Source organism: Pogoniulus pusillus, chromosome 22, assembly GCF_015220805.1.
Source record: "Pogoniulus pusillus isolate bPogPus1 chromosome 22, bPogPus1.pri, whole genome shotgun sequence".
NCBI classification, from domain to species: domain Eukaryota; kingdom Metazoa; phylum Chordata; class Aves; order Piciformes; family Lybiidae; genus Pogoniulus; species Pogoniulus pusillus.
Genome location: NC_087285.1, coordinates 16,477,639 through 16,536,236, shown reverse-complemented (window position 1 = coordinate 16,536,236; position 58,598 = coordinate 16,477,639). Strand labels below are relative to the sequence as shown.

The 58,598-nt window shown below is 39.7% G+C and overlaps 1 protein-coding gene across 1 annotated transcript; it reads right to left on the bottom strand.

Annotated features, from left to right (window-relative positions):
- Window positions 1-9,259: 9,259 nt before the first annotated feature.
- CLINT1 (clathrin interactor 1) lies at window positions 9,260-57,139 on the bottom strand. Its single transcript, XM_064161960.1, has 12 exons — window positions 56,838-57,139; window positions 32,712-32,816; window positions 31,966-32,062; window positions 30,355-30,463; window positions 29,325-29,489; window positions 25,348-25,522; window positions 21,199-21,442; window positions 20,730-20,811; window positions 16,427-16,504; window positions 12,284-12,579; window positions 11,519-11,723; window positions 9,260-11,041 (listed from the first exon to the last, which is right to left on the bottom strand). Exons 1-12 carry the CDS (start codon window positions 56,876-56,878, stop codon window positions 10,680-10,682), a joined length of 1,959 nt encoding a protein of 652 aa, XP_064018030.1. The 5' UTR covers window positions 56,879-57,139; the 3' UTR covers window positions 9,260-10,679.
- Window positions 57,140-58,598: the final 1,459 nt, after the last annotated feature.

The window sequence follows — 58,598 nt, the reverse complement described above, 5'->3', positions numbered from 1 at the left end:
GGTCCGCCTGGTGGGCACGGTAAAAGCTAGACCGGAACGCAGGAAGTTATTCATCCTCTCCGATGGCAGGAGGGGCTTTTTGCTGGTTCTTTTGAGGCAAAGCAAGCAAATGATCAGAAACATCTCAAAGATACCAAAATGGTGGAAGGAGACAACTGGAGGAAGATTTATTTTAGTTGCTTGGAAGGTCTGAAATGGGAGTAGTGGGAAGCTGAAAAAGAAAAAAAAAAGAGGGGCAGGCTCTTGGCAGGACTTCCTTGCATCCAGAGCTTTGCTGGGAGGCATTTCCAAACTCAGGGATTAACAGGTTCAAAACAACACTCAGGGGAATACTTTTATGCCTCTCCTGCCACCTCCTCTAACACCTTGTGAGTGTGGCTAGGAGCAGGACCGTGCCTGTCCTAGTGTTTTATGGAAGTTAAGGTGCAGATGCTGTACCAGGTCATGCGATGGGAAGATACTCCAACAGCAGCTCCCTCAGCATTGTTTGCAGTTCCCATTGGGGTGAATCAGTATTTTGACGGGCTTGAAAAGTTGTTTGTGTGTGAGATAACAGTGCTTACAGTTAGTTGGTCAGGAGGTTGAGCTTCGTGGCTGAAAAATGCCAACCAAGTTTGCTCAGGCACATCTGAAAGCCAGACGGGCAATGCTTGCAGCCCAGCTGCTCTCAAAGGTTTTTTGGCCATGTGGGCTGTTCCTGCAGCCCAGCCACGAGCTGCAGAAGTAGGTTATGTGAGCCAAGTGCTCAGCTTGCCCTCTTGCAACCTCTGTAAAAACGGGAGCATTTAAACCTGAGAGCAGTGAGTCCTTTGGAGGACTCTTTCACAGGGAAGAGGTCCCTTATGGAATGGGTTTTTCACAGCAAGCTTAAGGTTGCATGTGTTGTATGAGACCATTGCCCACCGTGGGTCAGGAGAGGGTTTCCTGGTGAGAAGCACCAGCTCTGCATCTCAAATGACAAGTGTTTGCTGCAAACCAGATGCTTTGAACTTAGCTGTCTGTAACTGTGCAGAATGCACTGCTCTGAAGGTTCACCTGCCTGGGGCTCTGGGCTCCCCTCTCATGTTGACATGAACTTTGGTGGGTGATGTTGCAGTGCTGAGATGAAACTGAACGGCAAAGTGGGTTGGAACAGGTGGTGGATGTTGTAACTTCTGTTTTGGGTGTGGATCGATGTCAAGTCCAGCCTCCTCCAGCTGGCCTGTGGCACTTGGTGCGCTGCTTGTGCTGCAGTGATGCTTGCATGCAGGCAGCCCAGTTTGCAAAGCTGCTTTGCATCTGGGTTTGCCTGCCCTCCTCAGGTGCTGACAGCTCTGTACAGGCATGAATTAATTTATTTTAAAAGCAGCCATGTGCTTGTCATTCCTTGTTGGGTCAAAACACTCTGAAGTCACCCATTCCTCAGCTTGCTCTTTTAATTAAAAACACAGACCCCGAGAAGAGGTTTGCACTGTCTCCAACTCTTCAAGACAGGGCAAGCGGTAGTGCAGCAGAGTGTGAATCGCTCGCCGAGAGCCATCCTCCACCCTGGCCTCACATCTATTACCCAGTGTAAACTAATGAACAAAGAGCTGGCGTTTGTCACAATATCCAGTGTAAGGGCTTTCAAGAAGTGCTGCAGGCTGACATGGAAAGATTGCAAAAGGCTGCAGCCCTTGACCTCAATAAAGGCTTCAAAGGAAGATCCTGAAAAGTTTTTTTTGCAGCACAAAAAAAGAAATTCTCCTGGTAATGGAGCAGCCAGCAGACTTTCATCGCTAAAGCTACATCAAGGCTTCTGCTGACTGGGTGAAACGATGTCTTTGTTTTGTGCATGTAAATGCTTTTTTGCTCCACTTAAAAAAAAAAAAAAGAGAGAAGAACCTGAGTCTTACAAAGAGAGAGGTCTCAGCCCCTGCAAGCAGCCCACCTGCTGCGACTGAGCCTGGGAGTGTGAGTGGGAAGGAGGAGCTGGGAAAGAAGAGCCACACAGGTGCCAGTCTCTGTGACAGGCTGGCATGCTGCAGTCCCACTCCTAGAGAGAAAAGACCTTGCTCCTCTCAGGAAAAGGTGGGAATAGCAGCAATTGCACAGGCACCCTGCTTAGCTGTGAGCCTCTCTCTCTGTTCCTGGAGCGGCACGAATGTGGGGGCCAGCAGGGGCTGTGCAGGCAGCACTGCGACACCTGGGGCAGCTTTGAGGGGAAGAGCCTGCTGAGCGCACACGGTGCCGGTGCTGCCCCTTGGTCACGGCCGTGGCTTTGGCCAGTTTCCCTGCCATCAGCTTCTGGCCAGAAGAAGACACCGGGGCAGCTCGTCTGGTCAGAGCAATTTGTCTCCAATTAAGTTGAAAACTGTCATCCTGTCTCGCCTCCTGCCTGAAGCCAGCTCAAGGCCTGGAATGCAGGCTGTGGGCAGCTGCCCCTCCCTGCTGCAGCTGCCCCGGCAAACAGGCTGTACCCGGTGGTGCAGGCAGAGCAGGGAGCTCCCATCAGTGACAGTTTTCCAAACCTCTGCTTAAGGTTTCCTATGAGCTGCAAGCTCCAGTGTAGGGAGTGGAAGGTTGCTGAGCACATGGTTTGTCCCTTCCCTATAGCACATAGGTAATGTCCACGGCACAAAGGTCTTCAAGTATGACCGGCTACTGTCAGTGGCTGGCTGCTTGCTCAGTTCTCCCTGTGCTGCTGGGGACCTGGAATCTAGGTGAAGAAAAGTGGCCCCATAACAACTGTAGCTATAAGGCAAAACCGGAGAGTGTCCCAGCACCAGGTAAGGAGATTCTATGGGCATGAAACTGTGCTAGAAAACCACGTGGAGGCCAGGTTAGGAAGATCAAGGTAGAGGCAGATGCTTTGTCTTCTACTTTTTATCTCTGGGACCTGAGAGGATGTGATCTGCTGGCCAGGAGGGCGAGGGCCAAGGGGCAAACAGAGACATGGAAAGAACTGGATCTCCTGGGTTATAGGGATTTAACCCTTAGTGTTCTTTCACTCTGGATTTTGTTTTCAAGTCAAAATCGGGGAAGAATTTTGGTAGCCTCATAGTATCACCACCAGTTTGTTAAAAGACTAATTGCCAAGTAGCTTATGCATGTGGGACCATTAGTAATTCTGTAGCTATGCAAATTAAAACAGTGATGTATGATTTATAGCTTTAATAATGTTCTGAAGGCTCTTAAATTTTAATCACTTGCAACATCCTTTTTAATATTCAATTACTTTATTAACTAATTAGGTCACTTGCTGAAAAAGCACATAAGGCTGGTGCTATTTTAATATCAGCTGAACATCACAAAATACCTTTGAAATGGTGTAAATGGTTTATTTATTTTAAATAGATCATTAAGATGCTATAATTAATAAATCAATTACAGAAAAAAAAAACCCAGACAAGAAATTGATAGATGCCAAACCGCAGCAGCAGTGGTTTCTCTGCTTGCTTTAGAAATCTTCACAGGGATGCTGAACTCTGAACATGGCCACTGAAGCACCTTCCTGGATAATTCGTATTCAGCTGCAGGGATAAGACTCAAGATATGCTCAGTTCATTAGAGGTGCTTTTTAGATGAATTTAGCTTCCTGATTGATAAAAGCTCCACAAATGACCTTGAAGAGTTAAAAGTATTTCAAAAGACAGCCCTCCTTCACAGCTGCTGCTTTTGTCTGTCTCAAGCTAAACCTATAACATCTTAGTCCTGCTGCTGCTGGGATGAAAGGCAGAGCTCCTGGCAAGGGAAGGTGTGCTGCCCAGCAGTGACCTACCTGCTCTACTCCACACGGCCCAGCATTGCTCCTGCCCAGACACACAGGAGCCGTGGCAGTGCAGCAGCACTCGCACCTGAAGCAAGAAAAGAAAACTGTACTTCTGCAAAACCACAGAGGTGGTGCTCTGGAGTGCAGAGGTTTACACCTCCAGTTCACACCCACCCTCCATGTAAAACCTGAATTGTGAGAAGTTAAATTTGTCACCGGTGTGGCTGCAACTCGGAAACAGAACTCTGAAGTGATCTTCTGTTTTAAAACTTAGTAATTTAAGAGTAAGGCAAATACTCACCTAGGAACTAAGTCAATCTTTTTGGCAGTTTCTGGTGATACAAAGTGCAATTGTTAGAAAAGATCTGCAGTAATTACAGAACAGTCATCTTCCCATTTTAACTTCTCTTGCTTCCATTCTCTCATAACTAAAACCTGTAAATCAGGGAGCACAAAGCTTTATGCTTACAGCGATCTTTCTGCTAAACTCAAGTCTGCCCTTTACAACTGAGTGGCAAAAGAAATCCCATGCCCCAGAGTTTCCTGTGTGGGCTAAGTCAGGCTCTAAAGCAGAGTCCAGGTGAGGCACAAGACGGTTAGTCTCAGTTTCCCAGAACTAAAAGCTCTGTCCCAGTGCAGCCTGCAGGCCAGCTATTCAACACTTGGCAAAACTTGTACCATTGCTGTGGCTCTAGGTAAGATCAGAGTTTTTAATCTCAGGATAATTCCACCCAGTTAGCATTTCTCAACAAAATGATTATGATTGCTTCATGAGGCTCCTGCTAAGTGTGTCTATCCATTGAAAGGAAGAACACACCAGACTAACCTGGGCTAGATCAGACAGCTGCAAAGAAAGGATAAGGATCCCAATATAATGCTGAACCCACTTCACATCTTATGGGAGCTGCCACAGGAAATAAAGGTGCAAAACAACACAAAGATACCAAACGTTGTGACATGTTGGGACAACATAGGATGTTCCACACCTTGGAACAAGCACAGCTACGGCTCTTAAGGGGTCAGTTATACAGTCAAATGAGGTCATCCTGTTGTAAACACAGCTCAGGGGCAGTTCCCAGCCTCCTTACAAAGCCCCAGGTCTCAGTCAAATAGGTGCACTTTTATCAGGTTCCTGTAACTTCTCCCCAGTCACTTATTCACATCATCGATTCCCACGTTGCTCAGGTCATTCGTGTAGGAAACCTCACGTCCTCCTCTGTCAAACCAACAAAATTCAGTCTAGCTGCAGTTGCAAATAAAAGGTCACCAGTGCCTCAAATACAATCAGTACCAAGAGAAATGAGGAGTTAAAACGCAGCAGAAAGCACCAAGGCTTTGTGACTCCAGCCCTCTCCCTCCACCCTTTGCCATGAGGCTGCAGCCACCACAGAGCCACTAGTACCGAGGAGCGACTGTTAACCTCCCCAGCTCGATTCAATGTGACAGTGACACTTCACAGCACATTGCACCCAATCTCATTTGAAGCTGACAAAGATTGTTTCTGTTTTATATCTATTGGTTTATTAATGGCCTACAGCCTCTTAAGCAGATGCATATTCATTAGATAGCCAGCTGTTAGGAGGTTCCCAGATGTCGAAAGTAACTCTGTCTTGGAATGCATTCTCTTTTTCCCTTATCATGAAACAAAGTAATTGCAGCTCCATTAAAGAACCAGTTAATTACTGAACCAGTACCTTATGGCATGATTAAAAAAAAAAAATCTGCAAATTTGTGAGGAGTAAAGGCATTTTTGAAAGCAGAGGAGCTGAGCCTTTGCTGTGATCTGCACACATACAGCATACACAGAGACCTGGACTACTCCATGTAAAGAACCCTCAGCTGCAGCCATCCAGCGACACACTAAGCTCTGCCAGGGCACTTTCTTTTGTCTTCTGCATTCTACAGAGTGTTTCTCTTACCTCTTTTCCTTCCTTCTCTGCACAGTGGATGCAGAAGCACCTGAGAGACATATCTCAATTTTCAAAGGTCATTTCAGATAAAGGAGCAAACTTCCAGCTAGATAAAACTGTAACCAGATCATTGAACAAGCTGTACAGATTGACTTAACCAATTCCACAGGCCATGCTTTTCAGTCTCACAACATTAACCAGGCTCACCTACTTGTCTTTGCAACTTAGTACTTATCTTCCTGCTTGCTTTCTTTCCTCACATCACTAAAAGAATCTCCTGAAAGCAGGTCTTAGCAGCCACAGCTAGAGCAATCACCACCCTCCTGCCACCACCTCCTGGAAGCCCTTCTCCCACTGAAGGGTTTACAGTGTTAAAGCCAGCTCCAAAATGGAGTGGTTTGGGCAGAAAGGTTCCTGCTGATCTTGTGTTTCTGACTGATGGGAACAACCTGTGCAGCTATTTGGTCCATCTAATCACACAGCAGAAGCCTCAAGAAGCAGGCAGCCTGGTGCTGTTTTCTCCTCAGGCTCGCTGCTGAAGGAGGTGGGTGCCCTGGTGACACTGAGGAAAAAAAGAAGGCAGAGCTACTGAATGCTTTCTTTGTCTCTATCTATACTGCTAGAGACTGTCCTCAGAAGCCCCAGAGCAAGTCAGGATAAATGAGGAGTTCGCCTTAGTTGATGAGGACTGGGTTAGGGATCAGTTAAGCAGTCTGGATATCCATAAGTCCATGGGTCCTGATGGGATGCACCCAGAGGTGCTGAGGGTGACAGAACATTGGAAGAGGCTGCCTGTAGAGGTTGTGGAGTCTCCTTCTCTGGAGACATTCAAAGCTCACCTGGATACATTCTTGTGTGACCTACTCTAGGTGATCCCGCTCTGGTAGGGGGTTTGTGCAAGATGATCTTTCAAGGTCTCCTCCAACCCCTAATTCTGTGATTCTGTGAAGAAGCAGCCATGATAGTCACCAGAGGAAGAAAAGTGCAGCTGCTGTTCTGGTGCTGCAGGCAGAGCTCCTGGGGGGGAGTAATGGGAAGTGTACAGGTATTTGGTATTTAGTCTCCAGTTCTCTCATTCATACTTCTAGCTTTGGCCACTTGAATCTGTCAGCAGATACGTGGAGCAGTACAGTGATTTCTCACTGTGCTGACAGTTCCCAGTATTAGCAACAACCACAAAAACTTTCCAAGTGAAACACTTGACTGCAGAGTTTCAATGCTTGTGCAAAGCCACTGGGTTTCCCTGATCTGGGTTTTAGTCAGTGATGGCTTGGGATAAAACCTCAGAGGGAAGGAAGGTTAAAAAAAAAATTACCCTCCCCCCCATCTCCATGAAAAGCTTTAATCAGAAGCAAGCCATGGCACTATAAAATGTCATATGCTATAAAAGTGTTTACAGTCATGCACACAGGAACGTGGAGGCAATTTTGTAGAGCGACTGCTGGAGCAAAGGCCTCTGAGAATAAAAGTGTCTTTAGATATTTGTTATCCTGTTATAGCTGGTATCACCTTGAGTATACAATGCCTGCCTGCATTATGTAAACACTTCATTGATAAATCCCTCCCCCACCTCCCTGAAGCTGTGTCAGACTCTTCTTAGCTGACAAACACAGCTGAAACAGATGCTGCTATAAATACCCTTGTTTAGCTGCTTTGAAGAGAATTCCTTTTGTAGAACATGGTGGATGCTCTACTTACCGCTGAACTTGCACCTGTCCTGCAATTTATTACTCCTCTGTGCACATCCAGATGCATTTTTGGAATCATTCTGTAAGACACACACCTTGTTGGATTGTGATGCCTCTTTCTCAATTAGAGACATCCTTCAGAAAGGATCTCACCTATTTTAACACAAAAAAGTTTAGAAATTGCAGAATCCAGAGGTAGCCAAAGTTTGCCTCTCATGATCAAAGAGTTAATTTTTTCTCTATATAATGATATGCATTTCTTCCCTCTCTATATACACACTAGATCTATTCCCTCCCTCTACATATACTCCTTGTAGGCTCCCAACTCCCATGACAGTTGCTGCAAAAAGACCAGGCAGCTACACTGGCTCACAGTTTGGGTTTTTGAACACTACCATAAGAACAGAAATGCTTTTAAAAAATGATTTTAAAACATGCAGAGCACAACTTGTGAATAGTCTGGGGAAAGACCAAGGCAGGCAGATTTAGGCCATGGGGCAGCAGTGGAAAGCCAGAGTATGAGAGCACACCATGCATCAAATGCTATGTCGTACACAGCCAAACACAGGCTTCTGGGCAGTTGGCAGTTACAGCTGCACCTGCCATTAAAAAAAACGAAGACAGGAGCTGTACTAACACAGCAGCATGTCTGAGGTTCTACCCAAGTTAGATCAGGCAGCAGCAAACCCAACCCATTTTATATTCTGTCAAACACTGCTAACAGTGACCCACATCTTTTAACTGGGAGAAAGAATGGGATAAAGCTTCCATGCAACAGGCTTGCTCATGGCAGGCTGAAGATACACGGGAAGTTCTGAAGGAACCTTGCTGGTTCTGATGTTGATTTTGGTTCAGAGTTAGCTCTGATCTACCTGCTGACAGCCCAGCTTGCTGAAACACTCCTTTTCACACTCCATACAACCATCTTCATAATTAAGATATTGATCCAAAGGATGAACAATGTATGGTAGGAGCAGTGACTCAGTTCAGCAGAGCTTCTCCATATGCCTATAGACCCTTGATTAAGGTACAAAGGACACAACCAGTGAGGTCCAGTATAACCTGACCAAATCCACTGGAGTTATTCTCACTCCTGACAGATATGCCTCACTATAATTAATCTCTTAAACCGAAGCTTCCTGTGAAGCAATGTGAGCAACCCAAACAAGGCCACTATCAAGTCAAACCGACTGAACCAGCTAAACCTCCCTTAAAAGGAAGCCTTATGAATAGGTGGTTTCCTGAGCAGGGTGAGTCTAAAAGCCTGTCGAGAAGTGCTGCACCCCCCTTCAGCACAACTCAAGGCAGCACCACTGCCTGCAGCTTCAGTTTGCCTTGCCACCCATCTACCACCCCAGGAACAAGCTTTCTTCTTACCACAGTTTTGCTTACATCGAACCAGTTGGAGTCTTCCCATCTGTTAGAAGCAGAGGTTTTGAAGATGATTATTCCAAATAAGTTTAAAGGCTTTCAGAAGAGGAAGCAGAGCGATCTCTCCTAGTCAGCCGTTAGAGCCTGCCTTGATTACTTTGATGTAACAACACTTGAAAGCTCCTATTCTTTGAAACTAATTTAAACACATTGAATTGTTGAAAGATTAAAAACCGCAGTCAGCTAATTACACTCACTCTCATCTCTTATTCAGCAAATGAATCACTTTTCATTACCACTTAGCTGAAGTACATGAATTTCTGCCTAATTAGAAATGTTGTAGATGGAGCATTAGCAAGGCTGGAGCGGGTCAGGATATCTTGCCTGCTTCATTTTTAATTCCTAACAGTAGAGCCAGATAGGAAAGGCTTCAGATAAGAAGTCATTAAACAATTTTAAATTATTTATAAAAATTACTTTGCCCAAATTATAATTATTTTTTTTCCCCCCAAATGCTCTCATAAATGTCAAATGGAATGAAAGGAAAAAGCAGCCCAACATTGATTTTAATGAACATTTTAATGTTATGTATAACAGAACATTATGAATACAATGGAAACAAAGTTTTATCAATTTAATAATAATAAAAAAAGAAATCCAACATAAGAAAAAAAAGGGAGGCAATAAATTTCATACCTATAGTATAGTGCTTATTCCTAACAATAATCCCAGCTTGTGAATATAAGGTCTTTGTATTCCAGATCCTAGAATCATGATTCATGTGAACTTAAATGTAGAATTACAGAAGAAAAAACAAACATCCCCTCCCCAAGCCCCCCAATTCATTCTTGTTTTCAGTAAATCATTAAAATCTTTGACTGCTACAGGCTTCCTTTATTAATATATAGATTTTTTTTAAGTCCTCTATTGGATTCCACAGCTGCTAATGCCATATTTACACAAAAGAGTCATCAAATGTTGTATAAAAGCTAAGACCCAATGCTGCTGGATTAGGCAGGGTTATAGAGTTACATAACTGAAGTGTAATTCCTCGTGTTGTCATTGGTAGTTTTTGTAATGCTGCAAACCTATTTTTGCTTTTTGACTTCTGCTGATGGCCTGAACCAGTGGCTCCATAGGGATACTGGTGGTACAAAGGATGCCAAGTGCCACTGTAAAAAGAACTGCAAGAAAGTGCATACTCTGGGGTTTTCTGAAAGGAAACCTTCCAGCGGTCTTGGACAAAGCATCTCCCAGACCTGCACTGGATTGAAGCATTTTAAGACCCCAAAAAATCTGTTAACACCAAATTGCTGAGAGAGGATTTTCACAATAAAAATTTGGGTAATATAGCAGTGTGGCTGGAACATTAGCAAAAGTATATATATACATTCCAGGTCCCTTTGAATTAGCCATAATCACATATGTAAGCCATTTTTGGACAAAAATATATATTCTTATAAAAAACTGATCATAGTACTTGAGTGACTTCAATTGTGGACTCAGTGGTAGTAAAAGGAATGATCCAATTATGACAAAGCGATCAAGGGAGAGGGGGAAAAGAAAGTCAAGCTCTTCAAGAAGAAAAAAGTAAAGTATAAAATTAGATTCAAACATTTTTACCCAACCCCCAATTCCAGTCGTCTGTCAAGTCTCAAAGTTAAAATTGGTTCTTCTATAATAGGAAAGGTTTTTGGTTTTTTTTTTCTGATGGTCTCAATACAAATTGTTTTGCAAAATCATCTAACACGTTCCTTAGAAGAACCTTTCACCTCTCCAGAATCTGAACACTAGTTATTTCAACACTTAGAAAATAGCTTTTGGTTCTTTATGTAGACACTTTAACTGATAAAGGAAAAAAAAAAAAGAAAGTATTGATCAGTGTTTTCCATCCTTTCCCCAGCGATATTTGTGCAGCTAAAAATCCTTCATTCAGTCTGCCCATTTGTTTTCTTTTCATTTAATTTTAGTTTACAATCTTTATTTGCTAAAATTGGCAAAACTTGCAAAGGCATCTTGCTTGGGTTGTACAGTCCCAGGAGTCAGAGAGGTCATAGCGATATTTGGTACCCCCATTCCTATTGTGCCCGTTAAACCCATTCCTGTAGCTGGCATTCCCATGTTCATGTTCATTCCCATCATTCCTTGGTTCATCATAGGTGTAGGTCCCATGGAGGTCATTCCCATCGTACCTGACATCACAGTGGGCATTCCCATCCCCACAGGCATGGGTCCTCCCATCAATGGGCTTGTCTGGGGTCGAACAGGCATCATATTAGGCTGAGGACTGAGGTTTACGGCTGCAAAGTTTTGAGTCATGACATTCATAGGTTGTTGCATATCTGCCAAAAGAACAGGACACAAAAATCAGTAATCAGAAGCTGATGCTGAAGGTGCTCAAGTATTTTAAGAATCTCATGTGGCAGCTGCTGTGAACAAAGGCATGATGGCCAAAGCTGTAGCACTTTTGGTCTTTTCCCTGTTTCTGTGTGAAGACACAGAAAACTTTTGTAGAAAATTTGGACAGCATTTTGTAACAGTAGATGCTGCTATGCACCTTCTGGACATCAGGAAGCCTGAAATCAAGAAAAAGCAGTGGTGCAAGCCCCACAGTATAAAGCACGCACTGATGCAACCTCCTAGCATGTCAGGCTCCATTTAGAGACTGAGAGTTGTGTCAGAACCATCGCAGCAGTTTAAGAACCAATTATGACTAAAGGTAGGAAAACATCGTCTGACAGAATACTCCATCTCCAGGACAAGCTGCTGAACACATGCAGGGCTCAGCATGCATGCAAAACAGGGCAATAATAACTCACTTTGTTGCTGCATCATGGTATTAAGCGTTGGTTGCTGGGGTTTGGAAGGTTGCATCCCAGGTACTAAATTGTCCAAACTGATATTTACACTGGGATCTGACCAAGTTGAGGGTAGAGTCTTGCTTGCATTCTTCTGGACCATCTCTGTGCTTGCATTGTAAAGAGAGTTAGGCTTCGGCATCATGGTGTTCACACTTTGCAGAGGCTAAAAAAAGAGAAGCTTTGTTGGGATCCACTTGAAACAATTCACTAAGAGTAGTCAGAATTAAAAGTGTTAAGGCCAATGAGATTTTTAGCCCCGAACTTCAGCTCTTCCACAGCAGTGATGCTGCCACATGCTGTTAGACCACTAGAATGGCTTAAAAGTGTGCTCTGTAAGTGAGCATCAGGCTCCCAGATCAGCATGTGGAATGACAGTGATCATCTGCAGTCAAGTTTTGACTGTACATTCTATGGAGGAAGGCTTTAACACATTACCAGCATCTTCCCCCAACAAAGCAGCAACCTTTCACAGAACAATGATGACCATCTCAAGACTAGCTTATAAAAAGGAGGCTTGTCAAGAGCATTTGACACATTCTATTTTTAGGAGGCTACTCAAACATGTCTAGACAAAATTTTCTTATAATACATTGATCACAACATCTGAATTATCAAGACTGGATTGTAGGACTGGAACAGATTACTTTTCAGTGTTGTAATTAAGGAGAAAGCAAAAGATTAACTGGGAAGGGTCATTAGCACATGGTACAAATAGAAGCATACCTGTGACCTTGACATGGGTAAACTGACGCCCATAGCATTGGAGTTCATCATAGAGAAATTCATACTTAGTGAGGAGGTCATGGTTGTCTGAGAGGGGCCCATCAAATCAAAAAGATCAGTAGAATTTGAAGCAGCAGAAGGCTGGCTGGAAGCTGGCTGTGAGCTACTGAAGAGTTCTAGAGTTTGTTGCTGTGTTGTGCCGCTGAAGAGCTCTCCAGATGAAGCACTGGGACAAGGAGAAGCTTGGTTGAAGGCACTCCAGTCACCAAAGTCTCCATTTCCACTTGTTGCTGTACCTGAAAGACAACAGTGTGGGCAGAAGGAAGACAGAGAGAAGAAAGGCAGAAGGTTTAGAGAAACTCACTGAGCAAATGCCATATTCCATGAACTGAAACAAATGAGAGCTGATCTGTGTCCGTCCGGATTAACATCTGCAGGTAGAACCTCCATCTGGACATCATTCTCTCTCATGAATATTCCAACAATTTTAACAAGGTAGCAAAGGAAATATGAAACACCCATGCACAGAAAGTAAAGTGTTCACTAGCATGTCACCTGTGGAGGCAAGACAAGTAGGGACAGGTTTTCTTTAGCTGAAATACAACAGGAAGGTAACAGACACAGATTGGAGGCTGTAGTCAAAACACCACCTAGAACTTTGATAACATTTAACAGCTTTTTATCTCAGCACTCTAGCATTTGCAGAGAGAACAGTTCCCCTCTTGATAAAACAAATTCCATCACAATATATCAAAGATGATTACTTCAATATTTGGTTATATACAATTAGTAGCTCTTTGTATGAAACAATGCTGAGAGAAATAAAACCCCAGAACTTTGACAGCAGGTTGCAGAGAATTTGAGGTGGAGGAGTAATTTTTTCCCATCCCATGAAGTGCTCATGTAAAACATTAAGTTTTCTAAATTTGATTCTTGAACTAAATGCCTTGGCTTGAAGCAGAAATTGTCTTGGATCTAGCAATTCTCAGCAGAAGCTTTGCTGAACTGAACCCTTAGTTTATCACTCAAAAGTTGTTTCACTTCACTACACCAGAGTTTTTGCAGACAAGCATTTAAATCAAAACAGCAACTTAGAGCCCTCCCTGCATCTTACTGTGAGGAGTCTAATAGGAGAAACTGACTGTGGACAATTGCAAGAGAGCCTATTTCAGGATCCCAGATGTCCAGAGACATAAACCAGTGAACAGAAACTGTGTCATAACCTTTGAGTCAAATAGGAGATGTTATCTCCCTTAAAAGCACATTTTTCTATTAATGAGCAAAGGGTTATTGCACAAGAGTGATTACTAAAGCAGCTACAGGAGACACTAAAAATAAAGCAACACCATTTAAACAGCTCTCGTTGCTATGGAGTCAATCTTGTTCCAAGATTGGCCCACTGTACAGGTCAGCTTTGATTACAGCACTGACAGACTTTTGGTATCTCAGCTAAGTTTCAAGCAATGCCACTGCCATATGAAATGAACTCTGAGTTCTAATGAACAGTTCAGTCAAGCCTTGAATTTCTTTTGATGAGTGAATGTAGACTCAGGTAAAATCTTAGGTAGATGAATCCAGTGCCAGTTTCCACTTCCTAACCTACACAATGGCTAGTTCTGTACTGGCCAACCACAGCAACCACTCTACTCTCTCAAAAGGCAGTTGTAGTTTTTTACACTCCATGTAAGTAATTATCAAAATACACTTTCAACCTTTAGTCATCTTTACCTATACATTAGAATTTCAAGAATAGGAGAGTAAATCTGCTCATAAAATCCAAGTTATGCCAACAACTTTAGTGCATGAAGCAGACCAATATTCATTAGCTCTGGGCCTTACTAGAACATTTGCTTTGATCTCCCTCACAAAGAGGGGCTATATTAGAATGTTTCAATTAGTATTACATATTAAAAATTAAAACCTACTTTAAATATTCCTGATAGATAAGTAAATGCTGAGTGTGCTGCTCCTATGCTCAGACCTGTGCACTGAGTACCAATAATGGAAGTGGGGGTAAAAAGGGATAAGGTTTTGCCCCTTCAGTGGAACTTCAAAGATGATTAATCAAGAAGGAAAAGATTCCTAGAGGGGCTTATGCTGTTCAGGAATGATTAATCATTTCACAGGACTCCTTGTCCCTTGCATAATGGTGATTTGAACAGATTAATCATGTTAATGCAGATAAAGGATTGTATCAGTTTAGACTATATTAACACACAAATTATTTGCATAGTAGGCAGCTTTGTGTTTGCAAAACAACTTCATTTTGACTAAGAAAGTCTGCATAAAAACTAGAGTTGCTCTTTCCTAGCAAGCACATTAAAAGTGATTTAACTAATCCATGTGTAGTACAACACAGCAAAATAAAGGCAGAGATATAACCACACTGACTAAAAGCTGGCTCGCAGGTGGGTTTACTGTTCAACCTCTTCTCTGTTGTGTTCTTAATCCTGTAGCCCTGCTGAGAGCCCCCAGTCAAACACTGCTGCTGCTGCCCAAATTCACTTCAGAAAAGATAGCCAGCTCGCTCCACTCCGTGCTTAGTTGAAGCAATGTCCTGTCTGAGTGGCACCACAGGGTCCTAAAAACACTCCACCAGAAGGAAGCTGATTGCTTTAAGTAGCTTCCCAGTATGTTTTCTTTTTCAGCTCAGTTTTAAGGGAAAATGTTTTCCAGACTGTGGCCATGGCTACGTAACAGCTTGTATGCTGGCATGCAAAGTGACTGCACATGCACTCAGCCAGCTGTATGGATACATGACAGCTCTAAACTGCATGCCATGCAACCAGGACACAACTGAATGCTGGGCCAACAAGCATTACTGAAATTTTGCTCTCGTGATTAGCAGGCACTTGTTCATGCCTGACTTCAGTGAGATCTGGAGATCTTTTATTTAACAGGCTTCTCTAAAAGGAAAGGAGACTGTAACAAACTTACCTAAGCCAAGCTAAAATGAAGTGTTGGTCAGCCCCATCTCACAAATAAACATAAACACCTACAAAAGCCATTGACAAGGTGCATGGAGCACGTAACTTGACTAAATTCCCCTCCAATACAGAAGGCCTTCCAATAGTAACCCAGGCATTTTTGGAAGCTTCTGGAACAGCCTATCTCAGACTCCACTCATTATGCCACCTGACAAAGCCAATATAATGATGTTTAAGTAATTACAGACTTTTGGGTTTTGGTAAGTCTTAGGAGATGGGTGGAAGCCCAGATCAGCTTCAGGTACTCTTATTCTCTTATCTCAGGTAGGCTGCTGTTTTTCATTGAACGTGATGTCATCTTTCAAACTGTTCAACTTACCCATTTAATTTACTGTGCTGCCCACATCATTAAACTCCTAAAACCAATCTGAATCCTCTGCACATATCTGGAAACCATAAAGAGCAGCATAAACCCCTTCCAGCAAATTTGCACTTCAGAGCAATATCACAAGCAAGAAAACCAAACTATCAAGCCCTTCATACAAGTCTGTTTATCTTACCAGAGCAGCTAACTGTATCTGCAAAGCTTGCAAACTGTTACTTGTAGCATCAGAAAACTGACTTTATTGCAAATAAAATAGTTGAATAACCTTACATAAAACATAGAATCAAAGATGAGGAAGAGACTGTGATGGTTAATCATCTGAGTTGTCCTACCTCTACAGCCAATTATCCAATCATTTTGGGAACACAAATACTGTCACCTGGCAGTGCTCCTTGCTGTAGAGCTCTAATTAAAATAGCACCTTACCCAGAACTACAAAGTTGGAATGTGATGGGTTCTTTTTCCAATTGACCAGCCAGCACTTAGACCCATGTGTTTATTTCAGGTTGAACTCTTCCACTCTAGGAGTCGCACCTTACCTCGGTGCATTTCAAATTAGACTTGGAGCTACGATTTAACTCTTATGATATGCTTATAGCATTAGATGAAGAGGGATATCTGCAACCCCTAACATTTGTCTGAAATAAAATTCATTAAAAGTTTAAGGTCCAATAAGCCATGTGCTGTGCCAGACAGCAATTAACTTCCTTACTATAGCACTTGTTAGAGTAGTTTGCCCTGGAAAGGGAAGTGACTTTCAGTAATGCCTTGTCGCATCACTTCCCCAATCTGTGCCCATATACAGCATTTCAATCTGTAAATTGATCCTACCTTGTGATGCTGGGAAGCTTGCTGAAGCAGCAGCTGAACTGAAATCAGCAAATCCTCCAAATGGGTCAGCTGATCCACCTAGAAACAGAAGGAAGACAAATGTTGTTGCAGGACTGTGCAAAGATCCAGTGCAACCACTGCATGTGGGATTTATGAAGAGAAGATCCTGTATTATTGATTATCTTGCAGTTATTGATTCTGCCAATTTGGCTTTTCCTGTTCATTGCCATACCACATTTTTACAAGCCTGAGCATCAATAACCTGAATTACTTCCAGCTGTTTGCAGAGTGTCCAAAGAAGGGCCATAAAGATGATCGGAGGGCTGGAGCACCCCTCCCATGGAGACAGACTGAGACAGCTGGAGCTGTTCAGTCTGGAGAAGAGAAGACACCGAGGAGACCTTATTGTGGCCTTCCAATATCTTAAGGGAGCCCACAAGGAAGCTGATGTGGGACGTTATAGGATGTCGAGGAGGACAGGACTAGGGGCAATGGAGCAAAACTAGAAGTGAGTAGATTCAAATTGGATGTTAGGAGGAAGTTCTTCACCTTGATGGTAAGGAGACCCTGGAACAGGTTGCCCAGGGAGCTGGCTGAAGCCCCATCCATGGATTCACCAGGTTGAATGGGGCTTTGAACAACCCGATCTAGTGTGAGGTGCCCCTGCCCATGGCAGGGGGGTTGGAGCTAGATGATCCCTGAGGTCCTTTTCAGCCCTGATCATTTGATGATTCCCTTTTGCCATTTTCTATTTCTAGAGAGAAGACAAGATTTTCTATCTCTAAAAATAAATTTAGAAAGATTTAAAAGGTTAACAATTTTTTTTCCTACCAAGGGATGCTGCTAGTTTGGCAGTTTGTAGAGTGAAAACTTTGGAACTGTAATATATAAGCACCAAACATTCTTACTGTATAAAAGTTAATTTATTATGCTTACTATGAAAAATTACATGTCGCCTTATATTTAGTTTCTGTGTTACTTAAAGCATGAATGATTCTGCAACAATCTTGAATTGGGATTTCAAGGACAGAGCTTGCATTTGTGTTCATTTTTTTATAAGTCTGCTTCCTTTCTACAGCAGGAACATTAAGTTTTCCAGCCAAACATTTGTATACAGCATATGAATTATTAACTTCTGAATACAGCAGAGTGACAATTTTCCACTGAAAAATAGAGCCAAGGTATAAAAACAGAAGAAAGATTTAAGAATCAGACTGGAAAGCCTTTTTTCAAAATAAAATTAACAGTTTACAACAAAGAAAGATATAAAGCATCCTGTTGTCATTGGTACTGACTTCAAGCAGGATTTCCACTGACCTAAGAAAGCCAAGAAGCTGACCTTATTTGTTTGTCCTCAGGAATTTCACCTCCAAGCAGCCCCACCCTTAGAAGAAGCTGCAGCAGTTCAATTATTTTGCTTTTAGTGTTATGCGTACATTATATAGGTTACATCACAGCTGCTTAGCCTGCAGTGCTTAGAAACTAGCCAGGTGGGACTGGAACATCTGTGCTGCACTCAAACACCACCAGGGACAGCTTCCAACATCTGGTGCCATTTCTGAATTGTCTTATCGCTGCAAGACATTCTGCCCCATCTGCTACTCTCAACTGGGTTAATTAAACTAGAACCATCTCCTTTTTAATAAATGGCTAGCAGTAATAAAAGGAACCATTCACTCTCTAATACATGTGTACTTGTATTTCTTTTTAATGTTACTTTACTGTAGACACTGCCAGGAAGGCAACTGCTCTTCCAAGGGGAAAATGTCTTCTCTTGCCGAGAATGCAGCACAGGATATAAAACACGAGGAGGGAACACAAAGATGGTTGCTGATTTTACAGAAATACAGCACTGCTGAAATCCTTTTAGCACCTCTGTAAGAGGGGGTGGGGGGAAGAGATTTCACACAAAGATCAATTTCTTCAGTTCAGCTTCTGAAGCGATCAAATAAGCAATGTATACACATTTGTGTACAAGTTTCAGACTGCCTGCAAGTTGAAAAAGGCAGTGAAATACCGAGCTGAAACAACTGTTCTGATCATGTTTACTCTGCCTGCTGCAATGGACTTTTTCAAAACATTTTGGTTATCATGTGTCCTTACAGAGTTCAGACCAGGTTAATGGTTTCAGGTTTTGTATCAGAATGAGCAGCAGAGATGACACTCTAGACTACATTCTAAAAGAAATTATATAAATCAGTGCTCTCATGCTACACCTCTGAGCCCTGGGCTGCTGGAGAAAGTACCTGAGGATTCATTTAACTTAAAAAAAACCCAGTTCAAACTCAATAAGCCCTTAACTTTTCAGTCAAGTCAACTTTTCCTCCACCTCTATTGCCTGTTTTTAAATGAAACTGAGCTCCAGAGAGAGGTGGCAGAGCTTAAGCTGAATGCAGTGGCTCCCTCAAGAAAGGTATCACAGCTAAGATTAAAGAATCTCAAGTACAGATTCTACATCTCAGCTTGCTCCTTTATGGCAACCAACTGCCCCCCTCACATATGAATTGTGTTGCTTTAGTAATGTCTAACCCCTCAAGCCCCACCAACCTTCTTCCACATCTTTGCACCTGAAAACACATAGATAAGCAAATCTGGAGTTCCCTGAATTCACATGACTTCCCTGCCAGTTCCTTCACAGGATAGATCAAAGACTGCATTTGACCCTTTCCCTGTGTCTTGCCTGACACTGGGAATGTTCCCACACCCTGTGCTGCAAGGAACAGTGGTCATAACAAGTGACCTGCACGTGAAGGACAGTGCTAATCTTCTCAACATGAGCTATCCTCAAAGATTCCCATGTGAGATCTGTAACTACAAATGAACCCTTTCCATCTGCCTTCCCAGGTCAGCAAAGAGGTTATTTAGCAGGACCAGCTGCTAATAAGCCTCTTCTCAATACCGTTTCTAAATGGTGCTTTGGAAAAAGAAAAAAAGGCAAAAAGAAGGAAAAAAAATGCAAAACAGAAAAAGGGTTTGCTACAGCAAAGCACCAAACTAATCAAAGACTCAAATGCACTATAATGTGGAAGCTGCCATAGTTCTGCTTGAAATACAGGAAGACTCAATTTGAAGTGAAAACAACTATTCTCAGTGTGATTTTACTTTTATACATAACAATAAAAACATATATATAATTAAGCCCAAAAAAGGCTCTAATCTCTTTTCCCCTAAGAACCAGATAGAAGTGATATTGACTTGGGGTAGTGATGTTGATTCAGGATTTTACAGTTCCAGAGACGTGGTAATTCCAGTGTATAATGAACACCTTTGTGTATGAACTTAGGAAAACTGAAAATAAATATGGGGGCATTTGTACATAAAAGAACAGATGTATGAAATAAAATTCATTTCTTAACCACTGAGACTTAACACATGGATCAGAAGAGACATAGAAACTGTGTCTACTTCCCCTAAAATGACAGAGCACAAAGTTTTAAAGATAAGTCAGAAATAAAGACTGAGGTAGATCTCTCATACGAAGTTACCATGACAATTTCCCTCCCGTCCAACAGAGTTTTGATGGCTTTTAAATCTATTAAATACTCACAAAAGTATAATTTTGGTAACCTAGTGATGAAAGGAATTGTGTCATACAGAGTTCATAATACTGGCTTTACTAATAAAATACCTAGTGTGATGTATTACAGGGGTTGGCTTACTTCAGAGGGGAGCGAGTGCAGCCTTTAGACGTGCATGAATGCAGCCACCTTAGAACATGAGTGGGTCCTCAGCCACTGGACTGCCAGTTTTGGTATGGTCTCTGTGGTTTTGCATTGTCTTTACAACAAGAACTTGGAGCAGAGTACCTGTTCCCATAACACATTTCTACAAGTAAGGTGACTACGATCACACATAGCACAGAAGTTGCCCATTTATAATGAAGAGAAGTTACATGGAAGGATTCTATCTATGAGAACACACACACTTGTGTTTTATTTACTGCTCAAAGTGATCTTTAAACAAAAATTCAGACCACTCCCAACTGTGCCACTATACCACAAGTGCACAGAACTCTTTTCTTCTATTCCATGCCAGCCACAATCAGAGCTATTGATATTAAGAACTCATAAGGACGATAACAAATCTTCAAAGTTTCAGGTTTTAAAAAGCAAACCACCAAGCCCCTGAACTCCTCTATCAATCCTGAGTACAGTGCATTGAATAGTAACACACTCCTAAAAAGAAGCTACAGGTTGAGTGCAAGAGTAAGTCCATATGAAGGTTAAGGCACATAAACTGAACACATTTACCCTCAGAATTGGTTCTAAAATGCATTAAGAAAATAAAACCAAAATATGCCTACCTGTTGAGGCTGGCTGGCTAGTTCCATCGAACAACAGATCAACCAGGTCATTAGATGACTTGCTGCCAGAGGGTACAGAAGCCTGAAGAAGAAATCACACAACAGATCTCATCTCATGGTGCCATAATTCATCTCAAATGGCTTTAACAAGTTTTTAGGCTTTTTGTTTTGATTTGGAGAGATGGCAGATTGGTCTCTGAAGCAAATAATCACTGGTACATGGCTAAATTTAAAATCAATGGTTCAGGGTTAACTTCTCTGACTACAGAAATTCTATGCCTTAAAGCAATCACACAATCAGTTATCATTTTAACTGTTCCACAGTCATTGAAAATCCCAACTAAACATTTCTGATAAAACAGTTCTCAGGAAGGCTGTGTAACAAAAATCCTGAACTAGAAATTGCCACAGAGATCAGAAGAAGAGTGGTTTTAAAATCATGTTCTGTTGTGTTGTTCTGCTCTCTCACCTTTGCTGCAGACTGTGCAGTATGAGCAGCAATGTTCTGTTCTGGACTGGCTTTGTCCCCTGTATAATGCGCTGCTGCTCCCAAGTCAATGGTTTTTGAAGGATTTGCTGTGCGTTTGTGTCTGGTGGTTGTGGTTTCTGTAGCTTGTGTAATGTGAATGTGTTTCGTGGTCACAGTCTCCTCTTCATCTTTAAATTCAGCTTTGGGAGATTTACCTCTTCTTGATTTTTCCTCATCGCTGTCACTAGAGAAACAAAAGTGACAGAACACCATTTGTGATGGGCCTCTCAGTTATTAAGTGGGCATCTGGCTTAAGCTACAAGTTTTGTTTACTGTAGGTCCTTGTAGCGATGGTTCATAATAAAAACACTGCTTCTTCCTACATTTCAGAAAGGGGGTTCATAACAAAAACACTGCCTTTGAGTAAGGAAATGTTTTACCCTTACATAATGCTTCCACATAACACAGCACTGCACCTGCTGCACAAAAGTGACGATGAAAAGCGAGCTGTTTTGTTACACATGAACTGCAAGACCATGGCAGAGGATAACAGCAAATCAGTGTTTCAGTACAGTACCTTTAATTACCTTCTGACAGAACTCCTCCACACATTACATAACACTTCAGCAACAACAAGTGAAGTTGGCAGGTCTGCTCAGTACTTACACCAAGAGATGGAAAGCAGTGAACCAAACACAGGTACTAGCTTTCAGGTCTCAAGAATTCCATTCCCATTTCAACTGCTTTCCTTTCCCAGAGAAACAGATTTTTACATTCTTTAAGATGTTTGTGGAAAAATAATGTTTACAGAATTATGCAGTGAAATTCTACTATTCATTTCCTACCAGGGAACACACATTTATTCTGGAAATGTAAAAGAACAAAAGTGTCACCATTCTACATGAAAACTTTTTAGATGTCACTGTGTAATATTGTTTAATCTGGTACATTTTCTACTTTTAAAGTCTTTCACAAACAAACCAATTGCCCCCTACCAACAGTCATGTTGCCAGTTACTATCAAGATAAGATTTGTACATAACGGTGGAAATTGCTGTAGAGAAAGCCGAAATATATTGAAATATACTTGAAATAGTAATTCCCTCAGCAACACAGCTCAAAGTGGAAGGTTTTTATATTTTAATAATGCATTAGAATACTAAAACTGCAAAATTTAAGAAAGGCTGTCCCTTTGTCAGTGGGAATATGACAGTAACTACAATATACTCTGGAGGGTAGCCTTTGTTCTCTGTTAACAATAGTGGGCTTTTTGGAATATATTGCATGTGTCATTTCCTCTACACATTGCCTCCTTACCACCAGGGATGGCTCAATTCACGAACATCAGGGAACAGAAAAGCTCACTCTCTCTTTCAGTGTTTCACTTTTTATAAAGAAAATGTCATAGGTTTGGCCAGCCCAGTGACTGCTGGCATTTGCTTGAGCCAGCCTTACAGACAAACGAGCTTAAATGGCAGCACCTAACCTTATCCTTCCAAAGCACTTCAACCAATTGACTTAACTAAGAGCAGGTCTGCTGCCCCAGTGCTGGATTTCTGCTGAGAGCCCACCTGTGTGCACAAGTACAGCAGAAGGTACTGCTGGTCACAGTGGCATTTGTTACACCACGGTTTTACCACAAGTCCCTGGAGAAGACTGATATGCACCCTAGCAGGGTACATCCTAAAAGCCTCAGAGAAGTGTGGATGATGTTACCTTTTAGACATGCTTTGAAAGTATTTCAGATCAAGATAATCACAACTAAGGCTCAGACTCTTAAAATCTGCTGCAATGTATTTCTTGTCATTACCACAGAGCCTGCCTAGTCCATATAAATATTCTGTGGATTGAGGAAGTGACTGACAGCCACAAGTGTCTGATCATGCAGCTATTCCAACAGATCTGGTAGAGATCAATCTCAATAATGTAAGAATGAAAAAAAAAGTGAGTCTTTAGTTATCTACAGCAAAATAAGTGTCTAAAAGCTCTTGAGAAAAGAAATTAAACATATATGCATGAAAAGCAAGACAAATACTCCAACACTGAATTTTCTATGACAACCTGTACTGCTTCCAAACTATCTCAGGAGATGCGCTTTATATTTTTCTTTAATGGTCACATTAACAAGAGCAACAACAAAAAACCTAATTACAGATTAATGTTCCCTTGAAGTTTCTGTGCTCAGAATAGTAAAATTGCAGTGCTTCATCTGAGAATTGCAGAATGAATTTAAAAATAAAGAAGTTATAGCTAGGTAGCTGGCATTGTTACAAATAGGTTGTTCTAAACTTCTCAAAGGAAGTACATGGTTGCCACTTCCAGAAATCGAAGTATGGATACATGCTTTTTTACTCTGCCTCAAGGTTTGTGGTGTTGAGGGTTTTTTTGAAGGCAATGAAAGTAGGTGACTGATGCTTTCAGACTAACTGAATGACACCCTGCTACAGAAGTAATCCTTTACATGGAAATTTCAACACTGACTAAATACCTTCCATGTTGTCCAATAATGACATCAGGAGAAGAGGAAATGTGCCCAAGCAATGTTACAGAAGCCACACTGCTGCAACCTGGATTCCTTCTTATGGCAGAGTAACTTGCAGCTATCAAATTGGTTTTGCTCATGTATGTTCCAAAAAAAATCCTCCTTTTATTCCAAGTCTTGAGTTTATTACTTCCATAAATTTTGAGAGAAATACCACACCTGAGATTTGCCCCCCTCCAAAATGGAAGAAAAATAAAAGTGCAGGGACAGAGCTTAGGAGAGCAAACAAAAAAGTGTTGTATTTGCCAGAGACGAAGATGAGCATCACCTGGGGTAGAGTTGTAGTAGCCCTCAAAATTAGCTGCTTTTTATAAAGATGAGAATGCAGAGAAGAATATCTAAAACACTGGAAGGTGCAAGACTTTATATGAGCATAAGGAAAAGACCAGGGGCTATACAGAAATAAAGTAATTAATATTTAAAAATATGTTTATTGTACATCCTCTCCATGAAATGTGGATAGTCAGATTCACAGAGGTCATATGCCAAGTTGCTTTTGAAAGGCAAGTACAGAAAAGCACACAGCAATATACCATTGTTAAATCTGAAATTGTTTGCTTTTCTTCTGATCCCTTCTTTGTAGTCTCTTGATAGTAAGTTCTAAGAGGGAACCCTGATGTGTGCAAATAGCACCAGTTTTATGATTTATTAATGCCCCAGAAAGAAGACTATATTACCTTCTTCTCAGAAATGCTACCATTATAATTACTTTTGTTTCCCTGCAAGACAGCTTGAATTTTGTAACATACACACATGTGCATGTGTATTTTTATAGACTCATGTAAAAATGTGTGTGTGACTGTATCTGAAGATATTCTTGTAAAAAATATTAATCAAATCTCAGTGCAAATCTGAACGTTAAGTTGTTGCCCAAAAGGGAATTATTTCAATATACTCAAGCACTTTCTCTACAGCAGTTTCAGTTTCTGTTAAGTGTGAATTTGATCTCTGGATAATAAAATGCAATGCACCTGTTGAAGTGCGATTAGTGTAAAGTTCTTTCTGCAGGCAAAGCAGGGTAGTTTTTAGTCCTTACTGAAAGGAAAACCACAGCCACCCAATATGACAGCCAGATGTAAAATACAAGTTTCCTGAGAAGGTTCAACTGAAATGGACTTTTTTTTTTTTTTTTTTTTTTTTTACAGTGAGCCACCTTTAGTCTGCTCTGAGATCAGCTCAGGGAAGAAGCAGTGTGTCAAGATAGGTCTAAGCATTTTCCATCTCCCACCTCTTCGGCATTTCAGCATTCCATGTAACTGCAGTGTTATATGGCAGCATCCAGCATACTGGCACAAGAAGATCACTGAATTGCTGAGACAAGGAAAAGCTTAGGAAATTTCAGCCAAATTCCCTGCTTTGCCAGCAGCTATCTAAGCTAGGGGCAGCAATGGAAGGCAGCCAAGAGCAGTTATATACTGACAGAGCTACACTATTCCCCCAAGGCTAGTAAGAGCTGTGCAAGAAATCCAGGAAGCAGGTAGTGAACCCAAACATGCTTCCATAGAGACAAAAGAAATGGCAGAGTATTGTAACTGATCATCAGCAATATCAAACAGCTTTGCAATAGCACTTTCAAAGGATAATTTCTTGTTAAAATAACTCCAGTACCTGCATCTTTCTGGAGAGTCTTCTCTATCTTTCCTTCGGAACTTGCTGATGGTATCATCGATCGTGCTTCCAATTTTGTCACTTAGCTCACCTAACTTATCACTAAATGGAAAAGCTGGTTTTTTATCCCATTCTTCATCCCATTTTGACTTGGGCTCAGGATCGTATCTTTCACCTGTGTAAGGCATCAAGATAAGAAATACTGAAGATAACAAAAACCAAAATGCCTGTGGTCTTTCTGGAATCACTCTCAAACACCCCTGTCCTACATATATCAACCTTACAAGTTTCAAAGCAAACTGAAAGCTCCCACAGTGCTGAATTAACACTATTACAGCAAGGCACAGCACGTAATGCCAGTCATTAAGTGGCAGGAATACAGATTCAAAGACTTTTGTTTGTGACAACACCACCATCTTAACGCACTGCACAGTACATCAGGATAGTGTTGAACTCTGCTGGAGAAGCACAAGAGGCACAAATCAACCCTGGCCACATAAAGCAGCTTATCAGAAATGGGATGTGCCAGTTTTGCAAGAGTCACTCTGTGCATGGTACTCCATTCTTGGCCAAGCCATGTGCTCAGAGGTAAACGGAAGATTTTTTTTCAATACAGTGACATCTGTAAATACATAAAAGTGTAGTACCAAAACACTGAAAGGCCTCAGTGTGCAATGCACAATAACTTCCTGTTACTTATTTCCTCCAATCTGTGATTAAAAAAGTCCTTTTCATGAGATGATGAGGCCGTTAAGCAACTCACCTTTTTGGCAGACACTGAGAATCCTGGACATCTTTACTAAATATTAGCATCAAGAATAGAAACCACTTTTTTCCCCCCAATCAAGTATTTAAGACCTCCATGATGATATCTTAGCTTACAAACAGCTGGCAGTTTTACTTGAAAGAAGTATATTTGCTATACAATCTCACTCCAGTTTACAAAAGACTTAAGCCTGAGTTTCTTTATATGCACCCAGTGAAGCTGAGTTTAATTTTAAAACAAAAACCACAAAACCCCAAACCCACAACACTTATATTTTAACAAAGACTTAACTATCAGAAGGACACACAGAGCACACTTTACTAACTTACATTGTGATCTTGTATCAGACCTTCTGCTGAAAACAGAAGATACATAAATCCACCCAAGACAGCTCAGTTTCTAGACAACACTTCTAGAAAAAAGCATTTTTGAGCCATTACAGCCAAGAAATAAGGCAATTTTGTAGAACTGAAAAATGTGAGACACAAGTTGATTTTTTTTTTCATGTAAGCCAAGTAAAATTGAGGAGTAGAAAGGAGGAGTGGTGAAAAAATCATTACTTCAAGTTACATACAAAGGATATTATAGCTCAGGAAATGTTCAAGATGTATTCAACTATTTTTTATAAAAAGAAAATTATGGATTCCAGCACTGCAGGGTGCAACATTTGAGTTATATTCGTCCAAAGATATCATTGACCAGAGAATGTATTTTCTTACTAAGTCTCCAATTACATTTATTTAGATCCATAAAGGACAGACAAACTTTTTTCAAAGTAGAGAACCAGCCAACAATTGGCAAGATATCCAGCAAGATCTTTATCATGGAAAAAGGAGAAATTGCTAAGAAATGTACTACTGTTAAATTTTGCAGGAGAATAAAATGGCCTTATTTCAGTTTGTGTCAGACTTTCAAAGGTTTTATTGTAGACTCCATTAGAAGGCTTCTTGAGAGTGATAGGAATTTTAAAATTAAAAAAGGACTCAGCATTTTCAAGTAAAAGGTAAATCTCTGAAAATACAAGCATTTTGTATTTAAATAACTACAATATTTTAGATTAGAAGTCTGACCTGGGGAAAAGTTTGTGTTGTGCTGCTAGAAAGACTTTTTTTTTTTAAACTTTACTTAACAAATGAAGGGATAATTAAAAAATCCTCTACCATTAAAATGAAATACAAGACAAAGGAGATAATCTTGAATGATAACTAAAGAGCATATGGTAAAAGATTTCTACCTAGCATACAAGGATAGATCACGACTCTGTATAGAGCAAGTCAAAAGATAAGCTCAATGAAAGAACAGAGGAACATGTTCTTAAAAGTACAAATGAAATGACTCATAAGTATTTCCTAAAAGGAGAATCACCAGATTCCAAGCAGGTAGCAAAAGCCTAAATGAATGTAATAAGACAAGACATATCCTGCCACGGAGATGTAGGACACATGCAACTGCTCTGCATGTGAGGAAAAAGGAAGAACAGAGAAGCATAGAAATAACCTGCCCAAAAAAAAAAACAAGACAGCAAATCTAAGTTTGAGGTTCACACTGAAGAGTAAAAGGAATACATAGCACCAGAGGGGACAGGTGAAGTTTAGGTCCTGTGGAGCTGCTACTCAGAACTTATATCTTTTCTCAGACATCACTGACTCTGGCAAATCAGAGCCTTATGCCACTGTGGCTTTGGGACTCATTCCTTCATGAAAAAAGGCCAAGGACTTATTCAGGCAAACAAAAACACAGATCAACATCAAGACTGATAGTTGAATCATAGATATACTTGGATACATCAAACATACAAGCCAGTTCAAGCTTACATGCTTATAGCAGGGAATGAGGAACAAGGAGGAAGCTGGACACTTGGACATGGTAAGCAAAATGTAGTGCCCTAACCAAAGCTGTCAGGGAAAACTCTGCCCTCCCTAAACAAACTGAAGACATTACATCCTCTAAGGCCAAGATCTTACAAGTATGGTATGCTGAAGACACAAATATTTTGACAGACCTCATCACACACTAAAAACACTGGTTGCCTCAGAAAGATGGGCAAATTTGTTTCCAGAAACAAGGGTACATCAGATTACCTGTCAACAGCACTCAGGTGTGGTTTTATTTGTTTTGAATGTTTATAAATGAAGGTATTTTAGCAATGAAGGTCCTATTGCACGTATCAGATCCCAGCTAGCTATAGGACCTTGTGTAACAGTGGCTGATACTTGTGATGGCCAGATTCTTTTACTTTCAGAATTTTGACTTTTGAAAATCTGATGGCAAGTTTTCTGATTTGATATGCTAGAGCCTCTTCACTGGCAGCTGCAATTCCCTGCCATCGAGGGATGAGCACTGGGGTATGAAATTTCTAGCCTGCATATGGGTCTGCTGTGCAACCAACATCTAGCTGCAAGCTTAGTATGTCTGCACTAAGTAAATTTGGTATTACCTTTGGGAGCTCTCCTTCAGAAAAGCACATAGGACCCACTGTGCTAATCAAACAGGATTTTAAAAACCACACAAACTGAGACAGTAACAGCTGTATGGGTAAAGTCCTGAAATATAAGCTGCATCACTTCCAAGGTACTTAGTGCATATACTTAAGGTCAGATATGGCATACATCAGAATCCACAGAGATAATCCACTGATCTCTTCCAAATGTCCAAACTTGGGAAACCAAAAAGTCTAATGACACATGGTATGTACACTGTTCATCCCAAACAATATTACTGCCCTAAAGGTCCTAACCCAAACTAGGCTATGGTTCTAATGAAGTTAGCAAGAGTATGTGAAGCAATTTTTGTGCTATGGTGGATGGAAAGTAAAAAACAAAAAGTGATTATAAAGACTAAAAACCCCTTAGAAACATGGGCACATATCTACTTCTGCTACAGCAGCATTTGTTTCACAGTGAGGTTGCCTACAGATAAAAAACCCAAGACAAGTAAATTTTGGCAGTCAGTGCATTAATACCACTTGCCTAAGTTTCTAGATAGTAGCTATCTGAAAATAATTAAAAGATTTAAAAAAGCAATAGGTTTGAATTTTTATGTGGGAAAGAGGTATAAGATTTCTTTGATAATAGCAACATTGACACTTAAAGATACATAAAGAAAAAACACCTAAAGGAGCATCTAAGAAAATGTGTACATTATCTGTATTATCTAAGACAGGTTAAGAGTTGAGATTGCCAATCCTTGACCAAGAAAACCTAGTACTCACTGTATCTGAACCCTCCAACACTGTCTGAAGAAACCCCAATGTATTTGTCTTTGTTCTTCTTTGCTTTCTTCCTCTCCTCCCGAAGACGATCATCGTCTTGAGCAAATTCAACCATTTCTTTTACCTTCTGGCGTATGTTTATACCTTGGTCCTTGCCATTTTCATCTGCACAGGTAACACAGGAAGAGAGGGGAAAAAGGGAAAGGAAAACAATAAAGAGGCAGCAATACTGATAAGAAAATCTGAATTAGGAACACAGCAGTCAGAGAAATATCTTAGGGCTAAGGTCTGCTATATTTATTTAAGAGACCAAATATTTTGTTTAAACACAAATTTTCATCCATAGCTAAATGGTAGTTTCTAAATACACCATTCAGTGAAAATGTCTGACTGCTGCTGAAACATTGAAAACATTAACAAAGACTGAAACAACAACAACAAAAATCTTCTCCACTTGAATAATTTTAACCCTTTAAACTACAGCCCCTTGTCCTCAGTCCTTTTAGTACACGTTTTGTAAGTTTAATTGCAAGAACTCAGACTCATTGCAAAACTGAATTCTTTTGCTTTCAGTGGGATGTACTACAAGCTAAATGTGCTCCTTTCCCAGCCTTTTTCACATTCAAAACACACACTGGCTTTGCTGTCTTTGCACTGTAAATATTATTTGGTGGGAGGAAAAAACCCAGCTTCAAACAGATGTGTGTGTTTTGGAGCTCTAACCTTTTCTTCCCATATGATTAAAGCTATTCCTTTACGGACACCACAGGGGACCAGTCTCTAGTGCATATTTTAATATAAACCCGAACACTCATGTTGTGTTGGTTCTGTTGTTATTAGCCAGTCTTTTCTGCAAGTTCTTGTCTTCACTAATTAATACTCTAGGGTCCCACGTCTTGGATTCTGCACTCTTCACACAACTGGCAACAGTCACATTCTAATTAGACCGGGGAAGCTTCTAAGCTGGTTCAGGTGACTGACAACTCCAACTACTGTTTTAATTTGCTTATAAGATTTTTCTATTGCTCACCTACAAAGTGGTAATTTTCCAGGGATCGCAAATCATAAATGTGTTCTCTGGCACTTGTAACAACACGCTCTGATCCATTCCTTATGAGGTAAGCTAGGAGCAGCAAAGACTATAAAAATACAAAGCACCTTATGATTGCATGAACAAAAGCTCTATCTTTTTTTTTTAAGGAAAAAAAAAATCATCAGTGCAAGACCAAACCTTTCCCCCTCCCCAAATTAGTAATAAAAGTAGTAACACTTTCCCCTTTAGAGACATATTTGAGTTCCCACCAAAAAAAACCCAAATGTCTTCCCCACATGCACCTTTGGCTCTTGAGAATATCAAAACTGTATTTGGCAAACTCTAATTTGTAATTACGAAATCACAAGTAGCTGCCTCCATCAGCTACTGCTTATTTTAAAAGACAGCAATAGTAAATTGAGATAAAGGTAACCTTGCTAAACAAAGCATTCTCAGCTGCCTCTTTTTTCCCCCCATAATTTTCCAATGGCTTTCACTAAAAAGTAACTCCTACAGACATTTAAAGCAGCCTTCTGCAGGATGCACTGGATATATAAAACTGCACTGCAGGACAATTTTAAGCAAACAAAAAACAAATGAAGATGAAATTGCAGTGTTTTTTAGGGTCAGGATTTCTATTTAGAAATAGAAGAAAAAAAGAAAATGCACTTTTTCCAAAGTAGGGCCTTTATCAGCTAAAGCTATCATATTTCAACCTCTCCAAATCTGATAAACAATTGCAACCAGTCTTTAGAACATTAAGTAGCTATGTGTGATAGCATTAAATATTAATTTATATTGTACTTCAGGGAAAACAATTACTATGAATACAAAACATCAGGCACCTGTGAAAAGCATAAACCATGCCTTTGAATTTATTCTGTCTTGTTACAATCCTGGTATCAAGAAAAACAAAATAAAAGCTAGTCTAATACATCCATTCTAAAAAAAAATCAGGTTATATTTGCACAATTCAGTGAACACCGAACACCAAAGTGCAGCATGATACAATCTCAAGCAAAAAGTTTCTGTATCATGTTAATTAGCCAAAGACAAGAAAAATGCAAATGATCCAGGTCTATTTTCAAAACAAGTAGGACAAAAGCCTCACAGGATATAGAAGAAAATTTGGTCCACTCGAACCTAAACTGAAGTTTTTAGACAGTTGTAAAGTGGCAGCAAATTAATTTCTTTTTTATTTTGGGTATACTTGAATTCCTTTAAAAACATTTTCCTGCTAGCACAGTAACTCATCTTCTGCTTCTCATGAAGCACCATAACAACTCCTTTGGGTAGATTCAAAAAGTGCATGCTACTCCAGTTCTTTAATATCAGCAAAATGTAATTGCTCTGTTAGGTTCATTAAGTAGCATTTCAGACACACTTCTAAACCCAAAAATTTCTTCCCCCTCTCACACACAGCATCTGAAAGATGCATTTGAATTATCAATGGAATTATAAAGCACACAGTTAGAAAAATTCTTACAGGTTGCTAGTGGAGTAAGTGACATAGCAGTATCTAAGAGAAGATACTACATCAAACAAGCATTATGTCCTTCATAGACCAACACAAAATCTTGAACACTTCCAGCTCATAGGCAGACACACCTTATAAACTCTCCTCCAGTTCTTTTTATTGTCTTTCAGCATTCGAGTCCAAAGCATGTTCATAAGTTCTGGAAACTGTTCATACATAAACGTAGCCCTAAAAAATAAAACAAAAGGAGTAAAGACACTTAATTCTTCCTGGTTTGCCACAATAGCTTGCTAAGGCTCAGGGCTGACAGTAGATGGCAGCCTTGATCTAGGCCCATTCGTATTGGATGACATTCCTAGGGAAAAAGCTATCCCTATTTCTTAGTGATATAGAAGTCATTTACATATCAGTACCACAAAAGAAAAAAAAAGGAATTCTAAAAAATCTGAGGCAGTAACCGAATCTTCACGAATTTATAATGAAAATAATATTTAACATGAATAAACACCGTGACTAGTCAAACATGAAACATCCAAACTCATTTAACCAAAAAGAAAGGTTCAAGGAAGAATTTGACATGTTTTGCTTTATTTAGAAAAGTCACAAGAAATCAGGTTGAAAAGAAACACTCCAAGAAAGTGAGACATATGTGAGGCTACATAAATAAAAAGCAAGAATTAAAAAAAAAAATATTTTCACTTCATTTTGTTTGGCTGTTTCAAATACAAGTTCACTCAATAAAAGACTAAGCCTTGATTTACAGCAACTTTTCAGCTCTATCAGTCAGATTCTGTAGAGTTGATTTAGCAGCAAATTTCACATTGCTGTATAAAATGCACCTTTCTTTTCTTCATCACTGAGCCAAATTATCACTTACTTGGCAATCTCTCCCATGAGTTGCCCTGAAGGTCCCCATGGATCATCATTGGTTGCTTCTCGAACCTTAGACTCTATTTCTGAATAATTCATAACCACATTGGTGCTGCAAAGAAAAAAAAATTAACACACATGAAGATTAGCATCAAAACGGAGAAACGCATAAAAACTTAATAATGACACCAGTGCGTATCTCACTTAATGAGATACCTCTACAGGGTGGGAAAGAAAACATCTTTAGTGTAGAAGTTACCCTAAGGACACTACACAACACATTTAAGCTATGCTTAAGAAGGTTTTACTATTCTATTAGTCTTCAAGAATATAGACGAAAAACTAGGGATTACATTACAGCTGGATTCAGTCCAGTAAAAACGGCTTTCGGGCAAGTTAAAATCCAAACTGAATGCCCAGAGTTAAAGCTGATCGCATCCCCAACTAGATATGGTTTGTATGGTCTACAGTTACTTGCAAGAGGCTTTGTAACTCAATCAGAAGCAGATTTTTTTTTTAATGTTACAAAATAAACTCAAGAATATCAGTACCAGGTGTCAGTAGAAAACAATTAAGAAATAGTCACACAGAGGACTAAAACAAGGGAGATGAGATTCACTAGAAGGTATTCCCCAGTTTGAATTTATTTAATTAGGAGAAAACAGTAAAGGAAGAAAAGCTGCAGAGCACTGTATTATGACTAAAGCAATGCAAACATTACAAGGAGCTCAGGCTGTTTCTATCAGAGTTCACAGAAAAACTTAACTTGGAAAAAGGAAGCAACTTCTGTAACAGTGATGCTAAAATAGTCAATATGGAATTTCTTTAATTTTTTTAAACTAATCTCTACAGCTGTTGACCTTCAACTTCAAGCCCAGCAACCTCCTCTGTTCGTCCTTTGTTGGAGTATGCTTGAAAAACATCTCTCTAGTTTTGGAGCAATATGGTACACAACATAATGAAACCATCAGTAAGAGAAAACTTAGTGGCCTCTGCTTTCCCTACAGACTTCATAGGGTATCAAAATAACATGGTTACACCTACTGGATCAAAAGTTTGAATGCTTACTTAACTGTTAAGAGTATATTATACAATTGGTTTCAGAAGATAAAAACATTGTGAGTTGAGTGTGTTCAACACAAACCATCACATAAAGTCTCATTAAACTGTAAGATGATCTAAATGATCTTGGAATATAATGTGGCAAAGGCATTTGCTGCTTCAAAACCTCCTCTGGACCTGAAAGGACCAGAATCACAAAAAAAAGAAAGTATCAAGATGCTTAATAGTCATCTCTCTGTCCATGCAGGAGTTGGCAATACTCATTCAATTTTATTTGGCATAAGGATAGAAAGGATCTTTAAAACTGGGAGTTATGAGCAGCAGAAACAAGAATGAGATCTCCTTAAGTCTGAAAGTGGACACAGAAGGTAATTGTTAAAACAGAATAAAACTCCTGGACTTAATCTTGGATTCTCAGCATGAGAATTCCTGCTGTCAGATTCTGATGTATGATTTTATTCAACTTTGTGTCTAAAGAGAGCGTAAGCTACATGACTGAATAAATAATCAGCAAGCTAACAGAACCTAGCTATATTTAAAAAAAGTAGGAAGGCAGCAGTAGTTAGGAACAACAGCAATTAAGCTTTTACAAATTCATTTATGCTAAACACACCTGAAGCTTCTGTTCCTGACATTTTCTTCACCACACATACAAACGTAAGCTCATACCATCTCTATTTCCCATATACATAGAACGCTTTAAAATAACACAAGCCCAACGCGACAGGCTCCAGCACTCCACAGCTCTCAGCACACTGCTTCCCTTGTCCCAAGTAAGGAAAGGAGGGAGTTGAATGGAAAGGTTCTGTTTGTTTTCACAACCCCTCCTTAAGCATTTGCTTGGGAGACTTGATGGAGAGTTGGGGAGGAAACATAAAATGAAGCATTTCCTTCATTTCTTAGAGCAAAGAATTTCAGAATGAAAAATGCATGAAAAGATGCAAAGTTACTGCAAAAAAAAAAGAAGCCAGCTTTAGGTGTGGAAGAGCTCAAAGTGCATGACTTAAAGCAGCACTGGAGTTAAAAGGTGGAAACAGAAGAACAAGAGAAGAAGAAAAGAAAGAAGAAGGTGCAGTGAAAGCCCCCAGAGCACAGCAACACACTCAATTTCTAAAACCCTGCTGCAGTAAAGTTACTGTTCACAGTTAAGCAGGAGAAAGCTCTTTTACAAAAGCCTAGATGAGATCTAAGGGCACAGAGTTTCAAAACAAAGTATCTTTAAGCCACATTTAATTCAGCAACAACTGTAAACTTGAAGGAAGAAAAAAAAAACAACTGTTGTATAGTTTGGCATCACTCCAGGTCACTTAAAAATAACCATTTCTAAAAAGGTGGAAATACAGTTTTATTCTTCCTTTCCCATGTTTTCTATGGCCCTCATTCCATGCCCTACCCATGATGCCTGTGACCTCTGCAACAAAAAAATAATTTACGTCCAGATGTGAAGGGAAAAAGTGACTAGCTTGATTGCCAAGACTTCCTGTGATTGATATAAATTTAATATCCGAGGACACTTTCAGACACCAGAGGGGGCTCTCTGATTAGTTTACACTGGGCAGCTTCCAGGGAATCGTGCTGGATCTCATGGACGCAGTCTGCTTTGCCAACAAATGGACACACAACACTCAAGACCGACAGAAAGTACCCTCAGAGTCAGTGTTTAAGTCACCTTTATTGGTGAGACTACATTTAGATTTACCCCAAACTCTGTGCACAACTGAAATCTTGTGCTAAGCACGTTTACAGAAACTTCTGACATAAAGACATTAGTACATGTATTTTGAAAGTGACATCCAAAAGAGAGGCACAGCAAATGAGTTAACATTACCACCACAAACTGTTGGCTTCTTCTCTGCATCTTCCATCAGTTTATTAAATCAGACTAATATCAGCAGATGATTTTTACACTTTATTGTACACCTTCAAACCTATTTCAGTATTGTTTCTTTTATAAAACCCAGAAGCGTTCACAAAAGCCAAGAGAGGGCACTATCACATCTCTGTGAAACAGGGAGCAAAATGTTAGCTTTTCATTCCTTGCAAGAGAGCACTCAACTTTAAATCTGTGTGTCTACAATTTACAGCAACACTGAATGGGCAGCTCAAGTCTGAGACCAAATTCCTCCACATGAATAAATGGACATTGAAGTAAAAAGTCAGTGTGTAATAATATCTGATAACCTTCAACTGCATCAGACAGCAAGACAAACTTCTTCCAAAATAAAAGTAGCAAGGTCTACACGCATTGTGTAAACTATATTTTAACAGATTTTGAAACTGAACAGAGGTACCACAGGAGAAATGCTCCTAGTATTTTGGGGGTAATTTTGTCTGCTTTATTTCAGAGAAAAATACTCTGAAGAATGCAACCAATTTTAAACAGCTTCAAATTTTATTCTAAGTTACAGTTTGAGATTTAAGATAAAGCTGTCAACTGGATCCAAGTGCCACATCCTATAATGTGCTAAAATCCCAGAAATAAGCAAGAAGCAGAGAGGAAAGGAATGTGATGGGTGAAGGGAAGTACAGCACATACCTCAAATCTGAGGCAAGCAGACAAGCAAAGGAGGACAAGAAGTTCTGCACCTTCCCACATAAAACTAAAGGAAGCAGAGAAGCCACCAAGATCCACCCAATAAAAGTTTAACAAGTATCTGCCACTTCAGCCTTTTCAGTTTTAACAGTGTGTAAAGCATTTTAGCATTCAGGCACAAGAGGAGAAAAGTTCTACAAGTCTCAGACTGTCCTCTGAGCACTATTCTTTGAAACATGGAAATGAATGATAGCTATCATACCCCTTGAACCAGGAATGGAAACATGGACATATAAATATGAACATAGTCATCAACAGAAACTAGTCTATTCCTGTGGCTAATCTCCATTTTCAAATTAACCACCAAACTCTTAAGGTTAACCCTCAAACATTTGGTAACATTGATTTACATACGTTACCATTAAACCTGCTAAAGAATGTAGTGCAATTTGTCTTTGTTCATTTGATTCAACATTTTGGTTAGAACCTTGGATGCAGAACATAGCCCTAGTACGAGTAAACAGTTCAAATGTCCAGGATATTCCCAAAAGAATGCCACAGTTACGTATTTCTACTTTATGTTCCCCAGCATCTTCTGTGTATTCCACACTTTTTCCATGGCCAGTGCTGTCCTGTTCCCTCACCATTCTGGCAATACAGTCAAGTGCATTCAAACACAAATCATAAAAGGAAACTTGAAAGTTCAAGTCTAGATTTTTGGGAACAATATTCTTTTGAAGAAAGCATTCCTAAGATAAGCATCAGGAAAGGTATAACCCACAAAGCTTCAGATGACACAGGAACTTAGCACTTCATATTAATCCTCAAATAGCAGCAGAGTCTTAAACATGCAAAAATCTTTAAATTGCACGTGCAGAGGAAACTGCAGTAGAGAAAAGCAGGTACTTATACATCACTCCATTCATTCTGGAGCTTCCTTTAAAAAAAAAAATCCATCTATCCTTTCAAAACAGAACTTACTTTAAAATGTATTAAGGAATTGGAAAGCCTAACAGATCTTAGCCAACGTATCTGCACAAACTTGAAAGCCTTGAATATGCCCTGGGGCAAGAGTCAGACCACTCCATTAAAAGCACCATTAGGATTAGAGCTGCTATTGATGTGGGTGGTGTCACTGAGGACACGAGTACAGTTCTGGACATTAGATCTACAGAAGATTTGTGAAATGCCATGTCTAATCTTGTGAAAACTAAAATAAACAGAAGTCACAGAGAGGGTACACTACAACAGTTTCTTTATAGTGATGATAAAGGTATTGAATTGGACAGGGTAAGCCTAATTAGAAACACTTCTCAAACCTCTGGGAAGCTGCCCACTGTGCCTAGGGACTAAGCAGCAGGAACAAGGAACCTGGTTACAAAGTTAAAAAAATTATTTTTCAATGTATATTTCAAACCAATTACAGTATCATGTATACATGGGACTCCTATGTGCATAATATCATGCCTTTAACTATTACTCCAAGGACATCACTGGATTATGTACCTTCTGTTTTCCTTTTTTTAATTTTACAACTGGGAATGCTAAAATACTAAAAGCTGAGATGAGAAACTTTCTACATTTTACCACCATTAACAGTTTCCAATGAAACACTATTCTGCAAGTATCTGTTTAAAGACTAAGCACAGAAAAAAATAAACCCCTAAAAGTCAAACATTGCACACGTATCCAGATGTCTGTTGCAGACAAAGTCTGAACATTAATGCTATTCAAGCGGCAACACTGAAGAAGTATCTTTTAAAGAAAAAAAGTGGTCTCTTAGAGGGGAAGGGATATGGATGGACAGAGGACAACAGAAACTGATACTGTATAGTACAACATAGTACCAAGTCTGTCAAGAAACAAATATCTTAACCTTTTGTTATTTAAGGTGACAAAACAAACACAACCATTATAGCTTTTAAATAGCTATGCGCTTAGCATTAACATTTCAACAGACAGTCTTCTTTCAGTGATTTTGTTAGTGACTTCTGTATTTTTAGAAAGCCTTCTCCACATTTCATTTGACTTTCACAGTGAATAAAGGCAAAGTGAACTTTAAATTTGCTCCATGATGGAACAGATGCTACTGACTCAGAATAAAACCTTGTCGCCTTACTTGGTGACATAGGAAATGAGATAGTTACAATAAGTCTTCAAAGTGCACGGGTGGGGGAAAAATACCCAATAATACACTTGCATAGCTCTGTGTTGTGCTTAAGATTTAAAAATTAACAGATCACATTGTCCAATCAGAAAGGACCATAAATGGCTTCTGAAAAACAGATAGTGAAGAAATCAAACTGTAGCATAAAGAAACTTTGCTTCAACTGAACAAGGAAGAACACATGCAGCTGGTTCACCGATTTGCCTTGTACATCTCCATCTAAACATCGCTGTGATTTCCATGGAATAGATGACAGATAAGAAGAGCAGTGCTTTCCCATAAAGGTGGTTTGTTATCAGCATGGAGTAGCTTCAAGTAAACCTCTGAACAAAGGCAGCAGTAACTTACATCCGGAGGCTGAGCTAATGCTCTGCTCCTACAGCTGAAGTGCCGGCTTTGTCTTCCAGCAGCTTATTTTCTCCTAACATTTGAGCTGTCAGCTCCCTTTCAGCTGAGAAGCTAGTAGTCTTCCACTACAAGATAGGACAGGGACCCAACAGCTATTGTTCATCTCATCCACGGTGCACGTTGCATGTTGCATGTTTTATGAATGCTACCCAAACACCACAACAGCAATTTATTTTCAGTCTCACCAAAAATCAGTACAAGGTCTGACAACTTAAAGGAAAAAAAAAAAAACCAGTATAAAATACTTTTGCTTTGAGATGTTTGAGACTGCATCCATATTTTTTAATTAATAAAGGCACTATAAAATAACATGAGCAAAGTGAATATTCAGTATCTAAAGAAAAGATAAGCTAGATCTTAGAAACATTCTCATATTACAGAGTTATCTATAAGACCCCCACCCCAAGACACACATGAATTTAAGATGGAAACCTTTGGAGGGAACACCATCCTCTATCTTCACCATAAGTCATGCATCTAAATTGATTTTAGAATCTAGATTAAAAAGCTTCTGTAAAGTAAGACTGGGAAAATATGGAAAGTTTTCTGAGAATGCAAAAAAGTTATTTTAATGTTAAATGATCCACTTTTACACTGTGTTCAGAAGTTAGTTTCAACTACTTAGAGTACACAGTAAATAAAACTTGCTTGGGTACAGGACACATCTTCCCTCCTCCCAGGTGTGGGAAACTTGGCGTATATTAAATTGTTAATTAGTTTCCAGAAACACTTTTTCCAATTAAAAAAATCATTTAATACTTATTCATCAGGGCATGAAATACTTTCAACAAGCATTTGAATTAGCGAGCTAAAAAAGAAGTGATCCCAATGCACACAGCACCACCTTCCAAACCAGCAGGGGCCAGCACACCATGCAAAAAGCACCTCCTAAAACGGGGCATCATGCATGAACTCCACTCATTTCCATGAGCATCACTTCCTTCAGGCTCTGAGGCACTAAAGCTGATCACTAGTCCAAACCTGAACTGAAAGGATTTGAGACAGTCAAACCAAAAGATGCATTTCAGCACCATGTTTCACTGCCCTGTGACAGCTTGTCACTCCCCTTAGAAAGCTCAACATGCAGTCTGGTTCACTGTTTTCCCAAACAATATAACTGGCATTCAAGAATTTATGTACTTACTGTTACTGACTTCAGAGAAAAAGATATTAATCCCCTTCAAAATAAAGATGGTGCTGCTCTTGCCCTCAGTAACTCACATTCAGTCTCAGCCAGCATCTATCTCCTTGGTGAAGACATACTAACTAAAAAACATGTAACAAACTTAATGCAATTTCATTTTCCTCTTGTCAGTAATGTCACTTTTGTTATAAAACATGCAGCTTAGATTTAGAGCCTTACAGATGAAACATATGGATACCAAATATGAAGCCAGCAGTCCACATTCAACGAAGAAACAGATGGGTACCCATCTGCTAAAATGCCTGGTGAAATACCGCAGGTTACCCAGAGGTAACAGTGCAACATCAGCTGAGACTTGACTGTTTTAAGTTACTTATTTTTAAGCCACTCCTCAGAAGCATTACAAATATGACACCATTGACTTTAGTACATGAATACTAGGTATTACAACAGAACGTCTATGCAAGTTGCAATTATGCCCTAACCAAAGATACCATCTTCATTAGGGTACAGTAGGATCTGAAATACATTTTCAGCTTTTCAAGTTAAGTTTCATAATTTATGTGGCAGATGTGCAAGGCAAACTGCACAGAAAGAGATAAGCCAAGAAAAACATCCTGATGGCCACAAATGAATTACAACTTGTGGGAGGAAGGAACTATAAAGCTATTTCCTGTGCCTTACAACTTCTAATCACAAAAGACTACCAAGTAAACAAGATAACCCAAAATCCACCACACACACACACACTTTTAAAAAGAACAGTGACTTTAAGAATTGAAGCCTGTTACTCAGAGGATCTCCCACTCAAATAAACCACAACTGCATGCTGCAAAGCCTTCCCTTTCCATATTTCCTTCCTCTCAAAAAGTTACCCAATTGCAGCTTGCTATATTCTTAATGTTTCTGTAATTGCTATGCTACAGCTGAAGTAGTTTTTACAGATGTTGGGAACACGAGGCAACTAATTACACAGTAGTTTTAAAGCATATTTATGTAAGGAATGAACACTTTAACCCCAAAGTTGATTTAAGACTCATTTCATCTCTCCTATTGCAGACTCCCTGCAGCATGGAAGTGTTGATACTTTTGTATTCTTATATAAAGCCATTCCTGGTGGTTTACACCAACAGATACATGGTTGCTTCAAATATCTTTTTGTCAACAACTGCAGTGTAGCAATATAGGATGGTTAAAAGACTTTTCAAACTCGCTGGATTTTGACAAGTTAACACTATTGACTGTGGGTTTGTACCACCTCTATAAAAACTATTTATTCATTTAAAGTTCAGGCCCATTTCTTTATAGGGTGTTTTGGTTTCAAACATCCCTTTTAATTCTTCACTTCGCACCCTCTGAATGATCAGATGATCTTCATTTCAAATATACATTTCTGCAGTTCCATTTTTAATGGCTTAGTAAGTGCTGTAATTTTGCTTGCTACACTTCATTCAACCTTGTTTAAAAGGTGACTCATCAAAATAAAAGTCGTAAGTAGAATGAATCAAAATACTTCATTTTAACTTACACTGTAAAAATACCACAGCAGTATTTTCACTGGTTTTCAGTATTAGTTTTTAGGTTAATTTTATAAGTTCAAATTTTAGTTGCAATTAGAGTACAATTACACCTCAACCATTCTTGTGACAAATCCAATTAATTTTAAGCATGAAAATCAATTTCACAAACAAGTAGGGGAAAAAAGTTGCCTTTGAGGCAATATTTGACAATTTAGTGGGATAGTTATATGCTAAAACAGCAACCCTGGTTGTGATCCAGACAGAAAGGCGGCACTGTTACTGCCCATTGAAAGTTTTCAGTCTCTTTGCACTCATGTGAGCATACATCTGGCAGATCAGATTGAAGTCATTGCTCCTATTCCTGTGGGTTTAATTGCTTTCAAAGCTCAACACACAAAGTTTAAACATAAGCAGACATACAGTGAAAAGAGAACTGGAATTACAAAACTTGGATAAACTTTTGTAACTGCAGAACTGAAGAGATTTCCATATGTACACTGTAGTCCTATGACAGCCCTCAGACTTTGCTACTCTGCTCCTTACACTTCAAATATTTTTCTTCTGTAACAAACAAGCTGAAGCAGTTAAAAAACAAACATTATTTGGAGTTAGCTACATTTCTTTAGAGAATTCAGTAAGATTGTTCTTCCCTCTTCAAGACTCAAAGGCCACTATTTATTTTCTGTTATGTACTGCATGTTTAATTTTTCAATTCTTGTGACCCAATCAGGTAACATGACTTACACTGAAAATAAATGTTTAACCAAGCAGGACAAAATGCAAGAGAAATTTAATTACAACTGCACTTTCTGGAGAGAGATTTATATATGAATGAAATACCAGCACAAAAAGTCAATCTCAGTAAGCACTGCTAGACAATTAGAACATAAACCTAAAATTTAAATACATCATTGTGGAAGAAAGAGACTGAAACACTCTTCACAATAGCTTATGTTCTCCTATCAACTGTGTTTCTTTGTACTTGGTTGCATTCATATAACTTCAGGAATAACTTTGCTTGAAAAGAGAAATCCTGTTTCAAGTGTTTGTAATGCTGCATAAGCCACCTTCTGAATAAGGTATCTACTTCCCTCTTTATATGCATGAAGTATTAAGATACCATATTTAAGGCCACGGCTCAAGTATTTTAAGTGTACAGAAACCTTCAACGGAGATTCACATGTACTCAGAAGCCACTCATTAAGCTTTCAGGGTTAGAGGACAATCTTTTAATGCTGAGAAGTACTCACAGGAAGAAAAAAAGCCTTATTTCTCTTTCAAAGAATAACAAAAGGGGTAAGAGTTTTCAGAGGACAAGAGATGTCATTTGATATGGGGCAAAAGTAGACTTCAAAGCTGTGTTAACTTCAACCCACTTGTGCACCTCAGACTTCCTATTTTTATTATTAGGAATTAATTTTTTAATGGCAAAAAAACCTTTCCTTACTTGAAGAATTGTTTCGAATACATCAACTGACAGTATTTTGTGTGGCCAGAAGAATGCACATGCAGTAATAAGGGATTTAATATTGACAAAACCCACATATCCCCAACAGTTATGGCTACGCCTTCACTGCAAGATGAGTACTATTAAAACATTGCCCTAATTCCAATTTTATTATGAATTAAGGATTACTCTAAACACATGGTAGCTGTTCCACTAGGGAGGGCTGATTAAAGTTTAAACAATGCAGGCGCTGAAGCTTTTAACACACAAACTGATCAGTCTATGCTGCTATATATTCACTTTGGCATTGTGATGTTCCAGGAACCCCCTGTACTTCACAGTATCAATCATCTTCTGTAATCAGTTTGAGAGGAATAAATCAGAGTGCAGAAACTCTTCTAAGCCAACATTAAGCACCTGTTTTACAAGCTCTTCTCTAAGGAGATCCACAGGAAAGGTACAGGTCATGTTACCAGCCCTGCCTGCAGTCCTGCTCTGAAAGCAGTACCCTTGTTCCCTGCAGCCTGTCCAACGACTCTAATCCTTTAGCTTCTCTCCCTGTCCCTTCAGGGTCAAAGCAACCAGAATGAGACAACGGCACCTCAGCTGCACATAAACTGTGTGTGTCAAACAACTTTTACAACACAATTTGCATTCTAGACTAAACAGTCTAGCTTTGACATGCTTGCAGATTCTTTCTGCCTTTCAAACACAGAGTTATGACTTTGTATGGTTTCACATTTAACTTGTGATGGAGCAAAATACTGAAGTCATATTACCTAAGGAAGCGTGAGACGTGTATTTCATCAACAACAGAAGAAGTATGATCTGGGTAGCAGATATACTAAATAACAAGAAAACTCTCAACTGCCATTAATGCCTTGTGTCCTGGAAAATGCCTTAAGACTGAAGCAGAAGGTGCACTGCATTTTTCAAAGGAGGAGAAAGGAGGAGGAAGCAACAGTTTACATAAAGTTATCAAATGTCAGGCTCATAACCAGTTGTTCTCCATTTATTCAAATGTCTTTCAGTGGAATGGCTAGGCAGGAGGTATTCAATAGATGAGAGAGACACTTGAGACTACTGTGTTCAACTTTGTTTTTCTCAAGTGAAGTACATTATCAACTACCGATCTTATTTCTAAACACATAGTAATTAATTTTATAGTTGTTATTGTCTGCAAAACTCCCAAACTCAACATCAGATTCCAGACCTTTTATTTCCTGAAAATAATTACAATAAAATCAGAATATGAATATTGATTTCACTATGGAGAAGCTGATCAGTTTCTATTCTCAAAATTGACTCACAGTCTGCTTGCTTATTATTTGAAGCTGAGAGCAAGAAATAGTCCACTAATTACTCTATGCAGTGCTACAGTATCTGCTACACTCAACAGCTCTAATGCATCTGCAGTGCTTCCTTTCATATCCAATCCAGCAAAGACTGTCAGACCATCAGAGAAAGACACTGTCTTTAATGCTACATGGAATATGCCTGGATGCAAGAACCTTTTTTTCTTAACTTCACTACACACAGACATAAGAGAAACACAAACAAGACCTTTACATTTGTGTTTCACTGTCTCTGAAAGCATCTCCTTTTACCTTGGAAGAAAGTTAGTAAAAAATTAAGCTGTTCACTGCACCTTGCCATGCTACTAAGAAATACAACACCTTATAAATTCAAGTGCAATCAAGAGTTTGCAGTCTCATAGTGAGTCCTTTGTTGTTCTCTAATGTAAGCAGAGCTGTGTAAGTGGACACCTATTCAGTATTGTAATCTCTGATGGTGTCAAAAGATGCCTGTATGATGTAAAAAAGCAAAAGTGAGCCTGCACTGATAATTCAGCAGAATAAGCTGAAAGCATCCAATAGTTTACAGCTAGAGGCAAAGAATTCAAGTGGATTCCCTGCTGTTCCTTCAGCATCTAGTGGCCCAACAGTGCTTTCTGACTTCTTGCTTCCAATGTGTTTTGAACTATCTTGTATGCCTTCATTAACTTGTTCATTTGCTTCTTTTTTGTTTTTTACCTAAGAATGACAGTAGCCCTAAACTCTGCACTTCCTTTAAATGGATGTTACAATTGGGTTTGCTTTATTTCCTTAAGCCTTCTCTTCACCAACAATCTTTTTCATCATCATCTGTGACGTGATAATAGTTTTGTTATGAAGCACCAATACAGCATTTTCAATATTTCCACATCACCTGCAAGGATTCCATTCTTCAGTATGCCCTTAGAAGATTTTCTTTTAAAAAATCCCAAAGTCACTAATTTTTAGGTAACCAACACCCCATTTTTTTCCTCTTGGTTTCTGTAGCCTACAAAAAATCCCTTGAGTCAAAGTGCTTTACATTTAGTATTAGAGCAGTTCTGGAAGAAATCCCCTGAATGAGAATCAATGAATGGGGCTCAGGATGAAGCCAAGGTTCACCACTTCTCTTTTTCACCAGCTCTTTGGTGAGCCAAGCCCTGATCATCTAGACGTGTACTGTTCTCAGTACAAGATGCTGATGCAATGTGTATCTAACCTACATAGGATACATGAAGTCATCAATTGCTATCACATTTCCTGCCCACATTGCCCGTCATCCACGTGCGGTGGGAGGACATCAAGCAATGTAGCCTCCTCCTGCTCTTGCTGTGCCCTCAAGCCTTTAGTACTGAACTTTCAGCTCTTTGGAACCATCTGGTTGACACAGCTTGCTTGTTACTTCAGTTTGGAAAACTTTTCTTCAGCATATTGCTAATTCCATGCCTGTGTTATTTTGTGCTTAGTTTGTAACCGTGTTCTGCTAACCACAGAATTTTAACGTGGGATATTGACAGAGTAGATTTATCCAGCATTTTCTGAACAAGTAATATACCACATTCCACCTTTACTCTGCAGCCTCATGAAATCCTGCCCTGTATCAAGACAGATACCCTTTATACCACCTTGTACAATGGACAGGACCTACATCTACTTTTATCACCGTTTACCAATTCTTTTAGGACTATTTCTTTTAGTCTTGTTTGCCATAAACACATACTTGATTTCAGGTGTCTCTTTAGAAAGACAAAATTTAAGTTGCTCACTAAACCATGCCAGAATAAATGCTACAAGGGAAAAGAAAAGCACAAAAGGAAAGCAAACATCACTGTTCCCGGAACACATTAAGGTAAAAGAATACTTACACAGAATTTAAATCTATTCAAATGTTGCTTCCAGAAATGACATAGTTATTTCCATATCAACTTATTATACTGCAGGTACTAAATTAACCAAAAGAACTGTTTAAAAAAAAAAAACCAACTGATCTTCTCCTACTTCAGACTGTTCATCTTTCAATAAACCTGAATTGCTGTTTCTTCCCCGCTCCAAGTGTATCTAAGAATAAAAAGCAGTCATCATAATCCTAAATAGACTAAATTAGCTTAATACCCATTTTCTTTTGTCATTCAATTTTCCACTAAGGCAGGTCACAACCTAGAAATTCTTCTACCACCGTATTAAACATTTCGACAAAGTAACTTTGCCTAACAGTTAATGGCAGTGTCTTTTCACAGCTATTCACAGCAGAGTACCCAAAACCAGGTCCAAGCAGTAAGAACTTATCATTCAAAGTATTACAGTATCAATGACATTAGCATTCATTATTTCATGAACATTTTCAGACTAGGATCTCAGAACTAAAACCACACCAGTTCACAAACATGCGTTTTTACTCAAAGCAAAGCTCTTTTGTGGAATGAGTCTGGCAAATTACATACAAATTAACTTTCAAAATGCCAAGCCATGTTTATTTGTGAAGGATAATGATGTTTCCTCTCCTTTCATAGGTATCATTTGTTAAACTGGTTCCTCCAGGAGATCAAGTAACTCTCAGGTCCTATAAAGGTAACAAGAGCCGTTTCATTTGCCTTGGAGCCCCATTTTCTAGTTCCTGTCCACAGCTAGAAGACAATTTCAAATTACACTGTCTATTTACAACAAACGAATTTCACTGTGATTCAGCACAGGAGCTATTTCTTTATTTACTCACCAATGGTAACATTAATGGATTTTTATGATCTGGTGTCTGCAGCTACAGAAGTAAATTACAGTTACCATGTAACTAACAAAAACCTGACACTGGAAGTTTAAAGGCTGAGACACTCCACTTTCCAATTAGAAGTCTGTAAGTGCTATTTTCAAGCTGTCTCAAGAAATGAAATCATCTGTTCAGTAGCAAGGAGAGATAAACCACTGCAACAGAAGTTAACTCACTTAGACAATAAACACCTTTGAATAGCAGGTGCTTTTCCATCTCCCTGCATAAGCAAATGGAGGAATAGTTAAAATATATTTTAAAAATCAACAAAACAAGGAATAATTAAAAGTGACAGCAATTATTAATGTATCAGCTCTATCTGCAGATATACCAAGAATATAATTTATTTTTCAGGAGATGCATCCACCCATTGCAACTCCAATCAAATTATCTAAGGTTATCAAAAGCCTTTTTCTTCTCTTGACATTCAAAATGGGATTTGGAGAAACCTTCAGCTAAGCAATCTCATGGAACACAAAAAGCACATCTCCCAGGAATCACCTTGGGACGTATTTGTTTACAAAGTATAAAGTTATGTCTTGAGAGGAAACACTGAACAGTTTATAATGTACGTTAGGATGCTTCTAAACAGCTTGACAGGATGGAGAGAGCAACCAACAAGAAAAACATTTACTGTTATGACTCAGAATGGAGTAGAGAAAAAACTAATCCCTAACTCCCAATAGGTCTCATTACTATTATAACAGATTAAAAAAAAGGCAGGTCAGTCTCATTAAGCAAGTTGAATATACACCCATATTTCTAATTGTATCCCAAATGAACCAGTTAATATCTATTAAGCATGCAGTCAATGTATAATGGGTTAGGATGGGACACTATTCAGATGAGGGAAAGGAAGACTACAGCAGCTGTGAGGTAGTTTCTTAAAACACTTCTGCAGCTAACAAACCGCTAACAGCAGAGTTTCAGATAATAGCCACATAAAATTGTATTATATAAGAAGACTCCCAGTCTGTCTTCCCACTCCTACCCCTAACAACACAAGTGCTAGCACAGCACACAGCCAAATCAGTGATGAACCCTAAAAGCTCGGAGACTTTTTAAAGCATAAAGAAGATAAAACCAGTGAGTAGACATGTATAAAAGCACAACATTCTCTCTTAGTGGAAGAACGACCTTAGAGCTCCTCAACCTACTTGTGAAATCACATGCTAAGGCTGTACTTTAAACACTGCAGCTGTACCTTGCCCTCCTTTACTCCCAGTCACTTATTCTTGCCCAAATACCCACTCCTTCCTCAATGCCAGTACAAATATTTGTGTGACTATGGAGTTAACTATACTAGGCAACTGATTCAGTGAAGAATTACACTGGCAAAAACAAATGGTTAGTCTAAGAAAGAGATTCTCTCATCAAGCAGAAACACTAGTGCCAGCAAAAGGGAGAGAGAAGCGTGCAGGCTGTGGCAGACGGAAGGCTGTGAAACCTCTTTTACCATCAGCCTACGCTTACACTGACTGTGAAACTACAACATCAGATTTCATGGCTTAGGCTGTGTTTTCATGGTTTTGATCATGCTACTGGTATTTGAGACTTCACAGCAACTGTGTGGGGAGATTTGGTCTTGTGTTCCCATGCCCTCCACTTACACTGGCTTTAATAGTCCATCTCCCCTTCCCTCCCATATCAACCTTGCTTCCTCTGATGTGCAACACAAACACCTAGGCAGAGCTGTACAGCACACAAGTCTAGTATCTTGCCTAACTTAAAACCAAGAAACCTACAAATTCCTTTTGTGAGAGAGTCATGAAGAGAGAAAGCTTCCAATGAGATCTGTTCCCCTATCTGGTTCACCACACAGAAAACCAAACCACCATACTTAACACAGCACATGACAGAAGATAAATAAGTAATGAATACTTTTTTGAATGCTGTTATTGAAAAAAAATACTCAAGAGAATCACAATCTAGAGAGCTTTCTGGAAAGAAGTGAACTACCATCTTGTAACAATTTCATATGGTCTTAACTGAAGAGACATTTGTACCTTAAAAATAAAGTGCACTCCTGTTAGAATCAGATCTTACTTTCCAGAAAGGCAAAAGAGGATAGTTTTGTCATGAAACAGTTACGCTTTCCTGCACAATTGCTCTTTCGGAGGAGACTACCAATCACCCTCAAAAAACAGTTTTACCTACACTATACCTGTTTATTACAAATGGAACAGGTAATAAGCTGAACACACTAAGCTGAAAAACAACAACAGCTGTGAAGCTTTGTCTGTAACTGGACCCATATTTGTCCTATGTCACTAAGATCCAGCACACTATAAGGAGCTGGAAAAAGACAATCACAAAAATGAATACTTTGTTCAGTTGGTACATTTGTTACTAATTTGTTTTGTTTGTTTCATTTTCTTGCCCTGTATTAGTTTTGCCCTACAAATAAAAAAAAAGGGTAAACATTAAAAGTCTGTAAACCAGTCAACTTTAAACAGAAATTTATGCTACTGTACACCTGTTTCAGTTAAAAAATCCAAACAATTACAAGTAGCAGCTGTCCTACTTCTTCCAAAACCAAGGCATTTCAGTTTCCAGTGTCTTGTTTTCAAGCACTGCCTTAATGTGAGTTCGGGACAGGTCACATACTTCATCTTTGAGATGAGTTTCCCACTTTCAAATAGGACTTTCTGTATGATGACTTGTGGACAAGCTCTATCCCAAACTTAACAATAAACCAACGAGAGAAATTCCAAAAGTTCCACAATGAAACACAATTTTTAATAACACCATATTTCCGTGTTTTAAACCTCCCATTCTATGAGACAACACTTTCTACAAGGTCTTGTCTTTCCATTTTTACAAAAGCTTGTAAGCTTCATACAACTACAGAGAGTAAGCTTGAAATGAATGGAGGCAGATGAGAGAAACAAGAATCAGATTAGAATTTCAAGATTGCATTTCAGGATTATTGCAGTGCATACAGTTGGACTTTGAGGCAAGCCTGAGGACAGAAAGCAGTAGTATGTTCACATTTGCACAATGCTTTGGAATTAATTATACCTTATATATGAAAGAATTATGCAAATCAGCTAATATTTCATAATTGACTAGCCGGCAACACAACCAAGAAGAATTAACATAGAACTGAGTTAAGCATCTTGATCCCTTTGACCACAGTTGCACGCAGTGATGTAGGTAAGGCTCTTATCTTAGAACAGCTTCATTTATTTCCCAAGCAGGAGCCCAGTTTTGTGTCAGGCAAGGCAATGCAAAGCTAAGCTTTAAAACTACTTAGTATGTAGAAGCTGTCATTCATGAACACATCATTTAGATTTCCTGAAAAAAAACAAGGCCAACACCTTGTCTAGCCTTATGCAACATAATACAAACTATTGTTACCTTCTACAGGGTGTAAAAGGATAATAACGCATTTGAAAGAGCACTAACAAAAGCACCAGTGTGTTGATGAAACCTGTGTTTGGTGACAACTACATTATGCCCTTAGTATATACGTCAGCTTGCAATATTTGCCTACCTTGGATTGCTTCACCAGTTAAATATTCAAACAGGAGACTGACATAGCTTTGTACATGAGATAACAGAATAATACCTTCAAAAATTACTATCAGCAATATGACGCTACGTGGCCCAAAGAATGGAAGCATTCTTATTTCTTGAAAAAGCTTTTCAAAACTTGCTAGTTTTAATACAGAAGGTTAAAAGTCCTAAGAAATAAATGCTTTGACAAGTGGCAGCAGGCACAATCACACACACCTGCAGAACCAAATGATACATTCAAATAGTGTTTCTTTGCGCTCCCAAGACTATTTCTTCTCTATCACCCTCTAGTAACCAGGCAGAGGACAAGACCTTATAGGGCTGGAGACAATAATCGTCACCTTGCCTGTAATAATGATAGAAAATGCTGTTCTTAAAGCAGTTAGCAGCAGGACGTCTCTTAAGCAGCAATAAAAAGATAACTCATGCAGGGAGGGTTAACTGTCCTTACATAAAACAATGGAAGTGTTCACTGTTCTGAAGATCATGCTTATGCAAAGTAAAATAAATCTTAAATATAAAGAAAACTAAATGATCCTGGAGCTGGAGAAAGGGAGTTTACAGGAAGGTCAGATAGCAATGGACTAGTGTTAAGACTGTTCTTTAAGCTGTTTCTGGATTTATCATATGATGGATCATTTACCATAATTTCTGCTATTATTAAATCGGCAAACATCACTTCATTACAGAAAAGCTCAATATTCTGGGTGGAGAAATCCATGAGCCATAAGAAAAATGTCTGTAAACAAGAACAATCACAAAAGAAAGCATTTAGGCAAAACTCCAAGCTCAGCATACACAGGATTCTGCTTATATGTTGGTCAAGTATGAGCATATTGCAGGCAATAAGCAACTGGAAGCTAGCTGTAAGCCATGTAATTGTAGGGTAAGTTACTAGTGTGTATTTACCATATAAATAAGTATAATGGAGACACAGCATGAACTAGTAGACAATAATAGGAGATTGAAGTCAGTAAATCCACAGTTTTAACTGGTATCAACTCGCTTGACGCGGTTTTCTTTTTAGCCTTCCTCGCTCGTGAAGTGGAGGTAGTCCTGAAACCTCTACTCAGATGAAATGCAAGCTCTAATTTACATGTTATGCTTTAGGCTACAACAGCTAGCAATTGCAGTGACAACTGAAGTGGTAATTCACCCTATTTTACCAATAATTTCCCCTTCTCTTTACAGCCTGTACAATTAGAAGTGCTACAGAAAACATGCTGTTTATTAACTAAAAGAACTTCTCCCCTGCGTAATTGTACTGGATGATGGCAGCAGCTCCTCTAATCCTGCCTTTTCCACTAACACTAAAAATTCTTCCTCCTTGTATAGATGTAACATCAAAACAATAATGAACGACACTAGTGGCTAACTACAAACAAATCCTCAAGTGCCATAAATGCTTCCAGCACTAAATATCGGTACAAGCATTAGAATCAGTGCTAAAGAAGCTCTAAAGGAGACTATTTGCTCTCCATTTAAAAATAGCTTAAAAATATTATAGACTTGGGCAAATCACCAAGCTTCCCAAATGTACGAAAACAGCTCTGTAACACTTCAACTGCCTCTCTACAACATGAGGGAGTGCAAATACATTCCTGCTAGGTCACTAGAAAGGTGTGTCTAAGAGCAGCACTAGCAAAGCTGTTAGGACTCAACTAGGTGGACAAAACCGAACTGGAAGGGGCATGGAAAAAAAAAAATAGCTGCTGTCACACTCTGAATGCTGGCAAGAAAATTGCAATCTTTCTCTTCTTTTAGTTATACATCCAAGCAGCTCGAAAAATTCAGCCACAACTATCTTACCCACCTTACCTAATTCAAATAAACATCTGGATCACACCATCCTTACCACATACAGATCTGTCACCCTCACCAAATTTTCAATTAGACTGTTTTTCACCCTTTGATATGTGGAAGGGGCTTAAAATGAGCTATCCCACTTACAGGTCATGCATGCAAAAGATCACTGGAGGCAAGAATGGCAATGAAATTTGAAACACAGTGGCTCTAAAGTCTCATCACACTGTGCCACAGGCAGCAACCTCATTTTAACTGGTCTAAAGGTTTTCCATCCTGCTTACATGCATACATACATCACATACAGTAACATTTCAGGAAAGTAAGAATCTGCAGATTCTATCTGAAAAGGGAATTAAAACTAGAGAGGATGGCCTAGCTTTTGAACTTGGCCACAAGTCCAAATAAATACTTTTCTGCTTCTGCCAAGCTAAAAATAATTTCAGTGGGATTTCCTAATATTCCTTGCTTGTTTTGAAAAAGATACAAAGTTTTCTTTGCACAACTCCCCTGTCACGTGGAACACAAAGTACAACAATGTATATTTGTCTAAGAAGATTAAAATGAAGTTACAACATTGCATAATACTCTAGATTTCCACAACCAGAACTCCAGAACTACATCTTAGGGGCTACAACACATTTCAACAGCACTGTTCTTAGGCAGTGGGGAGATCCTCGGTTGGGGCCTTTGCTAGTTTGGCTATTGAAGTTCAGATGCACTTACATGAATAAAAATATGGTATTTCTCACACAAGATGTTTACAGAGTACTGCTCAGCCTGCAGACCCTTAGTCTCAAGCAGCTCAAAAGCAGTTCAAACGCAACCCTAATCCTCAAGTTTCATCATAACTATAGGACTGTTTCACAGGAGGCCTGAGGTAACCTGAACCCCCACTATGGCAGCCACAGAACATCCAGAACTACCAGCACCAGGTCATCCTGAGACAAAGCTGCAAAACCCATCATGCAGCACAGCAGTAGGATAGCTGGTGACCAGCATGCTTCCCACCTGTCAAATGTTCTTAGAGCTCACGCTCCCACCAGCTATCTAAAGCATGCAGTATGCACTTCTGGACTCTGTCACGTTAAGATGTCACTATGCAACTTGTTAGGTCAGAAAGATTGGTCACTTCTTGCATACAATGCTTAGACTACAGATTTCTGCTGCACATCTAAGTCTACGACAAAACAGAATCTAACAAAATGTCTACGACATTACTTCAGGAGTGACTCAGAACTACCACCTGACTCCCTAACTTTACACCAAACACTATCCTGGACATTAGCCATCAGAAAACTGCCATTTAAAAAGAGTTTACTTTATAGAGCAAACAAGTTGAGTACAGAGGGATGCATTTATTTTCCAATTCTTTTGTTTATTTTCCAATTCAATTTAGAACTACTGGGAAAAAGGAATTCATATAAAGTGAACATCTAGAAACAAGCTAAAAGCTGCCTTAATTTATTCACATAATAAAACAACATGAAATGGAATTTATTCAAGAAGAAAAAAGAAAAATGTAGATCTACACCTTCTAAACTACAAGCTAGCAAAAAAATAATAAATCTAGTAATTATATACATCTGAAGAACTCACACACATTGCAGTACCTGGAAAGCAACAGAGTGTGGAAGAAATTTGACATTTATTTAGAAACTGCAAGCATACACAAATCCTACTAGGTACAGACAGGCTTTATTAGTTATTTGGTTTAGGCTCCAACTTTATTCACAATGCTGTTACAAAAAACACACTGATATTCAATTGTAACTAATAAAGCCACTTAAAATATATGGAGGGGGAGTTATATTAGCAACTAAGAACAATGAGGTTAACAAAAGGGAGAACAAGACACGAAGTATCTTTTCAAATCTTAGAACAGTCTAAATCTAATATTCCAGCATGATCTTCCCAAACTTCATACATAATAGGACCAGCGTTCAGTACCAAAAATAACTGTCCTATGCACAAAAGAACGTAGATCCATAGTTCTGAGTTACTAGAAAATGCTACTATACAAATAGAGCTGATTCTAGTGCAAAGAGAACTGCAGAGCAAACTGACCCAATGAACTTGATTTCTTCAGTGTGATAAAAACTAAAGAAATACAAACACTTCATTACATACAATCTACTTTTTTTCTAATTTTAGGTTCTAAAACACTGAATCATTTTAATCAGTTACCAATTTTGACTTTTTTTTTTTTTTTTTGCTGTTAAAGTAGCTCACAGACTATTGAAGAAAATAATCAATAGCTTTGCTATATATACTCACTTACTAAACTTTCACACACAAAACAAACTCAAAATTGTTTAATGAAAGGCCTGACCTTCAGATATCTGACCTGACTAAGCTCTCAGCCACCTGAAGTCCAAATAAGGATAAAAAACCCCCACAGATGCATAAGTGGAAATGTTAAGATAAATATCAGCTGAATATGGAACCAAGATGCAGAGCAAGCAACCACTACATAAAGCTATCAAGGTTGGAAAATTTTAAGCCACATGCACATTTTCTAAAAGCCCATATGATCATATTCCTCTCTAAAGGGAAGAGTTTCTTGCTGAAGTTCAGTAGGTTCTTGCTACAGCACCAGCTGTTATTTATGAGGCATATAACTTAACCTCTTCTGCAGAGAATTTTCTAACTCATGGCCTTAAGACAGAAGACATTATGACAAATCTGCACCACACATAATGGGACTATTGATTGTGATGTCTCTAAATACTATTTACTCTGTGGGCACCATTTCTTCCTTGTTCCATTATGCTTTTATAAACACAGGATCTGCTTTATTAGGAAAATGTTATTCCCAGAAAAGGCAATTTATTCAAGCAAACATTTTTGTTATTATTTGAAAATGTCCACTCTTGCACCTGTTTTGGAAATAAAATGTCATTTTCACACCAAATTTTGATGAACTGTTTTGGCTTAGTAGCTTATGAAATACCCTTAAAAGTAAACATTTCAAGAATAGTGACAGTGTTCTAATGCTACAATGATCACCAATCCTACAGAAATAAAAGTACACCAGTAAAAGTTAAGGAAAACTTGCTTCCCCTGAAAATGTCCTTTTAAGTCCTGGAACATGGTTGTTCTGCTATATACTTCATTTGTCACATTACTGAAACTGCTTCAGCAAGGGATGAATTCGCCTGCAAGAGGCTGTAAAAAGGTAAACCATCTCCTCAAGAGAAGTCCTATTCACAGTGGGTTTAAAATGCCATTAGATTCTTATTTTAGAACAGTGTCTGTCTGTTACTCAGCACCATAAGCAAAATACTTGTTGATGATTAATAAGCTCCAATTTCCCTTCCATTTGGTGTCTTTAAGTTAATATGCAAAGCAGGGCAATTTAAGAACTTTTTGGAGAAATAAAATTATTTTGAAAACGGATCTTTCATTTTGGAAGGCCCACTCTGATTTTTAAGGCTGGATACAACTATTTGCTCACAATCTCATCTGGTATACACCATCTACAGACCTTCAGTTAGTTATTCCTCTAAGCAGTCCACAATTCACAGAAAAGTGGTCCATGTTTGTCCCTAAACAATTATTAAGAAGGCAAAACATCTTGTTTAAGCACTCCATCCTATCAAATTGTTCTCATGACAAAAATAAAGGAGTGGCTGAGAAACAAAAAATAACTTCACATCCTCAAGATGTAACACGGTGAACAAGATAACCAAGGCCATGTTTACAGTGGGAGGAGGTTCTAGTGAAGGAAATAAGGCTGTAAATATCTGAGCTACTTAAATGTTTAAGGGGTGGGACGGTACACTTCAATCTTTTACCACGCTCCACCTTTGAAAGGCCTAGGAGTGGCGAGTCAATGGCAATCGAAATAGGGACCTGTCCTTAGGGAGGTGAAAAACACTTAAGACAGTGTGGCAAGTTTGAAAGCACTCTAAAAATTCACTGCTGGACAGGTGGTTTTTCACTCCTCTCCTTCTTTGAGTGACTTGTCTGCTTCTTCTTCAGGGGCCTAGGGGCCATGACAGGAGCCAGTACAACAGAGACAGGTTTCAAGGGCTCATATGCCAAAATGGGCACACCCGTCCGAGGCCCTGACAGAGAAGGGACTACTCAAAGAAGAAAAGCAGGTCGCTAAGCGCTGGAAGGGCCCAGATAAGCTCAAGAGGGGCGGGAAAGCAGCTGGCCATAATGGAAAGGTCACAGACTACCTGGGAAGCAGCCCCTGCCTATTGGAGGAGCTAAAGCTATACCAGGAGGACGGGGCCACACCGGACAGTCACTAGGGAAGCAGGGACAGAGGCGTGGAAGAGAAGGGGATCAGCTGGGCACGAAGTGGGTGTGAGACAGCCACCTCAGCAGGGGGAGGGGCAGCGGCCATGTTGTGAGTGGGGCGGGGGGAAGCCAGGCCCGGTTGAGGGGCCACGACCGAGCCACCCCCAGCCCCCCGCAACGTCCGCCCGCGCCGCACCGTACTTACGCCTTGTCCACCAGCTCCCGCACTTTCCACATGTTCAGCATGGTGCCGACTGCCTGGAGACCTCCCCGGTCTCACTGCCCTCCACTGCCGGCCCCAGGAGGCCCCTCTTGCCGCGCTCCGGGCAGCCGCCGCCGAGCCAGGCCCGCTCCGGCTCGCCGCCGCCTCTGCCGAGCGAGGGACGCCGCCGCTGCCGGAAATGGAGGAGCCCGTGGCCGCGCGGCCTGGCGGGAGGTGTAGTCTGCCCGCCGGCGGCCCGGGAGGCCGAGCCGCCCAGCAACGCCTGCTGGGAGCGGAGCGCCGGCAGGCTGCGGGGCCTGCCGGGAGCGGCAATCTCCCTGTGGGAGCGCCGCGGCTGCTCACAGAGGCTGTTGGGAGTTGGAGTGCTGAGGCAGCGGAGGACGGGTGGATCAGCCCGCTGAGGCGGGGCTGGCTGGGCCTGGCCTGCTCGCATCGCGAGGGTGTTAGAGGCACCGTCACACAGCAGTGGAACCGAGACTTTGTGCCCTCCTCAACTGGGCTTACAGATACAGCCGAGCGCTGATGCATACTCAGACGGCTGCAGCATCTGGCCTGTAATGAACTTTGTGGCCCACATCTACACGAGGCACAGGGAAGAGAAAGGTCTGTGCAAATGGTTGGCTAAAGCACAAAACACAGGTGTAAACCTCATATCCGTATGAAATACAGTTTTATACCTGGCTTTTACAGCAAGGAACTCAAGCAACTTTGCATCTTTGTGACCACATGTTTGCTGATCGACAGCGTGTGGCCTGCAGTGAATTTTAGGTGGACTTTTCCAACTCCTCTTGCAGGCCAAGACCACTATTTCTGCAAGTTATGTCAGGTATGAAAGCAGATGAAAAGATGCAGCATATGCACAAATGTATCACAGTCCATCATTGCACAGCACTTGTCTCCACACCTTGAGAAAGACCACATCAATTGACAAAAAGCCAAGGAAGAATCACATAGATTAAAGCTGTCTCAGGGGAACATGAACTGTTGTAACATACTCGTCAGCAAGCATAGCAAGACCATCTACAGATATTGCCTATGCAAGATACTGAACAGGAATTGCAGCATAATGACTACAGCGAAGTTAGCGAAGCAATTGTCAGGCAGATTCATTACACACACCTCTACCAGCTTGTTTTTAATGTGAGTATTGAATGAACAGTCCTGATGGGGGACTTTTGTCTCAGAAATGGGACTTCATTGGCTTTCCCTTTGCACATCACAGGAAATCAGTGGAGTGGTATAGTTAGTACATAATATATTCTTGATATATATGTCTTGTTTGTGTACATGTGTCACCAACCAGCATATTTTGCCTAAGGACAATATACATCTGGCTGCTTTTACCCGAATGCAGCATATATTTGTAAACTTTTTTATTTGTTTAGTTAGAACAAGACAAAGAACAAGAGAAAGATGGGTTGCAACTGCACTTGCTGTTGCCCAAGTAAGTCGCTTCTTTTAAAAGCTGATGGTTCTCCGAGCTATTCAGACAGGCCAGAGAGCTGATCTTCTGCCCATCTTCAAGCATCTCATTTTATCTTTTTTAAAGACATATTTTCATAGCTTCTGTCTCCTGAACATCTGTGGTGGTTTGGAAGTTACCCACCCCCACACACAGTGAAATCATTCTTAACTTCCAGAGTCAGGCAACTGGAAGTTAAGGAATGAAGCTTTATATTCACAGCTTAGCACAATATACAAACAGATATTTATGATATATTGCAAATATTTACAACTATATAC

Excerpts from the sequence above, each read along its gene's own strand:
- CLINT1 (XM_064161960.1), bottom strand. The coding sequence starts at position 56,878 with ATGCTGAACATGTGGAAAGTGCGGGAGCTGGTGGACAAGGC. Across the intron at positions 32,817-56,837 it reads CGGGAGCTGGTGGACAAGGC|CACCAATGTGGTTATGAATT; the intron begins GTAAGTACGGTG and ends TTTTCTTTGCAG. Across the intron at positions 25,523-29,324 it reads TGTTGGAGGGTTCAGATACA|GTGAAAGATACGATCCTGAG; the intron begins GTGAGTACTAGG and ends TGCCTTACACAG.